This window comes from Solanum verrucosum, unplaced genomic scaffold (assembly GCF_900185275.1).
Source record: "Solanum verrucosum unplaced genomic scaffold, falcon-dt-bn FXZP01000102.1, whole genome shotgun sequence".
NCBI classification, from domain to species: Eukaryota; Viridiplantae; Streptophyta; class Magnoliopsida; order Solanales; family Solanaceae; genus Solanum; species Solanum verrucosum.
This window is the reverse complement of record NW_026019930.1, coordinates 3,742,500-3,814,008: the sequence shown is the minus strand read 5'-3', so window position 1 is coordinate 3,814,008 and position 71,509 is coordinate 3,742,500. Positions and strand designations below refer to the sequence as shown.

The following is a 71,509-nucleotide window of genomic DNA, read 5'->3' as shown; positions in this document are numbered from 1 at the left end:
TAGGTCCCACAGGTTTGGGCCAGAATGGAATATCTTCTAAGAAATTCTGGAGCCATTAAACTTCTTCACCAGCCTTATCTAAAGCAATAAATTCAAATTTCATTGTGGAGCGAACAATACATGTCTATTTGGACGATTTCCTAGAGACTGCTCTTTCACTAAGTGTAAACATATAACCACTTGTGGATTATACTTCATTTGACCCGGTGAACTAATTTGCATCATTATATCCTTCAATCAAGACATGATATTTATTATAATGCAAAATATAGTGTTGTGTATGTTTCAGATACCCCAACACACATTTCATTGCTATTCAGTGAGTTTGATTCGGATTACTAGTGAATCGACTCAGCTTGCTAATAGCACATGTTATATCTGGTCGCGTACAATTCATAATATACATCAAACTTCCCAACACTCTGGCATATTCCAATTGAGAGTCACTTTCACCTACATTCTTTTGAAATGTAAAGCTTAAATCAATTGGAGTTTTGACAACATTGAAATTCAAGTACTTGAATTTATCCAATACTCTTTCAATATAATGAGATTGAGATAATGCTAGTCCCTGAGGAGTTTTGAGAATCCTGATCCTAAGATCAAATCAACAACTCATAAGTCCTTCATATCGAACTTGTTGGATAACATGCGCTTAGTAGCATTTATATCATCAATATCTTTACTCATTATTAACATGTCATCAACATACATACAAACAATGACTTTATGATTCATAACGTTTTTAATGTAAACAAATTTATCACATTCGTTAATCTTGAATCCATTTGCCAACATTGTTTGGTCAAATTTAGCATGCCATTGTTTGGGTGCTTGCTTGAGCCCATAAAACGACTTCACAAGTCTGCACACTTTCTCTTCTTTACTAGGAACCACAAACCCTTCAGATTGTTCCATGTAAATTTCTTCCTCCAACTCTCCATTTAAGAATGTTGTCTTTGCATCCATTTGATGAATTTTAAGATCATGCACTGTCGCTAGTGCTATTAACATCCTAATTTATGTTATCCTTGTTACTGGAGAGTATGTATCAAAGTAGTCCAGACCTTCATTTTGTCTGTATCCTTTGACTATAAGTCTAGCCTTATATTTGTCAATAGTTTCATCGGCTTTCATTTTCCTTTTAAAGATCCACTTTGATCCTAAAGGTTTATTTCCTGAAGGAAGATCAACCAATTTCCAAGTGTGATTACTTAAAATTGATTCGATCTCACTATTGACTGCTTCTTTCCAATAGATTGACTCAGATGAAGACATAACTGCTTTAAATGTTGAAGGCTCATTTTCAAGCAAGAATGCCACAAAATATGGTCCGAAAGAAGTGGATTTCCGTTGGCGATTACTATGTCTAAGATCCTCATTAGGTAGTGTATTTTCCATTGATTCTTCCCGTGGTCGTTTAGGTCTTTCACTTGTTGACTCACATTCAGTTTTATACGGATAAATGTGTTCAAATAACTCAGTGTTATCTGACTCCATTACCGTTTTCACATGAATTTTAGGATTATCAGATTTGTGAACCAAAAACCGATAGGCCTTACTGTTCACAACATATTCAATAAATACACAATCCATTGTTTTGGGTCCAATTTTCACCCTCTTGGGTAAATGAACCTCTACTTTGGCTAGACACCCCCACACTTTGAAATATTTCAAGTTGGATTTCCTTCATTTCCATAACTCATATGGAATCGATTGCATTTTGCTACGGGGTACCTTATTTAGCATCTTGTTAGCCGTAAGGATGGCTTTCCCCCATAGATTTCTTGGTGAACCAGAACTTATTATTAAGGCATTCATCATTTCCTTTAATGTTTTGTTCTTCCGTTCAACCAAACCATTTGACTGTGGTGTATAGAGTGCAGTAGTTTGATGGATAATGCCATATTCCAAGCATATCTCAGCAAAATGAGATTCGTATTCTCCACCCCTATCACTCCGAATCATTTTTATCTTTAGATTCAATTGATTTTCTACTTCATTTTTGTATTGCTTAAATGCATCAATTGCTTCATCCTTACTATTAAGCAAATATACATAACAAAATCAAGTGCAATCGTCAATAAAAGTTATAAAATACATTTTCCCACCATGAGATAATGTCGACTTCATATCGCATATATTTGTGTAAATTAAGTCTAAAGGTTTTGAATTCCTGTCAACAGACTTGTAAGGATGTTTAACAAACTTACTTTCCACACAAATTTTGCATTTTGATTTATCGCATTAGAAATCAGGCAATACTTGTAAAGTAATCAATTTTCGCAAGACATTGTAATTAAATGTCCTAAACGGGCATGCCATAAATCATTTGACTCCAACAAGTAAACAGAAGCAAAATTCTTATTAATACTGTCAAAAGCCGTTACATTCAGTTTAAAGAGGCCTTCAGTGAGGTAACCCTTTCCTAAGAACATCTCATTCTTACTTATTACAGTTTTGTCTCTAACTAGGACACATTAAATCCCGTTCTTAACGAGCAGTGCAACAGAAACTAAATTCTTCCTAATAGTAGGAACGTGCAGAACGTTGTTCAGAGTCAACACCTTGCCAGATGTCATCTTCAACATAACTTTTCCAGTTCCTGCAATCCTTGTTGTTGTTGTGTTCCCCATGAACAAATCTTCATCGAACACAGCAGGAGTGTACATTGCAAAAACTTCTTTCGCAAAGCAAATATGTCGAGTGGCACCTGAGTTGAGAAACCACTCCTTGGGATTTCCAACTAAGTGCACTCTGAGATCATTGCATAGAGGTCATCTGCATCTTCCATCTCTTCCACGATGTTTGCTTGACTTTTCCCTTTGTCTTTGTCTTTGTTCTTTCTTGGAGCACGACAGTCAGAAGACTTGTGACCAGCCTTACCACAGTTGTAACAATTGCCCTTGAATTTCTTCTTGGCTTGTTCTGACTTTTGTCCGTTGGACTTCTTTCTCTTTTTGCCTTTAGTAGGAGCTTTTTCAACAATATTAACTCTAGTTATTGTCGAACTCTTACGAGACTTCTTTTCGGCAGTCTTGTTATCTTCCTCAATCCTGAGTCAAATCACAAGATCTTCAAGCTTCATTTCCTTATGTTTGTGTTTTAGATAATTCTTGAAGTCGTTCCACGAAGATGGTAACTTCTCGATCATTGTAGCCACTTGAAAAGCTTCATTTACTACCATATCCTCAGCAATCAGATCATGGAAAATAAGTTGAAGTTCCTGCACTTGTGATCCAACTGTTTTACTATCTGACATTTTATAGTCTAAAAACTTTGCGACCACAAACTTTTTCAAGCATGCATCTTCTGTCTTATATTTCTTCTCAAGTGCATCCCACAATTCTTTCGAAGTTGTCATTGCACTATAGACATTATATAAGTCATCCTCTAAAGCACTCAAAATGTAGCTCCTACATAGGAAGTCTGCCTATTTCCATCTTTCAATAATCATGATTTTTTCCCTGTCTGGCATATCAGCAGCAGGCACCGAGTTACTTCATTGTTAAATTTCTGCAGACCAAGAGTGGTAAGCCAGAAAAATACCCGTTGCTGCCATCCTTTGAAACTCACACCAAAGAATTTTTCCGGTTTCTCTGCTGGTGGTACAACAATTCGAGTTGGTGCAGTAACAGCCACCGTAACATTATCATTTGCCATTTTAGAATCTGTAATAAACATTAATTGATACAAATGACTCAATAAACAATAATTTAAATTGCAAACTTAACATGAGTATAAAACCACGAAGGTTTTTGTCTCCATCAGAAACACAGATTAAAAAAAAATTCCTTAACATTGTTACCAAACTGTGTTTAAAACAGAATTACTGATTTCAACAAACTTTGCAGAAACACGGAGTTACCAAAGTTTAATGAACCAGTAAGAACAGAAGAGCAGAAATTAGTTCACAAAAACTAAAATCTGTAAAACATATCAGAATCTGTAAAAGACAGAACGGGAAAAGATCAAGCCCACTGAATGCACAATGTCCCCTTAAGAAAATTATTCTCCTCTAGTATCCGAGGTTTGATTTGGAATATGCCCTCCCAGGATAGAATGATATCAATCACCAGTGTATTAATACCCAAAACGTTAGTGTCAGCAAGCCACTCAATGGCAGTAGAGTACACGAAAAATATTTGTGCAGAAGAAGAAGAAGAAGAAACCATAATTTTTCGTAAGTAAAAAATTCTGAAGAATAACTGGTATTTATAACCAAGAGGAACTAATTCCGAAAGGTTGTAACCTTTCGAATCCACACGACCATTAATGAAAGTTTTCAACCTTTCAAACGGTCATGACTGTTTCTAAAAAATAATCTCTCTCTCGATCATTTTTCGAAGCCGAGCGAGTGACGACGACGACGGCGCGATGGGGGTCCCTATTTTCAACCATTTTAACAATTAATTGAAGTGTTTCTCTATTTAAGCTCTTCTATTTTTCTTTCCACCACCGATGAGGGAGAAATGTCTTTTTACTTAAGAGGACTTTTCAAGTTCCTCTCTTTTTTCATCTTCCTCCATTTCCCATTAACTCTTGTTATATACCCAACACCTTTTCCTCTTCCCATTCTTACTTCTGTAGGTTTCCCGGTTATAGAAATATCTGTGAGAACTCTTACCCATATCTTACCATTTCTTCAGAATTTCCGCTCATAGCACGATAAAAGTGTCCGATTATAGCACGACGCACTGCTTCAGTGGCTCGATATGAAAGACGACCATCTATACAACTTTTGGTACCATATCTTTCAAAATCAAGTTGTGTACCGTCCAGTTTGCAACCCCTACTATGGTGGCTAGTCAGACACCCTTCGTCAAAAAATTACTCCCTCAGTCTCATTTTATATGTCATCCCTTTTTATAAATAGCATGACCACAATACTTGTCATTTTATAAAATTTATGCATAAATTACCATATTTTGCCTATTATACTCTTGATAGAATAGTTAATTAATCTTGTCATTTATTAATAAAGTTGACTTAAGAAAACATTAAATAAGGGTAGAAGGGTAAAGTTACACCATTTCTTAATGTGTAAGTGCAAAGTAAAAATGTGACATATAAAATGGGATGGAGAGAGTATAATATATGTATAGAAAACTATATAAAGTATATATGTCAAAACTTATTTTTTATACATGTATATTAAATTTTGAACACGCTTAGTAAAATTTCTCATTAGCTACTTTTCAATGTGTTGTACAGTAAAATGCTTCCTCTTTTGCTCTTTTCCATATTGATCTGTGCGTATATTCCTACATCATGTGCCTCTACTGTTTTGAGTTAGTGATCATTTCACAAGGATAACGATTACGTATTTGGTACGAGAGCTAAGAGATAATTAATTTCAGAATTAACTTTAGAATAAGATTATTTTATGTTTGGTTGAGATAAAATTACAGAATAATTTATCTCAAAATTAGTTATTCCAAAATTGTAATGTTATTTTTATCCCATACATTAAATGAGATAACAATCCTAAAATAATTAATCTCGAATAATTTTCGTATTCCCCAACTAATTAATGAGCCCCTAATGTTTTGTTAAAACTTAAATGAACTCAATTTTTAGTTTAAGGTTTAAACCGCCTACAATTGTCTAATTTTAAGTTATATGATGCAAAAAAAGGATTGATTAGTTTGGTAGCTAGCCTTTTATAAATTTATTTTCTTATTTTATGTCTTTTATTACTAGACTAGAAATATTTATTTAAGATTCGAAAATAACACAAAAAATATTACTCTCTCTGTCCCTAATTACTTGTCCACTTTTCCTTTTATAGTTGTTCCTAATTACTTGTCTATTTTGACAAATCAAGAAAAGACAAAAAAATTTTACCTATTATACCCTCAATTAAATGACTAATTACTTTGAAAAATATAGAATTTTTCATCCACTTCATAATTAATAGGAGTAAAATGATAAACTTACTATGTCATTAATTAATTTCTTAATAGGTGTGTCAATTCAAAAGTGGACAAGTAATAAGTATTACAATAGTAAATGATGGGATTTGGACAAAGGGACTGATTTCGTGCTAAAGATTCCATCTGCAGCAGACAATATATTCCTGTTGTCTTGTGGGCTTTGGACAACAAATTAAACAACTATATTATCGGGACGGTTTGTAAATTTATCTTTAAATCTTTATTTAATTAAAAAATTAATTAATTTTTGAAATTTTGGTTTTCAAATTTCCAAAACCGGCTCAGATTAATTCTGAATTCTCGAAATTTTCATTCAGAAGTAAAATGTATATCCAAACACAATTTTAAAAACTCAAATTTTCAAACTTCAATATTAAAATCTATGCTAAAACACTTCAACTTGCATTTTTCTCGTAGTATTGTAACGTGGAGGTCAGATTTCGTCTCTTCCATGTTTGCTTGACATATGTATTGAATCTCCTTTTTGAAAAAGGAAAAGAAAAATCTAGGCTAAAACAAGAGCTATATTTCCTTTATATGAAGTAGGGAGAATCCAAAAATATCTAAGTGTTTCACAAAACGTCAAGGAGATAACTCTTTTAATTAGTTTAATAATTTGGAGCATGTTACGCTAACTTTATATAATTGATATGATTTAAGGGTCAAGTTAATATTCTCTCTCTATATATTTGCTATATTTTTATTCTGTTCTGATGTGCAAGTATAATTTGTCTTTTCTGGTTTAATGGGTTCTCAAAATCTCATTTATTATTTTTTCATTGCTACACTAACATACTACTTCCTCCGTCCTTTTTTATAGGTCACATTTTTATTTTGCACTTGCATTAAAAAAATAATGTAACTTTATCCTTTTATCCTTATTTAATTTTTTTGAAACTCAAGTTTTCAATCAATGAATATGAATTAATTTATTTTGATTAATTAATTTAACCAATGAACATGAATCATTTACTTGGCTTTTCTAAGTTGGTCAAATGTATATTTTCAAGGCTAATAACCCACAAGGATAAAAAAGGGAACAATATGATAATTTATACATTGATTTTATGAAATGACAAGTATTATGAACCAACTATTTATAGAAAGAAATGCCGTATAAAAAGGGACAAAAGGAGTAATTACCAATCTAAAAAGACCTTTGACAACAACTAGATCTATTAATGTAAGCATATTAAATAGTTGGCATTACCTATATTATATGTCTCAATCATAAATTTGAACGAAATTAGTACTTTTTCCGTTCAACAATAATTGTTCACTATATTAAAAATAGTTGTTCAACAATATTTGTTCAATTTAGAAAATCAAGAGATAATTTATTTTTTGGGTCTATTTTACCCTTGCTATTAAATAATATTATTTATCATCTAACACATTTCTCAAAGCATTAAATTTAATAAAGTCAAAGGATAAAACAATAATTTTATACCTATTATTTATTGTTTCTTAAGGGGTGTGCCAAATCAATAGTGGACAACTATTGTTGGACAGAGAGAGTATATTCATATATAGTTTTTTTTCTATCAAAAAATAATTAATGATAAATAATCCTAATTTTACATGTTTAAATGTAAAAGTAAAAATCATTCGGGGTGACTCGAATGGTTTAATTTGGGACTTTCATAATGAAGATCTTAAGTTCGAAACACCTGATTGTGATAGGAACAATGGTTGATCTAAAATTTTCATTTAGTGGGTTCGAAAAATAATAAAAGTATAAATGTGCGAATAAGCCAACAAAAAAATAGTGATCACAAAAAGTTAGTTCCATTATAAGAGACCTCAAAATTGATTTAATATTTGGCTCTTGAGTTTTGGGGGAAGAACTAATGAAGTGATTTAGGGATTTGAGAAGATGAAAAGTGATTTTTAGCCTTAAATGGGACCCTAATAAAAAAAAAGCAGGGTCAATTTTTAAAGAGATCTACCACTATGTCACACTTTGCTTCTTATTTGTGAGAGAGTTCAAAATTAATATATCTACACAAACAGAAAATTAGGGTTTGAATGAACCCCAGGCATCCACGTAGGTCCGCCCCAAGATAGGAAGGGGCCACCTTCTAGGTTGAGCTCGTCGCACAATGCTTGTCTTATGCAATTTATCTGAGAAAACAACCAAAATGGTCCTTGATATATAAGGATGGAGATTTTTAGTCCTCTATATACATCATGTTATTGAAATAGTCCTTAATGTATAGAAAAAAATGACTATTTTGATCTTTAACCTAAAACTAACCATAGAAGTAAAAATTTTTGTTAAACTTAACAGATGACTATTTTGGTCTTCTTTCTTTTACCATCAGTAGATGTCATGCTCCATTTTCAATTCACCCACTTGTCATATTCTTGTAAAAAAAATTATATACACACTACACTCATTTGTTAGTTCCCCTCTGAAATAATAAGCCCCAACAACTCCCATTTTTAGATAAAAAAAAACGATCCATTAAAATAAATATGAACTAAGGAAATTAGATAAAACACTCCATTTCTCTTTTACGAGATCTCCATAAGTAAACTCTTTTCAAGCTTAAAACAAGTATTCTCTCTTGTTGAAGAGATCTATGAGAAGAATATAGCTTTTTTCTAATTTTGTCATTTTTAAGATTAATAACTTTTTTATGTATTATTTTTTTATTCTGTTGTTGACATTAAAGGGCAAAAACGTAATGGATAAAGGTAGAAAATAGAATCTTAAAATATTCTTTGAAATTTGAAGAGATTTTTGTGTGTCAATTTATTTTTTTTCCTGGTAAAATTTGGTTTAGAAAAGAAAAAAGAAAGAGGTAATGGAGAGAAGAATAAATCAATTGAAAGTTGCAGCAGAAGAGAGAAGATTGAGGGAGAAGGGGTTTGTCATGTGGCAATTTTGTGGGACCACAGTTAAGTTTAACAAAAAATATCACTTTGTATAGTTAGTTTTAGAGTTAAAGACCAAAATGATCATATTTTTATATACATTAAGAACTATTTTAGTAAGATAATATATATAAAAAACAAAAAATATTTAAGCCCCATACATTAAGGACCATTTTGATCGTTTTCTTCCATTTATCTTTGCTTGTGTCATTTGTAACCTACTGTGCAGCATAATTTTTCCAGTATGCACCAAAATAATAATGATTACATATTCCCCTTGTCATATATACAATTTTTTAATGTAAAGTAAATTGCTCAAAGTAGAAATGCTCAAATACTATTACTACGTAATAAATAAGGGAGAATTGTGAGAGTGACTGAGTTAATGTAGCGAAATATCCATAAGAGAGATGAAAAATTTAATCCCACTTGATCCTTTCTTAGTTGATTGAATTGGTATAGTGAGTGTTGGGATCCCCCTAATTAATTCTCTCTCAATTTAATTGTATTTGCCTAGCTAATACAATTTACACTTCATATATAATTCACTAGCTATTACATATAAATAAATTTATTCGATGCACATCTAAGAAACAATTACGATCTCCTGGAATTTTCAAAATAGAAAAGGAAAACGAAAGGGATAAGAGAGTGAATATCCAGTTGGACCACACAATTTGCTCAATAAATTAGACTATAGTAGTAGCCGTACATTAATTCTTATCCATACAAACTACTGCTCCCCACCAGCCAATGAATTGGTTAACTTTACGCTTTGATTCGCTGATAAATTTATATTATATTTGATTGATGATAAAAAAAAAAAAAAATTATTATTTTAAAATTTATTCATATCGCTAATTAAATATCATATAAATTTATTTTTATTTTTAATTTGAAATATCTCTCCGTGTACTGCCTACCAAACACACCCCTCAAAACATTACATAATTTCGTACAATCCTATCAAAAGATAATCAGTAAAAAACTATCCACAATACTGGAATTAGTTAGTTATATTCAAAAGAAGAACCAAAAATAATGTACTACTACAATAAAAATATAAGAGAATGAAATACCTAAATATAAGACATACAATCTATTATATTTCTTTATCCCAATTTACGAATTATTGTGTTTCAAAAAGAATGACATACTTATTATCAAAAAATAATTTATTTTATTTTTAAAATAATAATTCATAACCATACAAATGTCTGTATACTATTATAGAAATTAAGTTTATACAATCACATTAATTAAATTGAAGGGAATCATAAATTAAACTATACCAATCATATAAAACATTTTATATTAGTGTCTACATATATATAAGTTATAAGTTATATATACCACTGACTATTCATTTCTTTTATATAATCTAAATTATTTCTTCTGAATATATACAATTTCTTTATATTCGTTTTTTTTTTTTTTTTTTTAACCGTGGTTTCCGGGCGTTGCTTTGCGAACCCGACTAGCTATACCCACCGGGTCCCGCTGTTTCAAGGCGGGTCCACCACGGTTAGTTCCACGGGGCCCTGGAGACACGGCCAGTTTGTAATGCCTCCAGTGGCCCTGCTGGGGCTCGAACCGGCGACCTGAAGGACTTTGTCCCAGGCCTTTATATTCGAATTCGTGCTACGTTAAGGCCTCATTTTGAGTGAAATGTTCCTTATCAATAACTTTTATTATATCCAAGACTCGAACCAGAAACCTCTAATTAAGGGAGAAGAACAACCATCCACTACACCACATTCTTTGATAGTACCTTTTAATTATCTTTACTTGTTAAAACAAACAATATCTACCTCTTCAGTTTCATATTAGTTGATCATCTTACTAAACGTAGTTGTCCCATATTAGTTATCCACTTTACTAAATAAAGAAAACATTAATTAAATTTTTCCTACAATTAATTTTTTTGAAAGTGTTAACATTCGTTTGTAAAATTTTCAAGAAGTTTTTTAATGAGTGAATTAGTAAAACTATTTTTTTATTTATAATTTTTTAATATACATGTAAAAAAGAAAATAATCAACTAATAAAACTATCTTCTTATTTATGATTTTTTAATATACATATAAAAAGGAAAATAATCAACTAATATGAAATAAATGAAGTATTTCAATTTATTCTTCAAACTACGCATGGATTTTTTTTTTTAGAGTGTATAAAAATAATATTTATCAAGTAAACTATATTATAGTATAATATTTCGTGACGTAGCTAGTATCGTACGCCGTAGTTTCGCATCACCTGGCTACAAGATGCGCACGGTTATGTACTAAAAAAAAACTTGTGGATTTTATTGAGACACATAACAAATAATCCATCCAATAAAAAATCGACAACACATTTGACGAAACCACCATGGTTTTTCAAATACCACTACATTCTCTCTCCTCCACATGTGGGATATTTTGCCCAACAAAAGTTATTTTAGATACCAAACACAGAAACACTGCTCTACCCCCCCTCCTTTTTTTCCTTTTTCTCTATTTGATATGATATATATATTACAAAAAACATTGTTCTTTTTACTATCGAAAAATTATTAAAAATTATCCGTAAAAATGGGAAGAGGAAGAGTCCAGTTGAAGCGAATAGAGAACAAAATTAACCGTCAAGTGACTTTCTCGAAACGTCGATCTGGTTTGCTGAAGAAAGCTCATGAGATCTCTGTGCTTTGTGATGCTGAGGTTGGTTTGATTGTTTTTTCCACTAAAGGAAAACTCTTTGAATATGCAAATGATTCATGGTACGTACTCTCCTTCTTATTCTATTGAGCCGCCCCGCATCTCATACTCAACTCATATATATATATATATATATATGCTCTTCTATTCTTGATCTTTAATTAGAGTTTTGGAAATTTCTGTTTTTTTTTTCTTCTATTGATTTTGACTTTTGGTATCCTTTTGTTGGTGAGATTTTATGTGTGATATATTATATGTAGGGACCTGCTGATTTTTTTTTTGTTCTTATGTGGGGTCTTGTGTGTATATATATATATGTAAAATAATTTTTTTAGCTTACTAAACTGCATGCAGAAACCTAAAATTTCAATCTTTTTTACAGACATAATTATAATCTCGAGAGATCCAGTTGTTTTTGTTTCTAAAAATAGTCTACATGATCTCTTAATAAACAGATCCATTATTATTTCGTGTTCAATAGTTAGAAAATCACGTGGTTGTTGAAGTATATAAAAATATATATATATATATGCTCTTTTTTCTACTTTTATTTTTTATTTTTTATGATATATATATGTAGGATCTAGCTATGACGTGATGATCCTGTTAAAAGGGATTTATTTATTTTTTTAAAAAAGTTATAAAAACTATCTGTACAGTTTTTTCTTACTCTATATAAGCACAGTAGTTAAAGTATATTTCAGATGTTGTTGTGTTCCATGCAAGTGCAAACTGACTACTAACTCTTCAAAAAAAAAATTGCAGAAACGAGGTCCACAGTAGACCAGCTTTAAAGAGGCAAAGATACTTTTAACTAGAAATTTAAAGCGGATATAGTACTCGTTAAAATAATAAATGATGCATATATATTTTTTTTTTACTGTTTAGCAAGTAACAAATGATATATATATATATAAATACATTTTTCTTATTAACAGACTTATATTTATTGAATTAAGAAAAAATATATACTAAAATTGATTTTTTCATTTCAAAATAACCACATAACTTTAAATAAATTTATCTCATCGATTTCCGGACCCAAGCAAAATAAAAGAAAACTCAATCTCTCTTCGACCCAGTCATAAAATGAATTTGGATCAAATTTGATTAAAAGAAGGACAATTTTTTTTAGTTGAATCGGATTTGCAGGGATAAAGAAAATAGGTGTGGAATTTTTGTAAAGTTGCGTGGTTTAATTTTTTTAAAATAAAAAACCAATTTTAGATTTTTTTTTATTAAATTCAATCGAAAGTGTAAATATGCACCATATATTTGTTAAACATCGAGGTATAAACATCATTTGTTAAACGCCTAGTGTATATGTGCACCATTTTTTTTAACGAGGAGTATACCCACTCTAAATCGCCAAGTTGAGGCTTATATTTACCCTTTTTTCTTATATTTATTGTAGTATATTCTTCCCCTTGTTCACTTTTACTTGTTCATTATAGTAAATATAGATGTCTATTTTTACTTGTTTAATTTTGAAAACAAGAAATTTTATTATGTAGGGGTTGTTTGGTAAGATACATTAGAAAAAATAATGCATGTATTAATTTTGTATATTACTAATAATCTAATACTTTGTTTAATACATATTCTCAATCTATGTATAACTAATGATACTCTATTTGGTATTATGCAATGTAAACCATTATTTTAGCAATGCAAGAGGTTTTCATACTTGCATTAGCATGGTTAAAGACACAATTACTCCTCAAAATCTTTTCTAATTCTTTTTCATGATATTTGTGGAGAGTATTTTGTAAGCAATTTTTTAAAAAAAAAATGATTATGCAATGCATGTTATTATTAATACACCAAATTGAACGGTGCAGTGCATAATAAATAATCTTAGCATAACTAAAACAAACATAATACATCATATTTAATACTATTCTTATACATCCTATTAAGCGATAACTAGAGTCATTTTGAGCTAGTTTGATGGTAGCTGCAATTAGCCAGACTTGCAGGATTAATTAATACACTTTTCCTGGAGAGATATTATAGTATTGAGCCAAACGCAAGCTAGCTATATTCAGTAAATTCAAGATTATTACTTGTACTTTTTCTAAAGGAAAATGAGGAAGATACTTCTCGAGTTGTGGTGAAACATAATATAATTAAATAACTAAAGATACTTGCTCTCTAATAATTTAAATCTTTAAATGAAATAATTTTAAATTAATTTTTAGCATGGTATATTAGAGTAGGCATAGGTAATGAATTCGATCTAATCAATTATTGTTATCTATTATCAAAAATATTTTTTTATGTACTTGGCCAATGAGAAACTTATTAGGCAATTTAGTGCGAATAACTTTATGCACTATCTCCCTTTAGAAGAAACTCAAGTGGAATCTTTACAGACAATAAAAGATATCAATCAGTTTGAGATAAATTCATTTTTTATTTCATTTCATGTTTTCAATTAATTTCTATACTAACGACTAAAGAAAAAGTGATCACATGAATTGCTCTTGATCATCTTGAAGATTTTGGTATAGGAACTGCTTGAAATTGAATGGGAGGTGAAAAGTAAAATTTCATTGCTTAGTTGTGTTAATTCAAAATGGGCTTTGTGTTAAGTTGGGTCATATATGGATGGGCTGGGCTGGTATTTTATGTGGAGCAATAAATAAAGTAAAAATTAGGCAAATGACATAGTATAAGAAAGAAATTACTTCCTTTCCCTACTCTTTCATTAATTATCAAAAATCCCTTTTTTTAGTGTTTTCGGATACATAATATAGCAGTGTGGATACTTAATATAGCAGCGCGGATACTTTAATTAATAATGGGCGGATACTTAAATTATTAAGTTGTTAGCAGCACGGATACTTAATTAATGGGCGGATGCATAATATAGCAGCACGGATACTTTAATTAATAACGGGCGGATACTTAAACTAATAAAGTATCCGGTTAAGTTGAATTGGGGGAAAATAAGGGATTTTTGTATTTTAATAAAAGAGTAGGGAAATATTGAGAATAGGTAAAGAAGTGTTGTGTATTTAAGTAATTTTTCCATAAATCAAATTTATGTGTTTGATTAACAATTATCATATAATTGTACTATTAATGGAGGTGCAATTTTAATATTAAAATAACACAAGTGATAAATTTGATCCAATGGGTAAAAAGAAAGAAGAAGAAATTTCTAAATAATTTTTAATACGTTAATGACGTTTTGACTTTTTTTTTTTAATGGAAAATCTTCATAGCAAAGTTGGTTGGCTAATTGAACTTCCACATTATTGATGAGAGTTCGATTCTCCACTTTGTAGTCCCATCTCCATTCCCCTTCCCCTACCCTCATTGATAAAAAGACCCTTTCTAGCTCCACAAGCAAGGTCTGGAGGTGATGACATATGTTAATCCTGTCTTTGTAGGATAATGAGGTTCATATAGTTCGAAAGAAAATACAAGAGCAAGAAGCTATATATGAACTATGAAGAAAACATTAAAGAAAGAAAAGTACTAGCAATACAAATATTAAAGATGCCTGAAGTAAATTAAAAGAAACAAAATCGAAGAATAAGATAATACTAGCATTAATATAGTAATACTGATAAGGGAACATATATGTATTTTATCTAGACTAGAGCTTTGTTCGGGAAGAGAGAAAACGTTCGAGCAGTGGCGGAGCCAGAATTTTCGATAAGGGGGTTCAAAATCTGAAGAAATAGACACACGAAGTAGCCAAAGGATTTCGACATCTACTATATATACCTAAAAAAATATTTTAACTATGTAAATATAATATAATTTTCTGCGGAAGGGGGTTCAGATGAACTCCCTAATGATAAGGTGGCTCCGCCACTGCGCTCGAGTACCTACTAATCGTCTATCTCTCTCCTTGATCTCCAGACTCTCTTATCTAGGATCATATCTTTGGTAAGTTGAAGCAGAGGTGGAGTGAGGATTCCAATCTTGTGGGTTCAAGATTCTAGCCCTTTTAAATTAGTGTATTCTAAATTAATAATTTGTACATATTTAATAACTTAAGACATATATAGAGTTTGGAGTTATTGGGTTCGGCCTGACTCATGTCTCGAGGCTAGCTCCGCCCTTTGTGTTGAATTTATGCCATATCTTGTCTAATCATTCATCTCTATTTCTTCCTCGGTCTATCTCTACCTCTCCTCCAACTATCACTGTCATCCTATAGCAATTTTTTCAAAATGTTGTATCATAAAATTTCATAAATTTTTTAAAATCTCTTCTCTCTATGCTTTTGGATATATTATTATATTGATAATATGTCTCTATGCTTTTATATGTTACTATAACTTTGGATATATGAACATATATATGCTCATACCCTTACATCATGTGATTTTGACTAAATTGCTTCTATATATAAGAAAGGGAATACTTTTGACAACTATATTTGGCACTCCTCCTTAGCATTGTGTTTTAACTTTAGCTTCTAATTAAACCATATACAAAATTAATGTGTACTTTTCATTTTTCCATTTTTTAAAGATTTTCTAGCATCCTGATTGTTAAAACCATATACCCTTTTTATGTGCATTTTTTCTTGATCAACAAAATGTGTTTGGGCCAATTCTTATGACCAAGTATAACTGCTGAAACTCGATAATAATAAGCCCGCTCCTCTACACTTCTCCACTTAATTACATACTAGACTTAACTCGAACTTGAAACCTATGTCACGAGTCTCTTAAACTTTATCATTTGAAGTAAGCATCAGGGAGAATAATAAGTAATATACATTAATAGTGTATATAACTTATTGTTCAATTTCTCTTTAGGGAAAATGCATAAGTACCCCCCAACCTATGCCCGAAATTCCAAAGACACACTTATACTATACTAAGGTCCTATTACCCCCGAACTTATTTTATAAATAATTTTTTACCCCTTTTTGGCCTATGTGGCACTATCAACCAAATAACTTGAAAAAATTATCAATACGCGCTGGACTCAAAAGATAGTGACACGTAGGCCGAAAAGAGGTAGAAAATTATTTATAAAATAAATTTGAAGGTAATAGGACCTTAGTACAGTATAAGTGTATCTCTGAGATTTCGGGGATATGTTGGGGTACTTATGCATTTTCCCTTCTCTTTACATAATCATTTATCTATTAATAGAGTTATCTAAGGACCTGAAAGAGAATAATCTCTATTGTTTTGTGCAATTCCCCTATATATTTCACTTTTTTGTATTTGTTCCATCTGACATATGTATATTCTCTTGTGATACTATATATATGTGATATAATTAGCATGGAGAGGTTACTTGAAAGATATGAAAGATACTCATTTGCTGAGAGGCAGCTTGTTCCTACTGATCATACATCCCCGGTATGCAAAATTCTTTCGCGTCTCATGTTACTTATATATTTATCGTCAGTATATAGAACTTAAATCTTGTTTCTGAGGGCGAAGTAATATATGTTAATTTGGTGCAGGGAAGCTGGACTCTGGAACATGCAAAACTTACGGCCAGACTTGAGGTTCTGCAGAGGAACCAAAAGTACATAGTCACATTATAGAATTTTATGTGACATATATATATATATATATTTCCCTTTACTTAGAAAATTTGATGAAATGTTTGCAGGCATTATGTGGGAGAAGATTTGGAGTCGTTAAATATGAAAGAACTTCAGAATCTTGAACACCAGCTTGATTCTGCTCTTAAACACATTCGATCAAGAAAGGTTTAACCAAATTACTCCTATGTTTATACAATATAGTTTTTATTTGAGAAATGACTCTCTAAATTGAAGTTTTTGATTTGTTTGTAGAACCAATTGATGCATGAGTCCATTTCTGTGCTTCAAAAACAGGTGAGAATTTGTCTGAACTTAATTGATGTGGTTATAGCTATCATCTTAATTAATAACTTGAGAACCATATAAGGTGCATGTGTTTGGAACCATAAGTTCAATTTTAAAATGGTTTCCCTAGTGGAAGTAAGCGAAACAAGTTCTCTAACTGACACTCTACGTATCATCTACTCCCCTCCCTTGCACCCGACCCCAACCCTCTCTTACAAGCTACTAGGTTTCGAGGATGAGTTAGACTCTATTTGTATGATTGAGAAACTTTTTGATCTTTGCATTGATACAGGACAGAGCATTGCAGGAGCAAAACAACCAGCTTTCCAAGAAGGTTATTAATTTATTATCCCCAAATAAAATGCATCTACTTGTCACAAATGCTTAATTATGTGAATATTAAAACAGGTGAAGGAGAGGGAGAAAGAAGTGGCACAGCAAAATCAATGGGATCAGCAGAACCATGAAATCAACTCATCTACATTTGTTTTGCCACAACAATTGGACTCTCCTCACCTTGGGTATACTCCTAATTTTTTGGTGTTTAATTAATGACACAAGATTATGAAATGAGAAAACATTCAAATCTAATTAAGACTTCTTTAAAGGGATAATTATCTTAAAATCAAATCATCTAATTTACCAAATATATGTACATGCATGATGGACGATTTTTATGTGGTAAACTTTTAAGTTGGATGGTTTAATTTCTATGTAATTAAAAAAAAGTGTTTTTATGTAAAGTTTATTACATAAAAAGTTCTTATATTGGTTAAATGTTTTAACCAATTGAATGAAAGTACTCTAAAAATAAATAAAAAAGTGGTGCATATGCAGGAGTCAAGACTTTGATGTGTAGTGATAAGAGCACAAAAATGTGGCCTTTTGACTAGAAGCATATAGTGGCAAATTCATTAGCTACCAAATTTTGAACTTTGTGCCACTATCTATTCCTTGGATTATATAAAAATAGAGATGCATTATTGGGGGGGATAGCTTTCTTGGCAACATTAAAGTATGTGATAGATGCACGATTGTGGTGAAGTGTAAGTACTTTTTTATTTTTAAGCAGAGGTCCATAAAGTTAGATTGGACATCAAATAGGATAAAAAGAAGAAGTAGTTCAATATTTATTAATAGTTATCGAAACCTTATATTTATGTTTCATATCAATATTATATTACTCGATTGATTTCGTTGAAAATGCAGGGAAGCATACCAGAATACTAATGTAGTAGATAATGGAGAAGTGGAAGGAGGTAATTCTTCACAGCAGCAAGGTGCAGCTAATAATACTGTGATGCCACAATGGATGCTTCGCCATCTCAATGGTTAAAAGTACCACTAATACTTGATGGTCACTATATATATAATTACCTAGGTATATATATATATATATCTATATCTATATATATATCTATATATCTATCTCTTTATATATATATATATATATTGATGCCACAATATATTGTCTAAACGTACCTTCAAAGACATGCCACAATATAGATGGATTATTGTAAAAACATTATAGTATATGTTAAAATGAACTTAAATGTATGATTTCCACTACAACAAATAAAGGATTTTGCAGTTGTTATATAATAGTTTTTATATTATATTTAGCTATAATAATAATTATGAGTATTTATAATTAACACTTTGTATAAATGTTATTAAAGGATTTAGTGACTTTGAATGTAATTGTCACGCCCCAAACTCAAAGGGTGCAACTGACTCCTAAAGCCAAAACTCAGGCCCGAGCCGACCTTGCTGAACCATTTGCTATTAGCGCATGGCAGTCACATGCAATTAAGAAAACAAACAAGTATATCTCGGCTTAAAATTAAGCCCTCGGCCGGCAAGGCCCCTGTCAATAAATCTACAAAAGAACCAGCTACTCCCAAGAGTTCATATAAAGAAATATCCAACTAGCACAGAAGTCCTGATTGGGCCGTCGAGGCCACCATGATATCTATACCAAAACTAAAAATAGGTAAATATCAGTACAATACATCAAACAGCTCACAAGCTTCAGCAAACCAACAACATAGGCCAGCATGGCCATAACGTAGCTATAAACCCCACACACTAGTCTGCAAGCCTCTAAGAGTAGTAAAGATTGGTGGGACAGGGCCCCAGCCTACCCATGAGAATATATACAACAAAAGTTAACAAACCTTCCAACTCTGGCAGCTCCGGAGGAAAGGGGCTGACCAGCCGGATAAAAGTCAATCCTGCTGATAAGGAGGTCTACTCAGTCGTCTGTCAGGACCTGCATGCATGAATGCAGCGCCCCAAGGCAATGGGGCGTCAGTACAAAATAATGTACAGAGTAGGAAAGGCAATAGACTATGATGAGGTATCCTGATATACTGGAATAATCTGATAATAAATTAAGGATAAGATAATTATACTGACCTGCTTCTAAATCTAAATTTATCAAAAATAATAAAACAACAACCTAACCAAGCCCCCATAAGCTCGGTAGGTACAAACAGCACACAAGACCACCTACTCAGGCCCCCATAATCCCGGAAGGTGCCAATCAGCCTGTATACCCCTATCGGTAGTCTCCTAGCCCCGCAGGCAGTCACATAGCCCTCTTAGGCATCAACATAGCTTATAGACATCTCATAGCCCTCTTAGGCAACAACATGGCCATGTAGGGAGTACATAACCTTCTTAGGCTTCAATATATATCCCTGTAGGCAACTCATACCCCTTCTAGGCATCAATATAGCCCCGTAGGCAACTCATAACCCTTCTAGGCATCAATATAGCCCCGTAGGCAACTCATAGCCCTTCTAGGCATCAATATAGCCCCGTAGGCAACTCATAGCCCTTTTAGGCATCCATACAGCCCTGTAGGCAGAACATAACCCTGCTAGGCATAGATCACATTCCTGCAGTTAACAACAATAGCCCAAAGGCAACAATAACAATCCAACAGCTAAAAGTGAGCAATTTAGTTATAGGCAACTTATACAATTAGCCTCTAAGTCGTGTCCAACATACGAATGTTACTACTGAATAAGAATCCCGATAAGAGAGGATTATACGCACTAGAGCAACCAACAATCAACAATGATGGCTACAAGTATAACAACGATAACATCTCAATTACATTGCTCCTAAGCTTTAAGGAACATGCCATAGGAAGAGAATAGCCTTAACATACCTTTTTCGCTAAATTCACGTCGCCTAAAGACTTTAACTCGTAACTCCCTCGATACTACAACAAGGTAGGACCGTAATCAACACATAAAATAAAAGATACCATGACAATACAATAAAAGATATGTGTTTCCGTCGCAAATTGCTATTTGGTGCTTATAAAAGCTAGAGTCGATGAAAGAAGGGTCTTACCTCGATCTTAGCTTCGTAATTCACCTCAAAACCTTTAAATATATTCAAACCCCTGCTGTCCCAACATTAAAATGTGATATGCTACGCAATCGATAAAACAAATTATACCACGATGATGAGCCCAACGCGTAGAACAACTTTCGTCAAGAACTTACGTCGAGAAAATCGATATTTTACTTGATCCTAAAAATGGGTTTCTATGTTTTCTCTGTATAATTAGCTTTAAAATGAAGAAAAAACGCGAAGAAGAAGATATATACACTTTCCACCGACCTAGGGCCCCACCTCACGCGCCTGCTTGCGCAGTCCCACGAAAATGCGAATATCTCTCTATTCTGAAGTCGTATGAATGAACGGTTTGATGCGTTGGAAACTAGACTCGTAGACCTTCGATTCAATAGTTTGTGGGCCCCATAACCCTTTATAGATTGGGAGAAAACCTCCAAGACATTTGACCCAAATTTCCGAGAAATCTTTAAGAAGGAAATTACGATAACTTCCGCCAACTTTTATTTTGCCACTTACCTAACTTGAGATGCAACACCTGAACACTTAAAATAGGACATACCACATCATTCTTAATTTATTACTCACCCTCCTTGTCTTTCCACGAATATACGAGTTAATTTAGACGTTTTGAAAAGTCGGGGTGTTACAGTAATATCATTAACTCAATTACTGCTACATGTTATTGTGGCAAAAAATATTATCGCTAAAAGAAGAATATGCTGCCGCTAAATATAAATTTTTTATGGTAGTTAGAAGATATGATACATATATAGTACTTGATGAATAATTTTTTTAATTTATTCAAAAGATGCTTTTGGTTGGTTATAGGTTGTCAATTTGACATGTCTCTTTTTAACTTTTCCATAAACTATTGTTCTATGGAATAAAATTAAATAGCTATTGAAAATAAGATAGAAACAAACAAACAAAAGACTTGCATTTTCTTTGTCATCTTTTCTTGATTGGTTCTACGAAAAAAATGGAATTTATTTTTAAGTGGTTGTTGGTTAAAAACAAAAATCATGAATGCCAGCAAGAATTTTCTATGCATGTAGATATTAGAATATAAAAAAAGTATATTTTTCCAAATATTTGACTTTTGGTAGTATGATGATTGATAATTAAGGACATTGAGTCCTAGTGATCGAAATAATTTAATTAGACAAAAATCCAAAAATTACTTTGACTTTGGATGTTTTCTTTGTTTCAGGTGAACGAGTGTTCGTATTTTTTCAAAAAATATTTTAATTAATTAAACATGATATATTATTATTTTTAATTAATTAAACATGATATATTATTTTTCTTCGTGCAAAGTATATTTCGATTGATACGATAAGAGTCCTATATATATATATATCATCATCCAATTTTTTTTATTTATTTGGATTGAGAATAACATAACTCTTTTTAAGCAACTTTTAAAGGTGGGAAGTTTGGTAAACCAATGATTAGAAAAGGATTACATGAAGAGTGGGTTCTCTTCTAGTATTCCAACATAGAATATTGCCAATAAATTTTTAATATATAAATCTAACATAAATAAAAAAGTTACCGTATTAGAAAGTGACAAATGTAATAAACCAATTGATGAGTTTAAACACCCTCAACCCCTCGATCCCAAGGGCAGAGTTAGAGGGATAGTTAATAATTCGGCAAAATTCAGTAATATTGGTCAATTTTTTAAAAAAATACTTAATAAATTCAATTAGCTATAACCAGTGGCGTAAGTCGTAACCACATGGTGGTCAGGGTGTCCAATTTCGTCGGAAAAAAATATCGTATATACAAGTAAAGTGATACACGAAATGGTTGAATAACATATTTTGGACACCCTTAGCATAATTATAGCCCAGTGATTTCACCTCCTTGGAATAAGAAAGTGTTGTGCTCGTGTGTTCGAATCTGGCTCTGCCACTGGCTATAACTATTTTAAAATTTAAATTTTTTTAGTTATGTCTTTTGCTCGCCCACAATAAAAAGGATCAACACAATAATAAATTTAAATATAAATAATTTATTCAAAATTCAATTAATTATAATTATTTTAAAATTTAAAATTTTAATTCTGTTGCTCCCAGAAAATAAAGAGACCAAGACCAAGACAAGAATAGGTCTTCGACACATAGGAGACAAAAAGAAGTGCATTCAAATCAAGATTTATATATATATACACACACCACAGGTCCACAACAACAATATACTTACGTTTTATCCTTGCAAAAGATTTAACAGAATTTGAGAAGCATTTACAATTTATTAGTAAAATGAATAAGTTTTGCTTTTAACTATTATTAATTTGTGGATAAAAAAAGAAAGAAAAAATAGCAAAAGAAGTGATACACGAGCTTCGAATTAAGTGATAACAACCAAGAAATATTTCAACGGCCGGAGTTGCATTCATATTTCTACAACTAATAACTAACTGGAATGATAAATGGTTGGAATTTCAACAAAATAAATAAATAAATAAAAACTCTATGTATTGATAATATAGAAAATATTTATATAATTAGATTACTGAAAAGACAAATACAAGTAAATCTATTTATTTAGCATGATCAAAATTATAGAATAATAAATAGTACTAAGTAACATGTTATAAACTTATAGCCGGCTCTGATGGATGTAATAGTTCTTCATATATACAACTTAAATAAGGGGCCTAACTACAATGTATTTTTTTTTTCCATTGCGTGTTCGATATCCATATTGAGGCCAACTAACAAACTGAAACCTTTCATTAAGAATGAAAGATTACTTATCATTCCGTCACAACCCTGATTTGATTGCCTAACAACAAATTTATTAATGCTAGAAGTTTGAATCTTTTTCAAATTGAATTGCAGCTCTACGAGTCTTTTACGTATGCCACAAATAATCTACTCACAAGAAGAATCATAGAACAAAATGAGCGATGTGATACAACACTGAATTCAACAACCAGTCATTATGAGTCTAATGGACCACTTCACGATAATTGTTGGCACGTCAAAAACTCCCATATTTGGAAAATTCAAAGAGATTCCTGTAAATAATTGTGCATGACTATTAAAGTCTGTTCCTATTACCCAACATATTACGTATATAAAAAGTCAAGACTCCTCTCTCCACGTATTACACAATATATAATAAAATATTATATGTATATAAATTGGTCCCATTAGAGACCACTAAATTAAATTTACTCTGTTTCTTTGGCCCTCTCCATTAGTCATAAACTGAATTTTTCAGTTTTTTTGATCAGTTGAAATTTAGGCATAAGGATGAATCGGTTCCGTGCAAAGTTGCACGGATTCTGTATGAGTCGAGCGGTTGTTCGTGTTCGAGCCCGTTCTCCTTGTCAACAGTACAAGAACACGGGCTCGATCAAGTTCAACGACTCTGACAGTAAATATTGTAGCAGCACGGAAATGAGCTTCAACAGTGTCGAGTCGAGGCCGGATTCTGAGAGTATTGGTAATAATAACAGAGTTATGGTTGTGGTTGATCCTAGTCTTGATCCCAATTGTGCTTTGCAATGGGCACTTTCTCATACTGTTCAAAGCCAGGATACTATTCTTCTTCTCTATGTTAGCAAAATCTCAAAAGAAGGTAAAACTTTTGACTCCCCGAGTTAAAATTCTGGCTCCGTCACTGAGTTTAGCGCTCAGCTAGTTTTTTTTTACTTGATAACTAATTATGTTCTGTTTAATATGATGTAGGTGAAAAAGCCAACAGTGAAATTAATCAGAGGGCGTATGAACTTCTTTGCTCCATGAAAAATATGTGCCAAACAAAGAAACCAGGAGTAAGTATTTTGTAGGTTTATCTGGAAAAAAGTTAATCAATTATATGGAAACTTAAGTGAGAATTTTAGTAGTCCAGTTGGCTTACTGAACTTTCACATCGTTGGTGAAAATTCGGTGATCCCATCCCCATTTCCTCTTCCCCTCCCCCCAATTTTGGAAGAAAAAAAAGGACCAAGTGGAGGGGAGGTAGTAAATGCATTGGAAATGTCACTGTCACGTGGGATTGAGTGTCCACCTTGAACAATCCTAACGGATTAGGGGTATATTTGAACCATATAGGTAACGACAGGTGTATTTTTGAACTGATTGTATTACGGAGGGAGAAATTGATCTTTAGGCATATTGACTTTCTTATTTTCAAAAAAGATAACTACTTAGAATTCATTCTGGTGCTAAGTTTTCATTATGTGCATCACATTAGGTACAGGTGGAGATAGTAATGCAAGAAGGAAAAGAGAAAGGAGCTGTGGTTGTTGAAGAAGCAAGGCAACATAAGGCATCTTTACTGGTGTTAGGACAGAGGAAAAGATCGATAAAGTGGTGCTTGCTAAGAATATGGACAAGGAAAAAATCAAGAAGCAGAGTTGTGGAATACTGTATTCAGAAGGCAAATTGCATGACAATTGCTGTGAGAAGGAAGAGCAGCAAGTATGGAGGATATCTCATTACTACCAAGCGTCATAAGAACTTTTGGCTTTTGGCTTAATGGAACTTGATAGATAATTTAATTTACCTTTTTAACAACATTATAATCCCACAAAGTGGAGGATGGTGTGTACGTAGCCTTACTCCTGCCTCGTGAAGGTAGAGAGAAGTTGTTCAATTAATATACCTTTTTAGTTCAAAATGAAGGAATTTTTTGTCATTTCAACATGAATACCTTCTATTCTTCCTGGTTCGAAATAATTGGCATGCCTATGTATCAAATCAGCCAGATCCTTAAATGCTCAAAGAGAAAAACTTACTACAATGAACACATGACATGTATCTCTCATTGTAGTTAACTGGATTTGGTGTAAACACTCGTGAAGAATGTAACATAGTTTAGCTGGAGCTAATATTACAAAAGTGAAGATATTGACACCAAGTAACGATCATATTATACCAAGAAAATCAATGCATTTATACAGGTGAATTGATCTACTATTTGCACTTACAACATATTTTTCTAAAGAAAAAAGAAAAGCCTATAGTATCAATGGTTAATTCCACCGGGAGTCTGGGGTATAAAAAGAAAGAAAACAAAGTTAGGAATGGACTGTACAGAAAATACAGGATGGAGGCACTTGTTTCATTACTTCTGCCTTGATTTCTCTTGTATATGCCACTGCGCACTTCATTATTCTGTTCAATGGTCCAACAGCATCTAAGAGAGTAGTCTACAGTAGCACAAGTGATGAAGTTCATATTCACAGAGCTAAAACATTTGTGCGCAAGCATCCTGCATGTAGTTGTTCTCCTTTTGTTCACAACGGTTGGTGAAATGAATACTCTTGCCATCTCTGCTTCCGTTAACAACTCACCCTCCACATGGATCACAAATAGGGTTGTACACATATACAGTATTCATGTAAAGCTCTTATTTGTTGAAGGCTCTCTGAGACTCAAAACTGTAAGTAGGTCTATATACAATTTGGTGTAATTTGTCATACCCTGCAAGTACTCCAGCCCCTGCCACACCATAAAGCATGTTTGCACTTACTCCTCTAAAAAGTGCAGCAAAACCTTCAAGGCGTATAATTTCGCGGAGTGCATGCATGGAATTCCGATACTTTGTTTCCTGCCCTGAAGTTAGCATCATTCTTCTGCGGACTGTGTCAAATGGGTAGGCACACACCCCAGAGAAAGTGGTTATGCTCCAACCCAACATGAAACTGGCAGGAAAATTGTCCTGTGTATACAAACGAATGTTGAAATTAGTTTCTGCTGTCGTACTTTAACTGGTCATATGCATGTTCCTTGTTAAAGAAGATCAGCAACATAACAAATTTCCATCCCTTCCCCCACAAATACCCCAAATTTTTTATGTAAATAACAACTTTTTATTTTCTCCTTATCTGATTTGCCCTTGTTTCTCTTCGTACGATGGACATTGAGGAATTAATGTTTCAAGTCATACTACAGGCACAAGCTGTTTATAGTTTTATGACTTTATCATGTTGGGTCAACTATATCGACAAGAAGGAAATGGTGCAATAACAAAGAGAAAAATTCCAACCAGAAAAGTGCCAATCTAGCAATCTAATTTACCTGTAAGGGTCCAACTAAAACAATTGGCTTCATGGAGTCATAGATCCCAAAGTACATGCCTCGGTACAGAGTTATTCCCATGATTGAGGCCCCAAAACCCCGATAGAGACCAACAATTCCATCACTTGACAATGTCTTACCATAAACATCTATTAGCCCCTTAAACTGACGTTTACCATTAAGTGGACAATCCTGAGCATCCATCGCCATCCGAGTCCTTGCATAGTCCAAGTGATAAAGGAGCATGGATGTAGTTGCTCCAGCAGCACTACCGGAAGCCACATTCCCTGCAAACCACTTGACATATCCATCTTTGTCTTTTGAATATCCAAAGAGGTTCTTGTAGTAACCTTTGAAAGCAAAGTTGGAAGCCTGTGAAAGAAACAATTGTGTAAGCTCATCAAATATTATATTAGTTGAACAATTGAAAATAATATCTATGAGAATTTACTGATAAAATCCATATGAAAATATAATTCACAATATTAAGATTTAAGTACAGAAACATTTCCATCAATTATTTGATACTATAATTCATTCTTGCACTATATGCAATTGTGAAGAGGACAATCTTTTTGCGGATGCAAAGCATGACAGAAGAAACAAAAGGAAAAAGGAATGCAAGACACTATTTGAGTGATGCAAGGGGACTTTATTATAGATTGAGTGCATCACATATAGAGTATCTTTCAGCATTAACAGCCCATGTTCAACCAAAACTCGGCAATATCACCCCTAAGTACATGAGATGAATGTAGCTTGACCGAACACATCCCAGCAAAATAATAACAGCAAAGATCACAGATTACTACTTTCTTGAAAAGAAAGTGTGTGAGCAATCTACTAGGCAGAAATCTAAATAGGAAATATGCATAGCATACTCTTCTACAGTACATCTGTGATCTGACGCAACAGTAAACAGTAATTTCCCATTCAGACTAAGCTATGAAAAGATCATATTGGATCTAGTCATATTGGGTACATCCATTTGACAAACTGATGAGTAGAGTCTAAGGAGGGTTGCCCAGAATGGTGCCAACTTTGAATGAATAAAAGAAACCAATATTTAAATGGCAGACTCCAGGCTCAAACCTACAATAATAGAAGGCATGCTCTAAATGTCCAGAACAAGCATGCGAGTAAGCGTTTCATGACCCAACCCCCCAATAAGTGGGCATTCGCCTAGTCACATCCTGTGCATATTGGCGTTCTCCTTTCACCTTAGATTCATACTAATATCTATGGAGGGTTGCCCAGAATGGTGCTAAATTTCAATGAATAAAAGAAACCAATATTTAAATGGCAGACTCCAGGCTCAAACCTGTCTAAATGTCCAGAACAAGCATGTGAGTAAGCGTTTCATGACCCAACCCCCAATAAGTGGGCATTCGCCTAGTCACATCCTGTGCATATTGGCGTTCTCGTTTCACCTTAGATTCATACTAATATCTATGTTTCTCACTTTGATATTAGTGACACAACATGAGCTAATGAATAGTTCCTCGAGCAAATACATACATGCAGCTAAACACGAGCTAATGAAAGATAGTGACACTCTCCTACATTTATTCGTTATCTCTCAAAACACTTAGCATGAACCCTCAGGTTTCGTAAATGGAACTTCTCTCAAAGCATTTAGCATGAAGGGAGTGTTGGGTGGGTCTATTGGTTACTTTGTAAAATTGCCGCTTTGGCACATTTTGAAGCAGACAATGTTAGATTTGGTTATCTTATAGGTCACATGTACATAAGAGCATTAACTAAGAAGCTGCAGGTTTTTCACTAAAGTTGACATGGTAACTAAGAAAGGCCTTGTTTCAGGGGACCTAGAAGGGCCCTGAATCATTCAGAAAACACTGTGAATACAATCAAGAAACACATAAAGGATGACTTACTAGAGTAGCCATCACGAAATGTCCTAGTCCAAGGCAAAAGATTATGAGAATTTATAGTGGATAAGGAAAATGATTGCCAAAGAAGAGTGATTGAGCTTATCTCCAAGATAAGCTGAACCAACCAAAACTATGTATAAAACCTTAGTGGATATCAGGGGAATAGTAGAACGCTGACTAGTCTGACAAACCAAGGGAGACGCCAACTCCCTGAAGCATTACATCTTACATTTTTAATCAATAAGTTGGGCTTCATCAATCTAATTTTAGGTGGTATTTCAGGGGGAAGTGAAATATGAAGGTTAACTGTTCAGTGTGCTAATAACTGATATAGAAAGTCAAGTAATATAGAGATAGAGGTCCCAAACATCACAAGGAGATGAGGAGGAATAGCTACCTGAGTTGGGAAATATCTTATAACATTGGCCTGGTTTCCCCTCCACAATGACATAAAACCCTCCTCTCGCAAAATTCTTTGAAAGCAATCACCAATTCCCACATATGGTCTCTTAAGTTGACCCCTCTTCATCAATTCTCCTTGATTCTGCAACAAAAGCTTTACTCGCTCAATTGGTGCTGCAGCACTTTTTGCAAAAATGCCTGCTGTTCCTCCCATCAGAAAATCAATAGAAAAATTTTCTGATCTTGTTTCCATTTTAGGCCCCAAGTTCCCCCTCCTTAATCCTGCAAAAGCAACCCGTGGGGCATAAATATGTCTAAGAAATATAGGAGAAAAATATTATTGAATTGTGTATCTACATTATTTCATTGAGATTCTATCTACAGACACTACATTAGACTCTTTTTCAACTAGAATACTACATTACGATCCTTTTTCAAGTAGGATTCTATATACTATTTCAATTCTTATTCCTATTTTAAGTAGAATTGTATATATTATTCTTGTTCTAGTAATGTCAACAAAGTAGAACTCACCAAATAAAGCCTGTCATGTCTACTTTCCTAGTGGGTGATAGCTTCATGATCCCAATCTATGACCACAAACATCATGCAAGCAACTACATACAACAAGTGAAGATTCTTTCTTTTCTTCTGGAAAAGTAATGCTTGATTAGCATTTTAACTTACATTTTTCACAACATCACATTTAGAGAATCTCTAATTTTATAGACCACTAAATTTATCAACTGAAAAACAGCAGAATGGATACAGAAGACATTTACTTGTTTAACCAAGCTTCAAAAGTCTGTTTATTTTGAAAGTGCTTTTAGAAAAAAAAACACTTTTTGGAAGAGCAGCTTATGTTTGGCTAATCAAATTTTGTTTGGCCAAGGTTCCAAAGTGCTTAGGGCGATAAGCTACTTTTTTGGCTTCTGAAAAAAACAACTAGTGCTATTACTCAAAACTCAAAAACACTTCATTATTTTCCTAAAATCTTGGCCATACAACTCAACTCTCTAAAATAAGCATATTTTCTTACAAAAATAAGTACTTTTGGATTCGCAAAACCAGATAAACTAATGTATAATTGACCCCATGAAAGGAGGTGAAAGTTCATAATCCAAGCCATGCTTCAACACAACCTGTCCTCAATCTACTATCTAAGTTCCCAATATTACCTACCAATAACACAAAACATGTTTTCCTATTTACAATCATTCCCAATACCCCAACATATTTGAAATTGAGACTTAGCTATTATTGTTGTTCCTAAAAGCTGACATTTTTTCCCGTTTCAACTATTAGCGCCACAGTAAATTTCATATAAGAGGCTGTACATTGATAAAGATTTAAACTTGCAAACAATAACGTTGTTGGGTTTCTTGAATGATTCGATTTAACCCTCTATTATCGCCAAATTACAACATTTTCTTGAAAACGGGGATTTAGGGAGAGATATCAGCCAAAATAAAAAACAAAAAAAAGTTACCTGATGAGCCAATGAAGGAGAAGAAGAGGTCACCAACCACCAGGCGGTGGCGGAAGGTGAAAGAGAAGGATGCTCACCAATTTCTCGATTTTTTGAATGTCTTACATACATTATTACAAGAGAGCCATGTTGTTTTGTGCGTTTCACATTATTTTGGCGTCGAATTGCACAATCCCATAAACTTCGCCCTCGTCTTTATCCAATTTTATTTTATTTTATTTTTAAAAAAATCCTTCTTTATGGTTTTCCTTTTTTATTTCTTTTCTTTTTAAGGACGAGTTTGAGAGCCCGTTTGGATTGACTTAAAAAAAGTAACTTTTAAAAAGTAACTTTTTAAAGTGCTGAAACTTATTTTTAAAATAAGTAGTTATGTGTTTGGATAAAAGTGCTGCAGTTGAAAAAAAAGTTGTTGATGTGTTTGGCAAATAAGTGCTGGTAAACACTTTTCTTTATCAAAATGTCTGAAATACCCTTTAAGCTGTTAACATGATAAAAAGTTGATTAATTTAAGGTTTTTATACTTAAAAAAAAAATTAAAACAAAATTAATTTATGTTTTACATCCATAAGTAATAATATTTTTCTATCATTCACATATTTCTTTACCACCTTATAAGAGGAATATAAATTCATATTTCAGAAATAATAATAATAATAATAATAATAATAAAATAAAAAAAAAATAATAGTAAGAATAATAAAATAATAATAATAATAATAAAATAATAAAATAATAATAGTAATAGTAATAGTAATAATAATAATAATAATAATAATAATATAATAATAATAATAATAGTAATAGTAATAATAATAATAATATTTATTATTATTATAATTATAATAATATAATAATAATAATAAAATAATAATAATAATAATAATAATAGTAATAGTAATAGTAATAATAATAATAATAATAATAATAATAATAATAATAATAGTAATAGTAATAGTAATAATAATTATTATAATAATAATATCATAATAATAATAATAGTAATAGTAATAATAATAATAATATTTATTATTATTATAATTATTATTATTATTATAATTATTATTATTATAATAATAATAAAATAATAATAATAATAATAATAGTAATAGTAATAATAATAATAATAATAATAATAATAATAATAATAGTAATAGTAATAGTAATAATAATAATTATAATAATAATACACATAATAATAATAATAATATAATAATAATAATAATTATAATTATTATTATTATAATAATAATAATAGTAATAGTAATAATAATAATAATATTATTATAATTAATTATAATAATAATAATAATAATAAGAATATAATAATAATAATAATATAATAATAATATAATAATAATAATAATAATAATAATAATAATAATAATAATAATATAATAATAATAATAATAGTAATAGTAATAATAATAATAATAATAATAATAATAATAATAATAATATAATAATAATAATAATAGTAATAGTAATAATAATAATAATAATAATAATAATAATAATAATAATAATATAATAATAATAATAATAGTAATAGTAATAGTAATAATAATAATAAGAATATAATAATAATAATAATAATAATAATAATATAATAATAATAATAATAATAATAATTCAATATGGGCAATTTGGAAATTGTATAAAAGAATTAAGGGCAAAAAGGTAATATACTTGGTCAACATAAAAGTGCTTTTAAGTTAAAAAAAAAGAAGCTCCCCCCCCCTAGCTTTTAGCTTTTGGCTTAAAATAAGTCATTTTTGACTTAAAATAAGTCATTTTGATAATTGTCAAACACTCTAATAAGTCAAAAACTGGCTTTTAAGCCAGTTTGACCAGCTTAAAAGCCCATCCAAACAGGCTCTGAAACGAGGATTAAGAGATAAATAATTTTGAAATTAATTTCTACAACAAAATTTATTTTATGTTTAATTTAAACTGTAGGATAAATTACTTATTCAAATATTTGATGTGTGTTGCCTAAATGTATTAGTATTGTTAGGACTCTTCAAAAATATCTTCTAAAATAAAAATCCGACAATATTTTTAAAGAGTTTGAACAACGTTGGTCAAAACCCGTGTCAATATGCAGCCAGGAAGTTGAATCCCTTATAAGTTATACCCACTTGTCAACTTGTGCAACCACTAACCAAAGTATCCATTTTATTAAAAGAGTTTGGTTGTTTCCTTTCAAATTATTAGTAGTACAAAATATTCTGTATGCAAGAGAATAGAGACCACATGCTACTTATAAAATACCAGCTAATGCAGACTGAAACAATAATTGTTGATTTAAGCGATTTCTTTTCATCTGTCTAAGTCTTAATGGTTATGCTGATATAAGCTACGCACATGTAAGTTGATATGAACATCACGAATCTTGATGTCTAACTGCCCACATCACCATATCCACATATTACATAAAGAAGCTTTTTTACTTTATAAAAAAGAACCTATGGACATTGATAGTTCATCTGCCAATCTTTATTCATAATCCATGGTGAAACCAGATTAGATAGACATAAACATACACATTATACATAGTAATACAACATTAATTCACATAGAAAAGCAAAGGAGACATCCTTGATTCTCAATGTTTTACAAGGAAATATATGATTTAGCCAAGTCTAGGCACTTGAGCAACTTTTCCAGATTCATCTACAAAGAGACGAACCCGGTCTAAACGATAATCCATAGTCACCATTGAATTAGGTGGAATTATATGTATCTTCAGCTCTGGTTTCTCCTCCTTTATCCTCCTCTCTGCTTCCTCTGCTGTCACTCCTCGTAATTCTGGCCATGACATATTCCCACCTGGTGGGCTACTCCAATCTGTTCCAAAAATTTCTTTCATTATTGCAATATAATACTACAAATCGTAGACGAATCCAAGATCTACAATCAGTGAGTTCAAACAGAACAGTAATATCTTATATATATGTACACATCTTGAATCGAATTTTTATTGGTACAAGTATGTATAGACTATAGTTCAAGTCGAAAACAATCCGTTCAATAGTACTGAGTTATTGGACATACACATAATATCTATGTTGATCAGACTCTCCAAAAATGTTATAAGATCTTTCAAAATGCACTACTTTTGAAGGATTTGACACGCACTTGACAACATTTTAAGATTGAACAACACAAATTTAGAAGGAGAAAAGGTAGAGAAGCTAACCAAGAATTGGTAATGGGGCTGGTGATGATTCTGTAGGAAGTTCATCAGGGAGCTTCTTTGAATCCTCTGACATGATTAAGATAAAAGAAACTATATTCTTTTAGAGATTATTTATCTTTCTCCCAGTCTATGATATCTTGATTTCATCAATTCTATTTCTTGCTTACAATAATTGCGAATAAATAATGGAGTAATATTAATAATAATATCTACTGCCGGCCAACAAGTTGTACCCACTTCTACTCTTTCAAGGTACAGCTAATCTTGCAGATTGTATACCTACTAATCAAACTGACTCTTGCTGTTTAAAGCTGTCTTTTATATTTTACTCTTTATGTCTTTATCGAGAAAATGATCAAAATGTTCCTTAATCTATTAATGTTGATTTATTTTGGTCCTTGATATATACACCTGAACGGATCTAGTCCTTGGATGTTCGGAAAAGTTGACCTTTTATATCAAAAAAGCAATGAAAGCATAAACTATTGAAATAAAATCTAAGCAAATATGAAGCAACGTATTCAAAATGTCTCAAGTTTGAGGAAACACACAAACTCCTTACCTCAAAGTTACCAAATTCCTATTTGTGTTTTTCCATCTTGAGTAGCACAAGCTCTAAACATGCCGGTTGTGTTAAATGGTGTGACGACTTCCCCTGTGGAAGACACAGCAATCAAGCCAGTAGTCCCTTTTGGTGTAGATTCTTTTATAACATAATCTGTTGCTTCCTTCAGAGTTAGTCCTTTGTATTCCATTAGAGCAGCCACGTCTCTTGCTACAGTTGCGCGGATAATTTCTTCACCTTTGCCTGTACAAGACACTGCACAGAATTTATTTGCATATGTTCCTGCACCAACAAGGGGAGTATCTCCTATTCTACCAACCATCTTGTTTACTAGTCCTCCAGTAGACGTAGCAGCCGCTAAATTTCCAGAACTGTCAACAGCTACACATCCCACCGTCCCAATTTGGCTATCCCCATTGGAAACTGGTGGTTCATCAACTATTGGTATAGGCTGTGTATAATCTACCTGTAAAGTTGATTGCATACATGTTTGACATTAACTCTGAGGCTGAGAATCATTCAATGTTAACACAAAACGAGACGAGACATATAGAGATAGACTAAAGTCACAAACAAGGATACTGAGGCAAAGTTTGAACAACTTTTGATTGACATCATAATATGAAGCATTAAACAATCCCAATCAAAAGAAAGCAGCAGTTCATTAATTTAATGTCGATTCCAAATCCAATTCATGGTCTAATCAAACATGAACACGCGAACATTCCAGCAATGAGGATGGAAGTGAGAGATTGTGCAGCATACCTGAACACTGTTAGCTGCTTTTGCTTGTTTCAATCTCTCAATATTTTGCGGAGTGATAAAATGGCTCGAGTCTACAGTTTCAACCCCCTAGATAACAAAATCGCCACAATTAGCAACTTCAGTCAAGTTACTAGGCAAAGGCAATATTTTGTATCTCTGAAAAGAGAACAAACTAATGAACATTATTTTCACAAACCTGCTCCCTAGCAAATGCTTCGGCTCCCTTAAACGCAAGATATATATGTGGAGTTTTCTCCATGACTAGTCTAGCCAGAGATACAGCATTAACAACTGTAGTGAGGCCAGAAACAGCTCCACAGTTCTTTGTACTTCCATCCATGATGCAAGCTTCCATTTCCACTGTGCCATTGTTGGTCAAGACCGAACCTTTACCAGCATTGAAGTGTGGGTCATTTTCCAGTTCCCGCACCTGTTTGATTCAAGTTAGATCCTCTTATATCACACTAATCTTTACCAATAGTGTACAAAAACTAGAAGCTTTTGATCTACGCTCTTAGACCGTGATTACGAGTACGAATTCAGGATTTACAAACTAGTTCAACATGTTCAAATCAAGGAAGAACAAATAATATAAACAAAGGATGGGAATCTACAAATACTCAACTAAAACAAAAGAAAAGAGCAATATACATACGACAAGTTCAACAACGTCTAAAGGTGATTTGTGGGAATTAAGAGCGTCAATGGCAATGCCCAAGCAACGATGGAGGCAGGATTCTCTGAGTTCACGGAGCTCCGGTGGAAGATCACGGGGAATGTCACCGGCACCACCGTGTAGTGCGATAGCCCAACCCATACTCACCGATATTATTATTACCCCTCTTGTTTTGGTTATGGGTTTTAAGAGAGAAAATGAGTAACACCAAACATGATTGTTTTGCTCTCTGTCATATATAGTACCAAAAATGGTAAAAAAAAACAATACTCGAGTTAATAATTTGATCCAAAAATATTCGAATGGTTAATAATTTAGTTTTAAAATATTTTTTATGGTTTCGTCTAAAAAAAAAGATCTTTATTACTTTTAATTGATAAAAAAATCTCTTTTTTTTTTCTTATAAAAACATTATATTAAAAAAATCTCTTTATAATAGTATAAACTATTAGTACTAGTTGACTAGCCCTGGTTTTTGAAACGGTTGCGAGGATGATCGGTTGGCTAACGTTTTCCCCTTTTTGAGGATTAAACAAATGTATTTTCTCTAAACACTAAGGTTCTTTCTCCAATAATGTTAAGAGGATAACATATTCTATACATAGTTTTTTGTGTTGCAAAGCTGGATTTACATAATATATTACACTTCTTATCAAATTTTACTTGCGTTAAAATATATTATATATGTTGTTATTGTAATAATGATTTTAAGATTAATAGAAAAACAGAGAACAAAGGTAGAAATAAGGTTTAGGAACATCTTACTCTTCTTAAACTCTATTCTATTTATATAAAATACAGTGTGAGTTGTTAACTTGTTATTGTAATAATAATGAATGTCAAAAATATAATTAAATAATAAAAATATTTAATCTTTAACTGTTTAAATATTTAAATGAGATGATCACACACTTTAACATTATATTTAAATGTTCTAAGATCGAATTCCACGTGCTTAACCCATAAAATGAATCAGATCCGTATATAGAATAAATGAGATGGTCATATATTTCAACAACTCAAATTTTGATCCTAAAATTATGTAACCAAATAATAACATGAATATTCAATCCACTTTACATATATATGAAGATATATAAGTTAATACAACAATTTTGATATGAAACAGTAATAATATCTCTAATTAAATTTCAAAATTCATATAGTGAAATAGCCCACCTAATACCTAATCCCTTGAACCAAAAGTCCCTAATAAGTTCAAACATCCTATAATCCTCCAAATAGTCCACAAAATTACATTTTTGCAGTGAAAAGGGAAGATGAGTGTTGCTTATCCACCAGTCATAGAATGATCAAGATTGGGCTTTTATTTCATAGAACAATATCATCAACAAAACATTGCTTCAGCAACATTTTCATCAAGATTTGCTTAGGTGTGGCAGAGAAATGGTGACATTAATAGTGGCTACCACCATAGACCCTGCTTCCATTGGCCCTGCATCTGCCCTTCTAGCCATGCCTGGCTGGCACCCTGGTCCTCCCATTCAGGTAACAATTTCAATCTCTTCTCTTATCATTTTCTTAATTTCCAATTTCTTCAAGTTAGTCCCTTTTAATATGTATCAATTAATCAACTAGACTAATTGGGGTAGCTATATGAATTCGACAGACTGTCATAATACCTTGAGAATTGCAAATAGGAAAGAAGGAGTAAAGGGCTGAATTAGCACACAAGGACCTAGTGGTCAGTGAAGTGGGTTGAGAAGCATGTAGTCTCGTGCTCAAATAGGAGATTCGTTTGCTTGAAAGTTGGGGTGTGACTTGACTCGCCGAGGCTTTAGAGTTCAAGTTTGCGCATAAGTTGGGCGATGTGAGGATCCTTTTATTACACTTGTCCCTAAACTAAAAGGGATGAGGGAAAAATGCTTATCTCAAGGCAAAAAGCACTATTTGATTATTTTTTTTCATACGTAGAAGCTTTGGTGGATAGAGTTACTTGATACCTAATGTTGGTGGGAGGTAGCAGGCACCTCGTGTAATTAGTCGCGGTGCGTGCAAGCTGGCCCAGACACCATGGTTATAAAAAAAGGAGTAAAGGGGTGCATTATAAATCGACTTCCCTATAGTCCCCTATAGAAATTCAAGCTCGTATATCATACTTTGATGATTCAAGTGTATTGTAAATTTATAACTATTATTGCAGCGCAAGGAACAAGATGAAGTGAGATGTGAGCTTTAAGACATGCTTGAACTAATAAAGCTGTTATTTTGTTTGGTTTTGTGCATAAGCTTAGGATGTGCCAAGTTTTGTGAATCGAGATGTAAGGCTATTGAAACATGATAGCAGCATTGTGAGGGAGGACCACCTGGACACGCGTTGGGAAGAGACCACAGGCGAGACGGTTGATGAGGTTATCTTTCTTAGCAAGCACACTGCTGCATCTAATCGTCCTGCACTTACAGTTCACCCCATAGGTAGAAAATGGTTTCTGCGGTATATGGTTTATTTTCTTTGTATATGTGGAGTATTCAATTCCTGTTACTTGTGTTGGGATGGATAACATTAGGTGTGCCTCACCTAACAGAGGGGGACCAGCTGCCGGTAGGTGGGAAGCCTGCCTGGGCTGCACCACCGAATCCACGTATAGGACCGTGGTTTAGACTATTGAAATCTATTGCTGACTCACATAATCTAACTCCTGAATTCGAGGTAACATCCTTGTTTAAGTGACTTTTCACTTTGGCATTCTTAACATTGACGTCTTTCTGATAGGTTTGGCATTCTTATTAACATTGATGTCTTTCTATTAGGTTGACTAGTTATTGCAGAGTGAATGCTCGATTCAGATTAAAATATTTAACTTGGTTTTGACTCAGAGTTGTACTGGAGATCAATTTGCTTCTTTGCACTTCTAACTAAATTTCTTGTGAACATGTATATCTTGGTTTATTATGGTTGCTACCTTCTCCTTTGAAGCGTAGAGTGTTTCTAGTTTAATTCTCAGTAGTCAAGAGTTGGCTGTCATTCTACTCAAAAACTGCTTTTAGATGGAATGTTTGAGTTGGCCTTTGTTAACTATCGAATAGTTTTGTCATGGACTGGCTTTTTCAATGCTGACTTAAGATAACTCTAAATCAGTCTTCAGTCTTCACCATTCTGCTTTCTATAGGACTGCCACATTAGTAAGGTTGAAAACATTTATGCTTACTTTAGTAAAATTACATTTTCCCCTTTTTGAGTAGTAGTCATTAACCATTCTAAATTAGATTCTACGTTCCATTGGCTATATGACATTACACAATACATTTCATACTTTTGCAAATTAGAATTGGTGGACACAATATCTTTGGATTAATTATTAGAAGTGTTAACTGAATCACTTCTTAAAAAAAGCGAGATGATAGCCAAGGGAACATCTTCGATATTGATGGTACAAAACTAAAGTTATTTATATAGTTATTTGTGAAGTAATCAATCATGAGAAAGGATTGTCTTATACATCGCTGGACCTCCGGGATTTCTTGGTTATAAAAAAGGAAGGATTGTGTTAAAAGACTACTGACTATTACCGTTGAAATTACAGTATGATAAAGGGACCAACTTGAAAAAACATGACATTTTATAAATTGAACAGAGATTATCAATGTATTAAGTTTTTTTATTAGATTGCTGATCAATAACACTGCTTTTACCCTTCGGGGTGGCCCAGTGGTTTGGGCTTGAGACTTCCATGTTGGAGGTCTCAAGTTCGAAACCCCTTGCCAGCGAAAGCAAGAGGTTTGCCTTCTGGGTCGAGCTCATCGCACCGGGTTTGCCTAGTGCAAGTTACCTCTCCTATGTGGTTTGCGAGCTATTGCATAGGAGCGGGGGTTTTACCCTGTGCGCACCCAAAGGGTAGCGGCTGCGGGTTTCCCTTGTCATAAAATTAAAAAAAAAATACTGCTTTTAACTATTATGAATTGATGCTGGATCTGAGCTTAAGATTGATATTTCCCTGCTGCATGGATTTCCAATTCAGTAACAAGTGCAATCCTTTTGATTTTTTGTAATTTAATCTACTTTGTTACGTAATCATCTGTCTGTAATGGGTACCTTTCTATGTCTATTTCTTGGTGTAGGTCACATTGGAAGCTACACATCATGGTCCTGTAACTAATGCACCCACAATGTTTGTAGAGATCGGTATACTTTCTTTTACCTTTCAGGTCTTCATAATTTGTTTGACCTTCTGCAATATATTTTCTTTCATTTCTAAATGGTGATCTGTATGCTTTTCCATGTATACTATTGGTCGACTATCGACTATAAATAGTCAACATATTACTAATACTAAATTATTAATGAAAAAAATACTCAACTCCTTGATTATTCACACAAAGATAAAACATGTTGATGAAAATAACTTATTAAATTTATGGATTATGTAGTTTTGGTTAAGTATGTCATCATTAAAATCCACAGCAATTTCCTTTTCTATTCAATTGAAATTTTGTTTATCGTGTAGGCAGCACAGAAGAGTACTGGAAGAGGCAGGATGCTGCACAAGCCATTGCCTTAGTTGGGTATCATTTTGCTGCACAAACTCTTTTGCAATATTTATTTATGTGTCATCTGTTTCTGTTGCAAGCAAACCCTCAAACCTTTGTCTTATGCTTATTCATTGCATTGGCTTTTGCCAGACCAGTTTAACACTTAAGTACTGCATTCATTACAATGTTGGGCTTTTACTTGCAAAAAAGGAATCAGAGGAATACTTTTAGTTCTATTTTGAAATACCATAGTTGTTATATACCTTCTGTGAATCCCTCATGATGGTACCTTACATTAACCACTTTCTTCAACTTTCGTTTTGCATTGTTTCTGTTGTCGTTGGCCTTTGGGAACTCGATGGAGGAGGTGGGTTAAAGATGGTGAATATTCTTTAGGAATTACACGTTTCCTGTTGCATTTGGAAATCTGATATATTTTTAAAGCCTGCATATATGCAACTTTAATATTGATAGCTCCAGTGGTATCTTAGCATTCTGATATTTCCGATGCTTAACCGGTGGCATGACTAAACTAATGCTGGAATTATCCCATCTTTGTTGGATCTTTGTAATTTTCCCTAATTGTGGTGTTTGCAGTTAGTTTGGGAAGGACTAGGGCTCGGGGGAGGAGATGCAGTGGGGGATTGGAGCAGGTACGATTCAACTAGTAGTATCTTGGTCATACTGTTGCTATTTCTACTTCTACATTACTAGCTTTTTACAGAATCAGACCTCATCATTTGTGGGACTAGAAGTTCATCCGTTTCCTTAATAATAACTTGTGGTAGCTTTGATCTACATTTCTTGTTTACGAATGCAATATCAATATATCATAGCTAGAATATATTTAAGCTAAAAAAGAAGATTCCCCTGAAAAAAATATCAGTTACTTCAACTGGAAAAGAAACAAGAACGAAGAAATATGATCCTCAGAAAAGAAATATAAATTGTTTTCGCTTGATTATATATTAATTTCTGATCTTTCTCCACCATTAATATCTACTTTCAATAAAATGCAGAAATTGTTTTCAGCAAAAGATTCTCCTAGGAATTGGTGGGGGACATTATGTACCACGGCATATGGATATAGTTCGGTAAGTTCCTCAGTCACCTGAAACTGTAATTCAAGATAATGAGCAAATAAACAGATATTTTGGTTCTTAACTCTAATCATGGCATCAAGTAATCAGTTCAGACGTATGGCCTTTGATTACTACCATCAAAATCTTTATTTTCATAAATGTTATTAAAGTTGGATGATTCTACGAGGAACATTACTGGTTACGAATATGACAGTTCAAGTAAATGTTAGAGAAAGTTGTTGTGTTGTTGAAATTACTTTATTGTGTTCCTTGGCCTCCCTAATCGGTAAACATTTTTAAAAAGGAAAGATAGTTCCCTCTTCATCTCCTGGAGAAAAAGAGAGGTGGCAAGATGTAGGAACTTCTTGTATGAAAAGCTATGAGGTACTGGAGTCAAGCTACCATTAGCATTACCAGTAATAGAAGGAAACAACTGACATACCATCACGAAATTCCGAAAAAGGAAAGAAATTTTAATGTGGAAGCAACCAAGCAAGATAGGTGCAAACAGCCAAAACTCTCTGCCTGTTGTATATACAATGTTTCACATGTATTATTACCTGTCTCATAGGTAGAAGAGAACCAATCCCTCTCTTTGCCTTTACTGTTAACGTATAGGCTACTTAAAGAGCAACTAGGCATTGTATGATGGGAGTTCCATGTGGTTTCTCTAGGCAAAGCCACCAATGCTGGATTCAATTTAGCAGAAGCATTTAGGCTTATAGTCTCCTTATGACTATTACCATAACCAAGAAAACCAACTGGTGATGGGATGATTGCTTCTTCAAGCTCAGCTAGTTCATTGAGATCAGCCAACCTGACTGAGTTTCTCAAACCTGAATCGGATGCTGAAGCATCTTCTTTGAACTGTTTGCAGTGAGTCAGTGACTATCAAAATGTAGAATGAATTCATCTTTTGTTGATGGGAAAAGGGACAAATATGCCTTCAGAGTATTCTTAATCGAGCAGACACGTCACATATGCCTTTACTGTTCAATAGTTGGTCCAAATATGCCCTTAATTTAACTGGTGCCCCTAATTAGCTGTTTAATAAGCAAAAAAAAGCCATATATACCCTGAAAGTATGCCAAATTGAGCAGAAGTGCCCTTTGTTAATAGTTTCACATTTCTTTAATATGTACAAATTTAACATTTTTTCTCAACTCGTGTTTTTGTAATAACCAAATCCAAGCATCAATTTCTTGATAAAGACTTGTAGCTTGGTTTACTTAAGTTAGTATTATTATGTTGCGATTATGCAGGAAAGATGGAGTTTGGGTTGGACACCTCATTGCTGGATATTCATTACCAATGGAGGACCCTGGTCCATCCAAATCGCAGGCCAACTTGGAGGTGGGTGGAACCTGGAAACAAGCAATCAGAGTTGCTTTTGACACTACTAGAGCAGCTTTTCCTCAAGGAGAAGTACTAGCACATCTCGATAACAAGTAAGTTTTTTCTTCGAGTAAACAATGGACCACAAAATTTGCATGAAATATCAATCTATTGATTAAAAATAGTTATTCAGAATATGTCTACTCCTGAATAACTTTGTTGTAATTATGAGAATCGATGTATCATGAAAATTGCTCATTTTTGTCTGTGGACGCAGGAGTTTCAAAGGTTGGCAAAGAAATGCTATAGTTGGATTTCTAGCAGAGAAAAACATTAAAGTTGGGAAGCCAAGTGATTTCTGCTAAAAATATTTACATTTCTCTCTTTTATTGTAACTTGTAAGTAATAAAATAGAGCAAGTGATTTACTATCAATTCAAAGTTTGTATGGTGAAATATTTGAGTAACATAAAAGCCAGAAAATAGTTGGTTGTTTATGTCAAATCAAAGTTTCTATGGTGAACTTTAAAATAATGCATGACCTCATGACTGGATATGAGTGAATAACCTTACTTGTCCTTTTTTTTTATTTTCTATACTGAAGTTACTTACATTTACACATGTACTAGGTCCACTAGCAAGAGCACAATGCGTGAGTTAATCACTCATCGGTGATACAAATTAGAAGAAAATATTTCTAAATTTTATCTTTTGCAAAAAGTTTCTCTATCTTTAGGAGGTAGTGATAAGATTGATATATATTACCTTATTTGTGAAATTTCATTAGGTATATTGTTGTTTACTTCCTTGAGAAAGTATTTTATTAAAATAAATATTTATCTTAATATTGATAGATAAAATTATCTACTAATTAAGATGCGCAAAAATTAATTCAAACATTACGATCATTAAAAAATAAAAATTAGGATGTCTACATATTTATGTAAGGAAAAACAAGAGAGGAAAAAATAAGAAGGAAAAGAAGAAAATGGAGGATGTGTAGGGGGTTTAATGGGAAAGTGAAGTACAAGGGACACACACAACAAATGCATGAGTCTGACTGAAGTGAAGACCACGCATCTGCACATGCAAAGTGACATAATATCTCTCCCTACCCTACCCTACCCCACCCCCACCATTCCCTTATATCAATAATGTGTCACATCACATGTCATCTCCATTACATCATTTCACATCAACCCCCACTTGCTACTTACTCCCTCCGTTTCAATCTCTTGTGATATTTTGAGATTTTTAAACAAGTACTACTTGATTAAATTTAAATTGTTTCACTCTAAAAAATAAAAAGTGACACATAAATTGAGACATATAGAGTACTATTTATTAAGTTTCATTCCTAAACTATTGATAGTTTTGAAAACACTATTTTACTAAACTAATTGAATTTCAACACACCTCCGATCTTGTAAAATAAGTGAGATAGATCGTTAATTCCCGTCAAGCTTAAAGGTGTTTTCAATCAACACTTCTCTCGATTTTTTATTTAGCTCTTCATTTTCAAATTTTTAGAAATGAAATTTATATATTTATAAACTATGTAAAAAATACTAAAAGTCACAATAATTAACAATTTAAAATATCTAAAATATATATGAAAAAATTACAATCAAAATAAATTCGTTTGAATCTCGTAATTCAAAAGGGCCATATAAATAGAGACGGAGGGAGTAGATGTTTTCAAGATATTACGTATAGTAATCTTACGTCTATATTACTATGGAAGCACGTTTGTATGTGACCACACTCCACTGCTAGTTCGTATTCCTGCACAACTACAGCTCCCTATTGCACTTAGCCTGTCAGCTATGGAAAGAAAAACTGGTCACTAGAGAACAAACTGACCTACGTGGCCCACGTACCTGACCAATCACATCATCACACGTACCTCCACTTCCATAAATCATGCCACGTAAACCCATAATTAGCTGAGGACTTTCCATCCTTCTCCAATGGGCGGTCCCCGTCCCCTCTTCACCAGCCGACCACATCCCCCATTACTCTCCAAAGCTCAAATCTCTGCTATCCGTACATTTTCCTAATATCTTATCATCTTAATATCTAAAAAACTTCTACGTCGTCCTTCTTCAACTTCCTAATTATAAGATTAACAACTTCAATCATAATTTTTCTATTTTGAGCATCTTTGAAGCTATCAACTTAAACTTTGTTACTAATTCTTAAGCTCTTTAATTTGATGGTAAGCAGAAGGTAATGAATGAAGCAAAACGAATAATGCAAAGACAAATTTTCCAGAAGAATTGAAACGAACAACAAATTAACTATTACAACACTAGATAAATTGTTCTCTATATCCTGATTAACTTAACTTTCACAATTAACATACACTTGCAATAATATCTAAAAGTTAAACAAAAAAAAAAAAAAAGTAAATAGCGTGGAGTGGTTAGTTACATTTGCATGATAGAAATTACAAATTTCAAACCCTAACTCCAGCCAAATAAAAACAAGAACCGAATTTAAAAATATGAAAAATGAATATACATACCAACATAGTTAAACAGATATAAGCATATTTCTCTTGTACCTCTCCAATTTTTTTTTTTCCTTTCACTTCAATTGTTTTGTTTGATGTTTTTTGTTAGAAACGTGATAACATCAAGGGAGAAAATTAAGAGAGTTATCATTTTCACCCCACTGTGTTTGACTCCAGTAAGATTGATGATCAACGGTACCCGTTAGATCATAAAATCCATGATCTCCACCTCCACCACCATCAACTGCTCCACCAGTTTGCCAATTCAGTGAAGCGAGTTCACTACTGTTGTTTAACCTGCTCTGATGTTGTAACCCGGGATACTCATCAACCCGACCCGTTTGATTCAAAAAACCCGTACTCATCTGTTCCATCTTCATCTCACCGGATGTCGGCAATGTTCCCACCATCTTCGTCTCTGTATTCCATTGCTCATTTGAGTTTTGGTTCTCCGGCAACCGGTAAGCAGGAATATCAACCATGTTAAATGGATCATTCGATGACGTAATCATGCTTGTGAAGTTTCCGATATCCTGAAACTGATCTTCAACTGAGTTCTCCATTAATGGCTGATCATCGAAGGTTTGGTTATTACTGTGAGGTATGAAGAAATTGGACTCCGGAAAGTTGAGATAAGTTGAAGCAGAGTAGGAAGAAGTTGCCGACACATCTTCAGTAGTTGCAGCGCCGGAAGTATTCGCTGTTGCTGCCGCAGCCGCCGTTGTCGTAGCAGTAAGACTGGAACTCTCACTACTAGAATTAGTATCAGACTTATGTTCCTCCAGTGCATCGTCGGCAGCGTCGGCAGTAGTTGATTTCGGCTTTGAACGCTTGCTTTTCCGGCAACCACCACCGACGGGGACGTTACGGAGTACGCCGCCTTTAGTCCAGTACCTCCGGCAACTCTTACAGAAGTGACGTGGCTGAGAGAGATTATAGTTGTTATAGTAACAGAATTTAGTGTTGAGAGAATCGCAACGAGGACACTTCAATGCCTGGTGGTTTGGGTGATTGTTAGGCCTTAGTCTCCGATCACCACCGCCGCCGAAAAACCGCCCTCCTCCACCTCCGATCGGCTGTATATCTTGCATATCTCAAGTTCACCTAAACACCGGAAAAAATGGCTATGAAAATCTTAAATCATGATTTGTCGGCGAGATTTCACATTTGCCGACATCAGAATCTGCAACTGTGAGTCCGTTCTTCTAATATATATAAAAGAAAACACTGAACAAAATGTATGTGACAAATATCCTTTTCTATATCTTGCAATATTTTTATGATCATAATAAAAAGATGAAAAGACGAGAATATCCTTGTTATACAGTGATAATAACTGTAGAAGCCACGTGATGCGTTTAAATTTTACATTTAGGGGATGTGACAGTACGGTCCGTGGGGGGTGTGTAGAAGGAGAGACACGTATACGGTGGAGAGTGACTAGATTATACCGTCCACGAATCACAGGGTGTCGGGTTGTCGGCCAATGCGATATTTATGTAAGTAAGTGGGAAGCTTGGTGTCAGTTATAACTGATTCATAACTTGCCACGTCGTCGTTTTGGTTAATGGGTTTATTGGCGGCAACTGTTTTTACAACCCATCATTAGGCTTCATTTGTTCAATAAAACTCAATTAAAAAAAGTTAGTGTATATATAACAATAACAATATTGATGGTTTTTATGTACTCATACTTGATTATTGGAGGATTAATTCTATTTTAAATAGTTCAAAGGCAAATTTATTTTATTTTATATAATTTAAGAATTAATTTAACTGTACTTCCTTCAATTTATGAAAGTAAATAAATGTCATGCCTTTCGAATCCTCACCTGTAGATGCGCCTACGATTATGACTAGGAAGGATAAATATCATGCATATAAAACCATATACACTACAGTATTTATGTTTACGGTGTGCAGTCTACATCACAATCACATGTTTAAGGTATGTGATTCTTCTCGAATTTCTATTAACGCAAGATATTTTAGGTACTACACTATTCGATTATGATCTAACAATTTAATTAATTTATAATTTTTCGTGTATTATTATTGGTGTTGATATGGCCATCGAAGGGAGTGGAGGTCTTAGACTGCATGATATCAAATTTGATTAACGCATCCCATCATATATTTCCTATCAAAATTCACTTTCGAACTGACAGAACGTTAATTTAATTTGTTTTAATTAGACCTACTTTTTTAAAGAATAAAATAAAGTAAAACTCGAAGACTGGCCAGATTTTACTTAGATGAAAAGACAGAAATACCAGAAAATTTGCCTATTTCAAATGGAACATGCTTTTTTTCAAGTCAAAAGGGATGAATATGTATATTATAATGTTTATTTCAATTTTAAGAAAGAGTCAAAAGCAATCTCAACAACGCTCATTTTGATTAATTAATGATTAGTTCTGTATATAATTGTGCAAGTCAAAAGCACTCCGAATAAATTATTCTACTTCGGTATGATATTAGTATAATTTTGTGAATGAATAATTCTCACCTCATGACTCATAAGTTAATTCTTAAGGTTAAATTAGGCGCCTAACTAATTATTCTTTTTCATCGTGGCATCAGAGTTACATCCACTTCAACAAACAAGTTTAGGCATGCCAGAGGAGGAGGGTGGTGGACAATTCTCATATGTTACTATCAAGACAGAGTCATCTCAAATTTTGATTTACTCAACATTGACCATCATATAATATTATTTAAGTATGTTTCAAACTAGTTTATGGGTCGAGTTAGGACGAACACCTATTTTCTTACCCATAAATTTAGTTTTTCTAATGTTAATTTTTTATGGAAAGTATAATCCATGGATGTTGATTAAGTATAATGGCATTTCATTAGTACAAATAATATATTAGGCTGAGCATAGAGTTAGTCAAATATGATCATCGTACTTAAATAAGCATTGTTTTAAATATGAAAGGTCAATTTATTAGACAACTTTGTTATATATGATTGATGTTTATAAGGCCAAAATTGGTATGAAAATATCTATTTATGTGTCTGTCTTTATTACAAAGTCTTGGACGGTACCAAACCATTAATGTTGATGTAATTGAGCACTCTTCTTTGGTTGCATACAAAACAAATTAACTTCTATTTTTACCAAAAATAAGGCACCTAGTAGTGCATTATACTAGTAGTTTATATTATACTTTGGTTAAGTCCACACAAATAGTAGCATTAGCATATATATATATATATATATATATATATATATATATATATATATATATGAACCCTACTAATTAAAGTGAAATATGTAGTATCAAATAAATATTAAAATTGGCAACAAAAACAAAATTATCGACTTGTTGTCAAGCTTATCGAAGAGGAGCACATACAGTGTCAACTTCTTAGGGCTATATTATTGCTGATTAGTAATGTTTATTTGAAACATATTTAAAACCTTATTTTTAATCTTTTTCTCAATGAACCAAAAATAGAACAAGAAAAGAGTTGGTACTATTGTCGAATCTATTGTGCCTGGTTCATACCTTTTCTATACGTGAGAAAAAATAATAAATATCTAGAGTAGAGAGGAAGAAAATATCAAGAAGTTAGTCAAATTAGTTTTGGACCTAAGTAACATTTCAAAAGCCAGTTTAAAAGAAGGAGGATTGTCAATCTTTAAAAAGATACTAGGGGTATGGTTCCAATCCGACGTGGGATTCTTTCCATCAACACTTCCCCCTCACGTTTGGATTGGATCTGAATATTCTTTATCTAGGGTTTCACTATCTGTTCTAGAGCATGGGTATATAAACTCCCCCAACACACTCATTCATGCATTCTAACTCTAATAACATGTCAAATTAGGTGTTGGATTTAACTAACATTAGGAAAAGAAAGAGATTTGCCTAAACCTTATAATAAATAGTCTTCAAAAATATCTCGTCCTGATCCAATGTGAGATACTTTCTGTCAAGGGAAATGTGTTGATATGATATATGTAAGGAAAATTAGTTAATACTATACAAGTTTTGGCCTAATGTGAAACAGTAAGGACAAGTCGAAGTCACCATCGGTATGAAATTATATCAAATATGATGGTTGGAATGTCACATATTATATGTCCTTTGTATATTCCACAGTAGCTCTAGATTATACATAAAACCAAGTGGACAAAAACACAAGGCCCTAAGTTTAGGCAAAGAAAGCTAATAGTTGAAATAAAACGAATCCGGCTCACCTCCATTACCCCTTCCCTCCATTTCGTCAAGTGCACATCTAGATGAGAGACATGTGTCTTATTTAAAGTTTAAAGGTCAAGATTATATTATATTAACAAATATCATAACCATAGTTGAGTCAACTAATTTTAGAAAACTACTCTCCAAATTTGATAAGAATTACAATATATTTCATACGAAATTTAATATTTATTAATATCATTAGTTCATCTTAAATTTTTATATTTATATATAAAAATATTAAAATTCTTCTCACCATATTAGTTAATAGCTTCTGAAAATCAGTTTTTGCTATTTACGTATTTAATTTCCTCTCGAGATATATAAATTACGAAGAAGAATTTTAATTCCTCAGACACATTTGCAGTTTCTTCTTTACTCTCTCTTTTCTATTTTTTTCTCTTTTAATTTGTTGGGCAGATGCTAGCAAGAATTGGATTTTACCAATGGGTGGGTAACGATATATGACCAATGTTACCGTGCTTTACAATATATTCCATACAAAATTTGATATTTATTAATATCATTAATGTCATCTTATATTTTTATATTTAAATATAAAAATATAAGATGAAATTAATGATATCAATAAATATCAAATTTTGAATGGAATATATTGTAATTCTTACTAAATTTAGAGAGTAGTTTTATAAAATTAGTTGACTTAACTATGGTTATGATATTTGTTAATATAATATAATTTTGATCTTTAAATTTTAAATAAGACATGTCTCTTATCTAGACATGCACTTGACGGAATGGAGGGAAGGGGTAATGAAGGGGAGCCGCATCCAAATAAAACCCCACTAAAAAGAAGGGTAATTTTGGCAAAAAATTATTAATAAATTCTTGAACTTTGAAAAATTATTCATTTTATACCATAAAAAATATATAGTGTACTGTTTACTAACTATTACTGGAGGTAAATTCACTCAAATAAAGGACATAGCTTAAACACACATTATATATATATAGTGTTCTATCTATGACTATATTTCTAGACAATCTTCTAAGATGGTGGAAGCTACATATTGCATTTATAGTCGAGAGGACGTACATGTTACCCCCCATTTAATAGGTGCAATACATCAAGTCAAATGTGAAATTATGGAAATTTTTGAAAATTAATTAGAAATAGGTAGATGTCAATTGCTGAATTGATTCAAACTAATAATGTGTGTCCAGCATAATTGTATAATATATGTCAGAATTAAAATTTTCACTAAGAAATTAAATATATAAAGAAGTAAACATACAAAAAAATTAAAGAATTCACATCTATGGTATATATACATCTATAAATATATTTTCTTAACAAAAGAGATTTGAATAATCCCTTAGCTTAAATCCTCATCAGACTTTATTAGATCACGAGTTGGGACAACTAAACGATAGCCTAACTAAAATGATCAATGATCTTTGATCATATACATATATAACCTTTGTTTAGCACGAAAACTCAGGTTCACCACATAGGGTCGATAATGTTAGAAGTGTTTTCTATCGGAAATTTTCAGTTCATAAAGATGTAATAATCTCTTTCTTTCTTGGTTAATGAGAGAGTAATATGGTTTTCAATTTCAACAAATTTGTCAAACGATGACAAAAGAAGTACAAAGCATTCTTGATGGGCTAGTTAACAATATTAATTGTGCCAAATAATAACATATGTATTCTCGAACTGTCAGTTGTACAATATTATTACAGTACCCATAATATTTTTTATCTAGCTGAAAGCTAAATACACCACTACGTATGTGACACGTGTAATTTAAGATTAGGTGAAAGTAAATGTTCCATATATATATTTATTAAATGCTGAAGATATTTATCCTTTTTATTTTTTTCTTTGTACCTTCCAAAGCATTAATTTTGAGGAAGTTGTGCACCATAAGTAACATGACTATATAATGTGAAATTTGCCAAAAGTCCAAAATTGCAACTTTTAAGTAGATTATTGCTCTAGTAGTGAAGACCAAAATCTACTAGCTAGTGAGTTGTGATAGGGGCAAATGTTCACATGTTGCAGAGAATTGGTGGGGGCTCCTAAAAATATTAGGCCATTAATCTGGTAATTGTCCACATCCCCCAACCCCAAACCCTATCCCACTCCACTCGACTAATTTCACGGGATATTTGTCACCTCTTGTTCACCAATGCTAGGACAAATGAGAAGAATCACCTAATATTTTTTATCTCTATTGAGTTTTGATAGGACAGATGAGAAAAATCTTCTCCTTGTATTTTTTTTTGTCTCTATGAGTTTTAAATATGAGACCTCAGAATTCTCAATCACTTCATTGACCACTATGTCACACCCTTGGATGCCACCGCTTCCTATTTTCTCCATCCTAAAATAAATAATGCTTTTAGTCTAGGCTTTAGACATATCCATTAAAAAATTACTAGTTTCTAAAAAAAAAAAACATGAGCAGTTAGTGATATTTCCTGTTTCAACAGAAACCCCTCACCATTCCTGGATGACAATATGCTTTTCAACTTCTTATATTTGTTCTTCCTTTTTTAAAATAAAAATAAAAATTGATAAGTAAGATATTTTGATAGTACTCAGAAGAAATTAATTAATATCAAGAAAGGGTAAAGCTATAGGTTATATTTTATTTTTATTCATAGTAAATAAATTCAAATAATTGTTATAAAAAAAAAGCGAGGTAAGTATAATATCATAAATTACATGAAAGTGTGATGGAGCAAAACCTGAAGAAAGGTATTTGAAATTATACCTAACTTTTATAATATCATGTAATTCAAATTACATTTACAGGTAAGCCTCTTTAAAAATGAATACTCCTTTAAAAATTTGTGTAAATTCGAAATTAGTTTTGCACAATTCTAGTGTATTTTAAGTTGTTACAACAAGTCATTTTTATTATTCCCTAAATTACCAAATTAGACTTACCATTGAAAGTTTCATGCTGCCTGTGACATCTCAATGGTCTATGAAGTGGGCGAATATCAAGGGACTTATACTTATTTGTGTAAGTCTTTGAGGGCAAAATTATTCGATATATATACATGAAAAATATATAATGTAAGTATAGTCGACGTGCGTGTGAGTTGGCCTTTGTATCGAAAAAGTTTATAGTACAATGTTAATGCATACTCCTATGTGAAAAATGGTAAGATGTAGAAACCTATTGAATTTGTACAGAAATAGGAAGATATTGGGTTGTTTGTCAGAGAAGCAAAACTAGGGGTACTCTCATACATCTCTATCTTTAGAGATTTGGAAAGATATTTTTGTGAGAATTAATTTGGGTCCTCAACTCTGAATGGTTTGCTTGTGAGTTGTGACTTGTGTGTAAATGCCCAAAATGCAAGTCATTTTCCAATAACCCAACAACCTTATGATGTTGGCCCCCTTAAGGTCTAGTCGGTTGGAGTGATGACACCCCTCTTTCAATGAGGGGTCCTTTCTATATTTCTAGACCTACCCCATTATACATATATAGTCCTTTCGATTTCAATTTACGTGACACATATTTTTTAAGTTTGTTCTAAAAAGAATGTGATCATCTTTTTATAATTGAAAATAAATTAACTTTATAATTCATCTTTTAGCACCCAAGGGTGTGACCTAGTGGTCAATGAAGTTGGTTGAGCACCATGAGATCTCAAGTTCAAGTTTTAATTTCCATCAGAGACAAATACTAGGTGATTTATTCCCATTTGTTCTAGTCTTGATGAACAAAATTTACTAATACATGTTGCTAGTGAGAGGTGACAAATATTTCGTAGAATTAATTGAGGTAATCTCAAGATAGTGTTGGGTTCGAAAGTGTCTAGAGTGTCATGGGGAAGCTTACAATTGCAAATAATATGATTGATAAATTAGATGATAAAAAAACTTATACTAAAAATCAAAATATTATTATATGGTTTAGCCAATCGGCCTACATATGAAAAACTAATAAAAAGAAAATATTAAAACTGTTGAGGGAAAATCTCCCCATAAACAAAACTCTCTAAATGACTACATTGTGAATGTTCTTGTTGATCTTGATATGAGAAGAGGGGTCTTCAATTTATAGGATTCCAATTATTTCCTCTAAGGAAAGAAATAAACCAAATATGGAAGAAAAACTATATTTTCCTTTCATGTAAATAAAAACATTTAAGGTAATGTTTTATCTTTTCTTTTAAGAAAAAATAAATTTCAAATAAGGTTAGAAAATCAAGACAAAACCCTAACAAATAGCTCAAACAATTCTCCTACTCTATTACATATATACTCCATTGATTCTAACTTACGCGACACACTTTTTTTTAGTTCATTTAAAAAAGAATGTGTTAAAGAATGAATGATGTCCTACATTGGTAGTTAATTAGATAAATGATCTCCTTATAAGATTCAGACAATCCTCCTTTTGGTAGACCCTGGGGTGTGTGCAAGTTAGACCCAAGACCTAATTTTACATGGTATCAGAGTAGAAATCAATGTTAAGCCCCAAAAATTGAAATGGTCCACACACCAGATGCCCAATACTAGACGTGAGGTGGGGTGTTAAAAAATGAAAAAAAAGAAGTCTTGTACTAATGGTTAAATTTACAAAATGTGATCACCTTTTTATAATTGTACATAATTTAACTCAAAAAATTCTTAATAAAATGATTTATAGTCAATACATAAATGATACTGAAAAAATATATTGTTTTAGACCATAAATCTCAAAAATCTTAATTTCGTTCTTAAATTTGATATCAAGTCAAATAATGCCGACACATATTAGGACCGGGGAGTGTATATACTGGTCCCAAAGACAATTGCCCAACAGAAGCATTTTAGGCTTTTGTGGACATCAAATGTACTGGAAAATCATACCTTAATGTCCACTTGGTATTATGTACTGTTTACAGGTCCAAAAAAATTATCCATACAGGACCATCGCACGCAATTAAATCATAAAGATTTTATTTGTCAAAACCGACTGACTCACTGATATTTACGCAATTAGATCATCTATAACTAAGTTCGATCGTAATAGGTAATTCATTAAAACTTGATATAAATATAGTAATGGACAACTATTAAAGGTTAAACTTCGTGTGAAAAAAAAACTTTGCAACTTATTTTATCCTTGATAAATTTGAACCGAATATCTTAATTATCATATTATAATTTTTTGAATCGAATACTTTCCTCTGTCACAATATATAAGGGGGAAAAGAAATAATCAGAAAATTTGTGTAATATAAGGAAATTTATAAATGTACATGCAGTCTAGAACATAGATAGGATAATTAGTAAATGCTTTTAATTAGTGGTTACATTTTTTTTCCTATTAATTATTTTTTGTTTCTTACAAAAATGGCAAGACCACATTAGTTATAACTGTGAGGATAATATACAAAAAAAGAATGTCGTCGTTTGCTAGTTGGATACAATCAGAGAGCATAAGTAAGTAATAATGCTGGTTTTGTTTGTTCTGATTGCCTAATTAATAATAGTTATAATTAATTAACGTCATGTTCCAAAAAGTAGAGTATCGTGGTAACATGGCCCCTATGTTAAAAAAAATTGATTTTAGGTTTAACTCAAATTAAAAAATTAGCTTTTAAAATAGATCTATCGACTAAGTCGGTTCATACTATGCACTAAGAATAGGGACTAATTCCGCACCATGCTATTGCCTTCGTAAGAAAGAATTTTCCAAGATCATGTAAGGAGATTAAATTTGCATTATTCTATTTACGTGGGATTCCAACATCTATCACATATCCAGGACTAAACATCTAGAGTATGGACAACATAAAACGGGGGACCCAACATTAAAAACAATGCAATAGAATTGGACAACTCTGATATTATATTAAAGAAATAGGTCTAACCAATGAATTGTTTATTTTATACCATTTTTCATGGTTAATATATAAGAAATTAAAAGACAACTCAAGAAAGAATCACAACAGTGATAATTATCGAATCCTTCGTAATAGCCCATCAAAAAGAACCAAATTTGGAAATTTAGTTATTTAAAAGTGAAAATATCGTAGACTGACACTTGAAAAACATGTTAAATCACCAACAATTTGCAATAATTTTTATACTCCTGTCTTAGATCAAGTAAATATTTCTTTCATAATAACATATCAGAGAAAAATCGATTAACTTAATTTATATTTGCAGTGTATCAACTGAAAATCGAACATATTTGTTTTATTTTTTAATCCCAACAGATAATTTCTAAATCCTCAACGTATCGCATTATTATTTGGGAAAGTTACGTGATTAAGCAAATTTATACTATTTAATTACTCATCATAGTTATAGTTTGCTATAATTACCACTCGCGACTAACATTATTACGTGGGCTGACTTCGAGTTTGTATAATTAGCCACGTTTGTATATGTACAATATAATTCGCCAGAATATACAAATACATATATATATATAATATACAATTATCTAACCGATATACATATACAATTCACCTCTCTCCCACTCTCTGCCCTCTCTCGCTTGCCTCTGTCCTCCCTCTCCCAATCTCTCTCGCCTCTCTCCTCCCTCTCCCAATATCGCTTGGCATATATACAAATGCATATGTATAATATATAATTATCTAACCGATATACATATACAATTCCCCTCTCTCCCACTCTCTGCCCTCTCTCGCTCGCCTCTCTCCTTCCTCTCCCAATCTCGCTCGCCTCTCTCCTCCCTCTCCCAATCTCGCTCGCCTCTCTCTTCCCTCTCCCAATCTTGCTTGCCATATATACAAATACATATGTATAATATACAATTATCTAACCGATATACATGTACAATTCACCTATCTCCCACTTTTTTCCCTCTCTCGCTCGCCTCTCTCCTCTCTGTCCCAGTCTCGCTTGCCTCTCTCCTCTCTATGACATGTAGCTACGAATTGTAATTATCAAACTATAGCTATGGAGAGTAATTAAGCTATTTTTGAGTGGCTATTTGTGAAAGTTCATCTTATTATATTTTATTGGGGAAATGCACAATCATTGACTAAAACTTGGTACTTGACTACTTGGTATATAATATGGGCCTCTCCATTGAGCCCAATGCAGAATTACTACTCTACTTGGGCTTTTCCAACACACATTCAGGCCTAAGCCCATAGAAGAAAGCCCAGTAGCTCCAACTTTTTGAGGAATTGACACTATGATGTGTGTTCAGTACGGGATAAAATATTTTTCAATTTTTTATGTATGATTGGTCATTTTGACCACTCATGATCTATAGAAAATGTGACATCATGTGTTTTTTCAATGAGCTAGTTCGGGTGGAAAATGAAGGAAAAATCATGTTATATAGTACAAATTTCTCATTTATTTATGGTGGTTTCTAGTAGTGCACTCCACCCCATAGCCCCATCCCCACCTACACCTTCCATAATATTTATTTAGATTAAATATAAATAATTTTAGGAGAATATTTTTATTTTTTTTGTAACTGAGTCATCTAGGAGGTGCGTATACACTAGTTTTTAAGAGATCAAGTCCTTGCATTAGCTGCAATTAACTTAGCATTTTGGAAGTAGATTTTAAGATTTCAAATATTAAAATTTGATTAGATTTTGAAAATATAATCTTCAAACTAGTTTTTGGGACTTTCAGTCACAAAAGTGCATTGCTTTTGTTAAAATAAATGCATATTCAAACACAACTTCAATTACTCAAATTTTCAAATCAATCGAAATGTACAGTTCAAGTCTCCTTTACAACTCTATCCACTTAATAATGTGACTAAAAATTTGCATACATGACTATTTATTATACATCTGATTAGACTGAAATTTCTCCTTAATTTGATGTACACTAAGTAGTTGGTCTATCAACTTAATTATGTGAAGATAAGTTGGTCTATCAACTTAATTATGTGAAGATAAATTTGCATACATGACCATTAATTATATCTAATTAGATATAATTAATTTTCTCCTTAAAATTTGATATACACTAAAAGTAGTTGGGCTATCAAAACTTGCTGTTCTTTTAATTTGGAGATATAAGTGAAGAGTTCAACGTTGCTTTCAATTGACTTCTGTGTTTCATACGCATAGCGGAGCCAGGGTTATTGAGTACTTTGGAGGTTCTAAATTAAATTTTATAGGATGTATAATTTAATATACATATATATTTTTTTAATTTTTTAATACAAATACATGATCTACGAAAAAACTGGTGGGTTCAATTCGAACGCATGAACCCCACGTCCTATAAAACTATAGGTCAAATAATAATAAAAAAAGTACCTTTTGCATGAATGACACATAAACCAAATTATGTTCATTCTTTGCAATGAGAAAAGGGACACATTTTTATTACGAGTTCGGCGCGGGGTGGTGGGGTGGGATACCGACACACTTTCGGGTGGAAATAAAACTCAATAGTCTGTTCGATCAAGTTTTTGATAATTAAATTAAAAAGTATTTATTTTAAAATTTTAAGAAAATAATTAATGTTTCTGAATGGTGATAACAAAATTTTTTTTTCAGAAACTATATAAGAAAGTAACTTTTCCCTCATAATAATTGGCCAAGCACAAAGAACTACTAACTATAATAATAATGGTAATTGTATTTTACAAATTGCTAAATCAAATATAAATTTTTACTCTCAAAATGTATTTATTTTGGAAAAATACCTGTGATTTTTTTTTTTTTACATATTTCAGAGGTTAAAGATACAATTGCTTCAGCAATCTTAAATGAATTTCTGAAAGTAAATTTTTAATTAAGTAATCATCGGAAAAATGACAGAGAAACATATATATTAGTTAATTAGGGTCATTGAAATATATATTTTTGGATTTGTGGACAAAATAGATGATAGTTTAGCTAGATACTCTATCTGTTTGTTGAAGGAAATCTTGTGGGAGAAGTTTATTCCAAGTTGGATCATCCAAAAGATATGTATACATACTTCGTTGATACAATAAGAAAAGAAGTTCTGTTTCGGAATTTTTTTTTGAAATAAGAGGATACATTTTGGATACGAAGTGCCGGTGCGGGTGGGATCCAAAGGTGTCTATACCGACACAATATTGTGTGGGGGAGAAATTTATTCAGGAATGATATTTGAATTAAGATAACAAAATAGCATATAATTGTATGCATCTTTTATACAAAAACATTACTTATATTATAATTTAATCAGAGTCAACTATCATTCTGATGTCTATTAAATTATAAATAAAATAAAAAAAAATTGTTTCATCATGAGCTAACATAACATAAAATGTTGACATCTGTTTTAAAGAAAAAAATCATCAATCTTCATATATTCTTGATTATCCAAGATACTGTCAGATTCGTAGCTATATTACACTCTTCGTCGAAAAATAATATCGTATATATAAGTAAAATGATATATAAAGTGATTAAATAACATATTTTGAATATTTTTGACAGAATAAAGTATTGTAGCCTAATAATTTTAGATGTTTCGAAATAATTGATGCTTAGGGGTAGTACATTTTAGCTTACAAAGTTTGTTTTGTTAAATAGGTAGGCTAGATATCGTCGGTGGCTGTCGACAATAGAATATTTGAGCGATACGGAGGTTGTTCTACTATCATCTCACCCTGCCACGTGTAACCAACAATTATTTTGATTTTGAATACCTCTCACTGTTCAACTTAATTAATTATTTAATACTAATAAATATATGGGCCAGCATGGATTAACAAATTACATGGCTTGCATTTCTTATTCATTTTCGACATTAAATTTGTGTTTTTCTTTTAAAAAATGTTTCTTCTTTTTTATTTCTTCCCTAGAAAAAAACTACTCCTACAAGTTAGAATTTAACTTATAACCCCAAAAAAGAGAAGATAAACATGAATCGATTTTACTTTTTATGGATAAAAATCAAAAGTTCAAACTTTGTTGTAGTAACAAAAGATTAAAACTGTCTAAAGTTTGAATTATATTCAGGATTGGGATGACAATGGAAATCACTAACCAAAAACAAGATAATTCTCATTTGTTGATTATTGCACACACTAAAGTGGAAAAAGAAGCACAGATCTTAAACATGAGGGGAATGTGGTATTTTAAGAAAGACGTTATGTATAAACGTGTTTTTTAATTTGACTTTAGCTAATATTTATGTATGTCTTTTAATTTTAGTCGTGCACAAATATATTTAATTACATACAAAGAATAAGTAAATGTGTCTTACATGGCAATTTATGTAGGATATACTCAAACTGATTTGTATTATGTCATGTAAGATGCTTATTGTTAATGTGTGAAATTATATAATGACGGAGAATAATACAATCTAACCAAACGCTATATCTAAAAAAATATATTTGAACTCTTCAAATATAACTTAAACACGTAAATTAAAATAGATAAAATACTTTATTTTAACGAGAAAACTTGTAATCACTATCTTTCGAATATGCACTAATTAAACTTCAATAAAAGCTAAACAAGATAGAGAAAACATGCTAGATATGCCTAACTTCACAAGCACAAATAAAAAAGATTTTATGCAGAGGATATCGAATCAAAAATCACATTTGGGAGACCATTTACGATTCTACTATACCAATTCGTCCACTCTTCTTGTATGTAGAGTGCTTATTAATACTCTATCCGTTCAATAATAGTTGTTCACTATATTAAAAATAATTGTTCAATAATATTTGTTTAATTTAAAAAATTAAGAGATATTTTACCTTTTTATGTCTATTTTACCTTTGCTATTAAATACTACATCCGTCCACTTTTAATTGTCATAGTTTCTTTTTTTAGAGTCAAATGATTATAACTTTGACTAACATTTTACGATGTATTTTTTCATCATATTGATATACATAAAATTGGAATTTATAGAATTTTTCGTATAGTTTTTGAATATCTAAATTTCTTGTTTAAAATATCGAATTAATGTAATCTAATTTAATTTTGAAAATTAGTCAAATTGACTGTTGAAAAACGCAACATGACAATTAAAAGTGGACAAATAGAGTATTATTTATCATCTGACACATTTTTCAAAGCATTATATTTAATAAAGTCAAAGGATACTATAGTAATATTAGCCTTATTATTTATTGTTTTTTAAGGAGTATGTCAAGCAGTGGCGGAACCACCTTATAGTTAGGGGTTCATCCGAACTTCTTTCGGTGAAAAATTAGATTATTTATACATAGTTAAAATAATTTTTAGGTATATATAGTAGATGTCGAACCCCCTTCAACTATTTCGTGTGTTTATTTATTCAGATTTTGAACTCCTTATTATAAATTATGACTCTGCCATTAATGTCAAGTCAATAGTGGACAACTATCGTTGTACTGAACTGAGGGAGTACTTAGCTGCAGTTTATACACATTTTAATATTAATTTTATCATTTATTAACCATAATAAACATCAATATCCACATAAAAAATCACTTTTGGCATGTCAAAACTACCCCACTCTCCAAGGGTTAAACCCGATCCATATATTATGACCGCTTCACTCAGCATAAACCGACCCAATTGTATATTCATTTCTCTCTTTTTTTTCCCTTTCTCCTCAAATTTCTTTTTTCCCTCTTCACACAGGTCACCGGTCACCGGCTTTCCAACATTCCGGCAACATCACCGCCGTCCAGACACCAACTCCTCTAGATATCCTACGCATTCCACATTCATTGCTATTCAGTGTATTTTATTGATTTCTCCTCTTTTAAAAAGTTCAAAATTATTGGGATTCGCTTCCGTGATCAGTTAAAGATTGCCGCATTTTGTAGAATTTACTCGTGAGGTGCGAAAGAGTTAGGGATTTTGCTTCTCTTCATCGAAATAATCGTCTTTGGAAGGTTTCAGAATCCAAATTTTGCTCAAGTTTGTGAAAGAGAAAAATCTGAAATTTTCTCATTGACGTTCGGATTTCTACATTTTTGTAACTCCTTGTCTTCTTTCTTCAACTTTTTTATAAAAGCATTTCTGGGTATCAAAAAAAGTAGGATTTTGATTTCTTTGGATCCTACATTACCCAAAAAAGTGACTTTTTTTTGGGTATATTGATTGTGTGTGATGAGTGAATTGAGGAAAACAAATAAGAAATACAACTTGTGAGTTGAATAGTAGTTTTTTGGGGAAATGTGCTGAGAAAGTAGTTAATCCCAAGGGGTGGGAGGAATTTGGGCATAATGGGGCTAAAAGTAACAGCTTTAGCAGAAAGTCGTTTGGAAAAACTAAAAAGTTCTATGTCATCCAAGTCTAGAATGAAGTTATGGATGATAAGGATCACAACATCAGTGCTTATATGGATTTGCTTAGTTCAATTAACGATACTGGGAGAGACTTGGGGTCCTAGAGTTTTAAAAGGATGGCCCCCTTGTCCTTCTCACGAATCAGCTGCAGTACTGGCTGTTAAATCGTCGACTGAGGTCTCTGCCAGAGTTCTTCCACCAAAGAGTAAGTATAAGATTTTTCGCAGGCGTGTGTGTGCCTTTATTCTTTTTCATGTCCATGTTAGTGCCTGCTGACTTGTTTTTTCACCTACTTTGGTTGACAACTTAGAGATCATGGTGCTTGTTGTGTCATAGGATAATAGGAAACATCAAAATGGAGTCTTTTTAGTGGGAATATGAAATTATTAATGAGTGTAGCTTAATGCCATTTATGGATATTGTAGTTGGAGGGCTTGACATAGAAGGAAGATTCACATATCACTATGTTATTGTACTATTGTGTTAATTATAATCTGTATGCTTTTGTAGACAGTAGTTTCATTGGTTGAGTTGTTGGCTTGGTATTTTAGTTAAAATCATCATACACTAAATGGTCTAATTCAAGTTAATCCAACTTTTAGTGACCCTAATTCTAAAACAAAATTGTTGTGCAGCTATCTTCATGGTTATCTGTTTCCTGACCTACAATATTGGAAGTTCCTCGTTGAATTTAGAGCTATTGACTTCATTTTAAGAGTCTGTCAGACTGACTGATGTTATGATTATTTGGGTGAATCAGGGGTTTACAGGAATAATGGTTACCTCATGGTTTCATGCAATGGCGGGCTTAATCAAATGCGGTCAGCGGTTAGTAGCTTGTTTAGATCAATCAGTACATACCACATACAAATGTAATTAATTTAGACAACTGTTGTGAATTTGACTTGTGAGATGATTTTGTCACTCGTGTTTCCCCTTTGTCCTTGTTGCAGATATGTGATATGGTTGCTATAGCAAGATATTTGAATGTGACTCTTATTGTTCCCGAGCTGGATAAAACCTCCTTTTGGGCTGATCCGAGGTGTGTCCACTCAATTATCTTGATTTTTCTCTTTCAAATTACCGAGTTCTTTTTTAAGAAAGAAAAGATGGCGATTTGTATTAACAAAGTTTTTTATGTGCAGTGAATTTCAAGACATATTTGATGTTGATCACTTCATAATGTCCTTGAGAGATGAAGTTCGAATATTGAAGGAGCTACCTCCAAGACTAAAGAGGAGGGTAGAGTTAGGAGTGACTCATACTATGGCTCCTATTAGTTGGTCTGACATTTCCTACTACCATAATCAGGTTTGTGGTTTTTTGCTAAATGGTATTTTGTTATTGCTATTAACTCTCGCATCCTTCTCCAGTGTAATGATGATCATTTTTTGAATACAGATTCTTCCCTTAATTCAGCAGTATAAAGTAGTTCATTTGAACAGGACTGATGCTCGGCTTGCCAATAATGGACAACCTATGGAAATTCAAAAGCTACGATGCAGAGTTAATTTTGGTGCACTGAAATTCACCCCTCAAATTGAAGAGTTGGGTAGAAAGGTTGTCAGAATACTTAGGCAAGAGGGTCCATTTATGGTTCTGCACCTGAGATACGAAATGGATATGTTAGCTTTCTCTGGCTGTACTCAGGGATGCAAGCAGGAGGAGGTGGAAGAGTTGACAAGAATGAGGTGAAGTTAAAACTTTGTATTCATTGGTGGCTTTAACCATCCTTCGTTCATTGGCTGATTAATTAACATTTTTTTCCTGTAGATATGCTTATCCATGGTGGAAAGAAAAAATTATAAATTCAGATTTGAAAAGAAGAGATGGTCTGTGTCCTTTGACCCCTGAGGAAACTGCTCTTACTTTAAGGGCATTGGACATTGATCCTAGTATTCAAGTTTACATTGCGGCTGGAGAGATTTATGGTGGAGAAAGGAGAATGGCTAGTCTTGCTGCAGCTTATCCTAATTTGGTAGTTAGAAAGTTCTAGTTAATTCTTAAGCTTCTGAATATGCTGGCTGAATATTGCAGACTCACCATTTGCACCGGCTTTATTTTCTAATAGGTAAGGAAGGAGACACTACTCGAGTCCTCTGAGCTGAGGTTCTTTCAAAATCACTCCTCCCAAATGGCAGCATTAGATTATCTTGTTTCCTTGGAGAGCGATATCTTTGTTCCTACATATGATGGAAACATGGCCAAAGTTGTTGAAGGACATCGCAGGTACTCTCTTTTGATAAATCATGGTAGCATATTGAAACAGCGACTTCATATTCTAAATAGTTGTTACTTTACTTGCTTCTAGAAATTTAATTTGCAAAATTTTAAGAGCCATGAAAGAATTTCCTGCGGTGTCATACCTCACATTCTTTCTATATGCAGTTAATCACTCATTATGTATGCACATTACACATAGGGTACACTGGTTTGGTGGTTTTTGTACAATATTCATTTAATCTGAATGTCCACTGTTCCCCACACAGATATCTTGGATACAAGAAAACTATCTTGTTAGACAGAAAGCATCTGGTGGATTTAATAGACCAACATAATGCTGGATCATTGACATGGGATGAGTTCTCTACCGCTGTTAAGGAAGCTCACGCTGAACGTATGGGCAACCCAACAAAGAGATTGGTCATTCAAGACAGACCTAAAGAGGAGGATTATTTTTACTCCAACCCATGGGAGTGCTTAGAACCATCTTATGAGGATGAACTAACTTCAAGCAGCATGTAAATTATGATGGTGGTAACATTGCATTATAGAAAAGTACTTCCGCGCACTGACATATTTGGAGGACATACTTGTCAACACTCGAAAACATTGTGCTGCATTTTGCTTCTGAGGCGACTGGTGCAGTAAAGGGGCGATGCACTTGAAATCCTCGGAAGCATTTGGAAAAGGTTTATATTAAAATGTTCCTTTTTTTTCCTTCAGAAACTCAATAATTGAATACATGTATAGAAAACTGTCCTGCCATTGCAAGGATACATTATCAATGGCAGTATACACAGAAGGGTACAATATAGATTTGTTTTGCCAGAACTTTTGGATTTGTCAAATTTAAAGTTCCACTCAATACCACACTAGTTGAGTCACTTAGGCTCCTTCACTCTTTTTCTACCTACAGACTACTCTCCAGACTCCACTTGTGGAACTATACTGATATGTTGCTATATTTAACGATAGTCAATGTCATTCACTCTATTCTCTCATTGGTTTTGCTATCTTAGGACGATATGATGCTTGCGTTTAGTGGATAGAGTCTCATTTAGAAAGAGTTACACAATTCATATACTTGTGGGAGATAATAAATACTTGACACAATAGAAATAATATGTACAAATTGATTCAGACACTAGAAAGCTCGAATGATTTTAATAGGAGTGCAATTATTTTAACCTTAAAAGTAGACTGTTTAAGTTTATGGCTGAAATAAAATTGCAATTATTTTAATAAAAGTACTTTACAACTCATTGGCATTGAACATATTCAATACACATTAAAAGAAAAAAGGAAGAAAGAAAACAAAAGGCAACCAGATAAAAAGACGTTTGTTTTTTTTCCTTTTCCTCTTTTAATAATTGTCGTCAAATGAGTAATCATTATGATTAATAATTGAACATGTAGAGTGGAAGATAGAGTTTTCTTGAAGAAAAACAAAAATAGAGTATTCAGTATCCATATAATAATAATAATAAAAAAGAGGTACATATAATTTTAATATTTGAGAGGGCCCTAATTCGTAAACACCAAAGCAAAGCCACTTTCAGTACTTAATCTCCACTAAATTATTATTAATAATCCTGATGTTAGCACTTAAATATTCCTTCAAACACTAATGCTTTAATTAGTGCTGATTATTAAAAAGGTCATTATTTGCTTAATTTCCAATTGGCAGTGGCTCTATTCAACCAAATTTCAAATGCCAAAGAGTGAGAAGACGAATTTTGTGAATTCAATTCTTCTTCTTTTTTTTCACAACAACAATAAATATAATTCCCAAAAATAATTTAAAGTAATAAGTTACATAAACTTTTACTGCCATGTCCTTCATCATCATTTATTAATTTCTCTAGCACTAAAAGTTTTATAAATATTCTATTAACGTAAAATTACCTAACAGGACTGAAGAAAATCTTAAAGTACATTAGACATAAAGTAAATACATTAGCATAATCAAAATTTAATCCCCCCAATTAATATCGGTTGAACACAAAGGATTAAAAAAATAATAAGAGAAACGACGATAATAGAAGTTTAAAAGGTCATATATGGTCGTACTCCCTCTCTGTTTTATTTTAGGTTTTACGCTCCTTAAGAAACTCAATAAGTTTATCATTATAGAGTACCTTTATTTAGTATTTTTTAAATCAAATTTTCAATAAATGAACATGGATTAATTACTTAGTTTTTCTATCTTGGGAAATGTACATTTTCAAGACCCATAACTTTCAAAGGTAAAATAGAAAGAATAATGTAATTTATGGATTGATTTTGTGAAATGACAAATGAGTACTCCATCTGTTCATTACTCCCTCCATTCCATATTAATTGAATTTTTGCGGCATTTTTCATTTTTCAAATTAATTTAATTGTTCAGTTTTCAAGAATATTTTTAGAGTGTTCTTCCAATTTTACCCTTCATTTGGATTTTCAATGTGATGACTTCAATAAATTTGACAATAATTAATAAGGGTAAAAATGGAAAACTATGTTCAATTTATGTCTTAATCTACTTTTCTTAAAGGATGTGAAACACCTCAAAAATTCAATTAATATGGAATGAAGGGAGTATTAATTGTCATGTTAGTTTTTCAAAAGTCAATTTAACTAATTTTCAAAGTTAAATTAGATTACATTAATTCGATATTTTAAACAAAAAATTTAGATATTCAAAATCTATACGAAAAGTACTATAGATTGCAATTTTTTGCATATCAATATATGAAAAATACATTATAAAATGTTAGTTAACGTTATTATCGTTTAACTTTATAAAAGAAAACCATGACAATTAAAAGTGGATAAAGAGGGTATTAAAACTCATTTATTTTGAATAAGGACAACATATAAATAACAACGGATAGAGATTAATTATTGAGATCTTCCTCGAAATTCTCGTACTTTAAAAATCGAAGGCAATCCCAAGAAAGAGATGACAATTATTTAAGTGTTATTAATCTTATCATTATTGAAGGATCCAAGAAAAAAGCTGTCCTCGAGGTAGGAATCTTAATTGATGATGAAAAGGATTTACATTTTCCTTCATACTCACTCTGCTTCATTTTCTTCTTAAAAAATATTTATCAAAAATATATTTTACTAATTATGCTTTAAAATATAAATAATACTTTATGTATTTATTTAATTATAAGAATAATAAGAAAAAAATTAAATTTTTCTGATTTTGCTAAATGAATAAATAAAATAAAACGGACTAATTAATTGCCACTTGCTTAGTACATTCAACTCTTTATGTTTGAGTCTACTTATCAATCAATGCAAGCACGAATCTAGGTTTCTCCACTTCTAGATACATACACCCTTACATTTATAGCTGCAATTATTTCATTTTTCAATTCAGAATATAAGAGAAAGTGAGAAGGCAAAATAACGAGAAAATGATAAAAAGCAAAAAATGAGACATTACTCCTTCTGTCCCTAATTACTTATTTATTTTTCCTTTTTTAGTTGTCTCTAATTATTTGTCCATTTTGACAAATCAAGAGAAGACAATTTTTTTAACTTATTATACCCTCAATTAATTACTTTAAAAAATGTAGAACTTTTTGAAAATCTTAAATTTTTAATTCATCACTTCATAATTAATAGGGTAAAATGATAAACTCACTATGTTAATCATTATTTTCTTAATAGGTGTATCAATTCAAAAGTGGACAAGTAATTAGGAACAAAGAAAGTATTAAGCAAGGTTTAAATGGTCTCTGAAATATATTCTTGCACATTTTGATCTTCTAAATTTGTCATAGGTTATATATATATTACTATTTGTAAATTAAATCAATTGAAGATATTTGAGGTAATTATCTCGAGACTCTAATTACCTCACAAGGAAACAAAGTATAATTGATAAAGAGTCATCACCCAACATGATAATGATGTTTTCGTATTAATTATGTACATATTATTTGATAGAAATGGTTGCTTTGCCCACTAAGAATGAATTAAGCCAATTTGGGGAAGAATAAATCAATATAAATTTAAGGAACCCACCCTATTTTACATCTTTAAAAGAAAAATAGTTTTTTCCATATATCTTACTATTGTTATCATTTATTAGCATTTGGAGAAGGGAATTGGCAAGCAGAAATAAATGTTGGACTTAATATTATAACTTGGACTAGAAAATTGGGCTTTCTTATATTGGGCTGAAAAGAACAAGTTAAATAGATGTATTGCGCTGATGATTAACACAGATGATCCTTTTTAAGCCATCATTTAGTTTTTGACCAATTTTGTAACAACTGTGGAAATATAATCAATGATAAGACTCCATGACCATCTTTATTTACCTATCTTACATATGTAACATTAGATTATCATCTAACGTATGTAATAACTTATAAAATTTTAAACCGTAGTCTAATTTTCTCATAAGATCTTCAATTTGATCAATAATGATCTTTAGACCATGACTTAAAAGGTTCTTTAGGTTACAAGAAAAATAAAAAGTGGATCATTGTTCTCAACAAATGTTCCAAAAAAAAGGACAACTGATGAAAATTGCATATTCTTTAGGGAAAATTGTATATAATAGCAAACTATTAATTCAAATTAAATGCTATAAACATAGTTTGATTTAATTGTACTCTATAGCAAACTATTGCTATTTTTGCCTCTCTCCCTGGTGGAACCTCGCTCGCCTCTCTCGTTTTGGTGGCAGTCTCGCTCGCCTCTCTCGCTTTTATACAAACACAAATGTATAAAATGCGTTTGTGTTTGTATAAAACGAGAGAAAATTATATATATACATATATTTTCGTTCCCCTCTCTCCCCTCTCCCAGATCTCACTCACCACTCTCCCAGATCTCGTTCGCCACTCTCACTTGCATCTCTCACTTTATACAAACACAAATGTATACATTGCGTTTGTGTTTGTATAAAGCGAGAGAAAATTGTATATATAAATACAAATGCATATATTTTCGTCCTATACATTTATGATTATACAAATACAATCTTCCTCTACTTAGTTTTCTTTTGTCTTTCTCTCTTTCTCGCTTTATACAAACACATATTATACAATTGATCTTTTGTATATGTATACCGAAACAGATTATACAACTGTTTTCTTTTGTATATGTATAACAAATTATACAAATGCTTTCTTTGTATATGTATAGCAAATTATACAACTGCTTTCTTTGTATATGTATAACAAAATATACATATTTATGTTTGCTATGGAGCGCAATTATGCAAACTATAACTATAACATACAAATATGATTTTTATGTTTGCTATATGTGAAAGTTGCTCTATTCTTTAACCATGGATAAGAGTAAAATGTGAAAATATAAGATACATGTCATGTATTCATTTGGTCGGATGTAAACACAGAATATATGGACATACGAACAACAGTAGCCACCCCTTTCTCTGGTGCAAGTCAATAGCTACAAAAATAAAAGATAAAACGAAAAAAAAGAAATGATTACACTAATCTAAATACTTTACATTACATGGATAGGCCATATATAAAGCTACTCTACAAGACACTTCAGATGAAATAAATGGAAGCCTTATATTAAAAAGCGGCTTCTCAACATGAGCATGGAAGCCTCAATAGTGATACATGATTTCTTGATAGTTCACTACATGTAATAAATACCGAACTTTAGTCAGAAGAATTCTGTGCAGCCAAACAATCGAAAAGGAAAAGAAAATGAATTACATTTACAGTAGCTTATGATCTGATTAGGGGAGATTTTCTATACCAGATGTATACATGAATATCCCTTCAGAACAAAGAAGGGAAAGGAATTTTTTTAGTTGAATCAATTGCAAAAGAATACTTGTGTGTTAAATTTGCTTTTAACTTGTTTTGAGCCGTTTGAAGGCATGGATAGACTCCTCTCTTGTGTTTGTATCAGTGAATTGTGGAGTTGGTTGATTTCTTGAGGAAATGTTGTCACCCTGGGAATTGTGTCAAAGTTAAGGTTGTTACTTCTATTTAAGCACTAGAAAATTACTGGAATTAAAAGAATCCCGGGTACCTTAAAATTGGACGTTGAAGCATTTGATCTATCATTGGCTCTTTTCGCGAGATCAATTTGCACTGACATGTTGGCTTGTGACAAATCTACTCCAGAACTCTGCAATGCTTGTTTCAGTGTGTTCATCAACCTGCCAAACACCAACATATACTCTAAGTCAAGTCTCAACTAAAGTGAGAATATCCAATGGAAAGGAAAGCACAGATAATACAATATTCAGAAGATGATGATAGGTTTTAATTAGAGTGCAGAATTATGTGTAGTAGAGGGATTAAACAAAGAACAAAATTATCAGTATGCATGAGCTAGAACAACACAGACCAGAGAATTCTTACCTTTGAGAATAGACACTGGAGACACTGATTGTACCACTTTCTGTAGAAACCTCTTGCCCTTTTAGCTTGTCATTTGTAACAGCATAATTAGTCATATTCGATCTGCTTGATGGAAATTGAGGCTGAGATTTCAATTCCAACGAGCCAGTATCAGGTGCCACTATTGACTGCAGCGATGCTATGCTAATATTTTCATCAAATGGGAATGTGTTTGGTTGCATACAAAGTGTTGCGGCCCTGTTTGTTAATTCAGACAAAAAACTGCTTTCTTTCACACTGGAAGTTCTGTTTGGCTCCAGTGTCTGTTCATTGACAGGTCCTGTAGCAGAGATTCCAGTTTTGTTCTCGTCAAACTTTGCAGCAATAAGTGCATGACTAGACGCACTGTTTGTGCCTTGAGAATGATCAATGAAACCTTGAGCCATACTGTGACACTTATTCTGCTTTCATGAAATAAGAATAGTCACTAATTGTGTTGTTGAATGCACTAAGAGAATAGGCATCTTAGATGGATGCTGCTATCTACAGATCAAAAGAAAATATATCCTGTCCTTTCGATTGTATACATTATCACTGTATATACAGTAGGCAAGTAGAGAACTTCAACCACCATACTTCAAAGTCAAATCCCATAAGGTACCTTATTTACTCCAAAAGCCAGATAGATTGTGTTGTACACACAAGCAAGGTAATATTCCAAATACATCTCTCCAATCATCTAGCATGTGCAAACTAAACAACGCAGATCCTACTTAGACTCTTAATTATTTGTCAGTAGTTGACCAACTCCTACATCTTAATGTACAGTATTAGATAACATTTTGAGTAGTTTGCCCTAACTAATATGAAGATACAAGTCCGAAGGCATTTCAAAACAACGATAGATAAGACTAAAGATCTAAAGAAAGTAGACAAAGCAATGAGAAAGACCAAGAAATTACCCAAGGTAATGTTGAAGGTTGATTCTCCAAACCTTGATAGGATCCCTCATATTTGTGCACTTTCTCTTGTAGGAATTGAATATATTCAATAACCTACAAAAAAGAATTTACTTATTCGGTATACAGTTTATATGATAAACAGAGTACATAACCAGATACGACATTCAAGTACCTCCAGCAAGAATGATGCTTTATCTCTCTTCTGGTCACTGTGAGGGATGGTCTCTCTCAACTTCAGAAATCTGATTAAAAAGTTCCAAAGGTAATGGTTCAATTTTCATTGACAATCATGTTATTCGACTGTTCATAAGTCCGGTTACACGGTAAAAGATTGACAGAACCAAGACTAGTAATTGTTCAGCAAAGGAATTAAAATGTTCCAACTAACACATGATATCTAGACAGAGATA

At 32.3% G+C, this 71,509-nt stretch overlaps 9 protein-coding genes across 11 annotated transcripts in view; 4 read left to right on the top strand and 5 right to left on the bottom strand.

Annotated features, from left to right (window-relative positions):
- The first annotated feature begins 11,277 nt into the window (after positions 1–11,277).
- LOC125831139 (agamous-like MADS-box protein AGL8 homolog) lies at positions 11,278–18,893 on the top strand. The gene is made up of 8 exons (XM_049510324.1): positions 11,278–11,577; positions 16,776–16,854; positions 16,962–17,026; positions 17,114–17,213; positions 17,301–17,342; positions 17,626–17,667; positions 17,742–17,854; positions 18,543–18,893. The coding sequence occupies exons 1-8, from the start codon at positions 11,393–11,395 to the stop codon at positions 18,667–18,669; spliced, it is 753 nt and encodes a 250-aa protein (XP_049366281.1). The 5' UTR covers positions 11,278–11,392; the 3' UTR covers positions 18,670–18,893.
- Positions 18,894–23,938: 5,045 nt separating this feature from the next.
- Positions 23,939–25,275, top strand: LOC125831149 (uncharacterized). Its single transcript, XM_049510336.1, has 3 exons — positions 23,939–24,302; positions 24,413–24,498; positions 24,921–25,275. Exons 1-3 carry the CDS (start codon positions 23,975–23,977, stop codon positions 25,203–25,205), a joined length of 699 nt encoding a protein of 232 aa, XP_049366293.1. The 5' UTR covers positions 23,939–23,974; the 3' UTR covers positions 25,206–25,275.
- Positions 25,276–26,064: 789 nt separating this feature from the next.
- LOC125831121 (ADP,ATP carrier protein ER-ANT1) lies at positions 26,065–30,639 on the bottom strand. The gene is made up of 4 exons (XM_049510309.1): positions 30,533–30,639; positions 29,039–29,325; positions 26,750–27,121; positions 26,065–26,390 (listed from the first exon to the last, which is right to left on the bottom strand). The coding sequence occupies exons 2-4, from the start codon at positions 29,294–29,296 to the stop codon at positions 26,079–26,081; spliced, it is 942 nt and encodes a 313-aa protein (XP_049366266.1). The 5' UTR covers positions 29,297–29,325; positions 30,533–30,639; the 3' UTR covers positions 26,065–26,078.
- Positions 30,640–33,085: 2,446 nt separating this feature from the next.
- Positions 33,086–35,938, bottom strand: LOC125829070 (isoaspartyl peptidase/L-asparaginase-like). The gene is made up of 5 exons (XM_049508347.1): positions 35,717–35,938; positions 35,258–35,491; positions 35,062–35,148; positions 34,294–34,762; positions 33,086–33,379 (listed from the first exon to the last, which is right to left on the bottom strand). Exons 1-4 carry the CDS (start codon positions 35,876–35,878, stop codon positions 34,301–34,303), a joined length of 945 nt encoding a protein of 314 aa, XP_049364304.1. The 5' UTR covers positions 35,879–35,938; the 3' UTR covers positions 33,086–33,379; positions 34,294–34,300.
- On the bottom strand, positions 33,165–33,804 carry LOC125831982 (subtilisin inhibitor-like). The gene is made up of 2 exons (XM_049511114.1): positions 33,732–33,804; positions 33,165–33,379 (listed from the first exon to the last, which is right to left on the bottom strand). The coding sequence occupies exons 1-2, from the start codon at positions 33,802–33,804 to the stop codon at positions 33,165–33,167; spliced, it is 288 nt and encodes a 95-aa protein (XP_049367071.1).
- A 1,156-nt stretch (positions 35,939–37,094) lies between the features above and the next one.
- On the top strand, positions 37,095–43,209 carry LOC125830756 (D-aminoacyl-tRNA deacylase-like). Its single transcript, XM_049509930.1, has 9 exons — positions 37,095–37,246; positions 37,993–38,173; positions 38,266–38,408; positions 39,818–39,881; positions 40,204–40,256; positions 40,826–40,881; positions 41,248–41,322; positions 42,573–42,758; positions 42,923–43,209. Exons 1-9 carry the CDS (start codon positions 37,145–37,147, stop codon positions 43,008–43,010), a joined length of 948 nt encoding a protein of 315 aa, XP_049365887.1. The 5' UTR covers positions 37,095–37,144; the 3' UTR covers positions 43,011–43,209.
- Positions 43,210–45,037: 1,828 nt separating this feature from the next.
- On the bottom strand, positions 45,038–46,339 carry LOC125831047 (dof zinc finger protein DOF5.4-like). Its single transcript, XM_049510241.1, has one exon. It carries the CDS (start codon positions 46,248–46,250, stop codon positions 45,282–45,284), a length of 969 nt encoding a protein of 322 aa, XP_049366198.1. The 5' UTR covers positions 46,251–46,339; the 3' UTR covers positions 45,038–45,281.
- A 15,150-nt stretch (positions 46,340–61,489) lies between these two features.
- LOC125830922 (rhamnogalacturonan I rhamnosyltransferase 1-like) lies at positions 61,490–64,680 on the top strand. The gene is made up of 8 exons (XM_049510116.1): positions 61,490–61,778; positions 62,334–62,401; positions 62,527–62,615; positions 62,719–62,884; positions 62,975–63,264; positions 63,347–63,551; positions 63,645–63,802; positions 64,063–64,680. Exons 1-8 carry the CDS (start codon positions 61,511–61,513, stop codon positions 64,316–64,318), a joined length of 1,500 nt encoding a protein of 499 aa, XP_049366073.1. The 5' UTR covers positions 61,490–61,510; the 3' UTR covers positions 64,319–64,680.
- Positions 64,681–69,332: 4,652 nt separating this feature from the next.
- LOC125830902 (transcription factor BIM1-like) overlaps positions 69,333–71,509 on the bottom strand; it is a 5,144-nt gene continuing 2,967 nt past the window's right edge. For all 3 annotated transcript variants that reach the window (XM_049510088.1, XM_049510097.1, XM_049510104.1), the window contains exons 7-11: positions 71,272–71,341; positions 71,100–71,192; positions 70,159–70,598; positions 69,824–69,953; positions 69,333–69,743 (exon numbers count right to left, since the gene is read on the bottom strand). In XM_049510088.1, the coding sequence (XP_049366045.1) occupies positions 69,642–69,743; positions 69,824–69,953; positions 70,159–70,598; positions 71,100–71,192; positions 71,272–71,341 (835 nt within the window). In that variant the 3' untranslated portion in view covers positions 69,333–69,641. The remainder of the gene's footprint in view (positions 69,744–69,823; positions 69,954–70,158; positions 70,599–71,099; positions 71,193–71,271; positions 71,342–71,509) is intronic.

Bases quoted from the DNA above. Each gene is read 5' to 3' on its own strand.
- LOC125831139 (XM_049510324.1), top strand. From the start codon at position 11,393: ATGGGAAGAGGAAGAGTCCAGTTGAAGCGAATAGAGAACAAAATTAAC. The intron at 11,578-16,775 runs GTACGTACTCTC...TGATATAATTAG, and splicing joins GAATATGCAAATGATTCATG to CATGGAGAGGTTACTTGAAA. The intron at 17,214-17,300 runs GTTTAACCAAAT...ATTTGTTTGTAG, and splicing joins AACACATTCGATCAAGAAAG to AACCAATTGATGCATGAGTC.
- LOC125831149 (XM_049510336.1), top strand. From the start codon at position 23,975: ATGAATCGGTTCCGTGCAAAGTTGCACGGATTCTGTATGAGTCGAGCG. The intron at 24,303-24,412 runs GTAAAACTTTTG...AATATGATGTAG, and splicing joins TAGCAAAATCTCAAAAGAAG to GTGAAAAAGCCAACAGTGAA. The intron at 24,499-24,920 runs GTAAGTATTTTG...GCATCACATTAG, and splicing joins GCCAAACAAAGAAACCAGGA to GTACAGGTGGAGATAGTAAT.
- LOC125831121 (XM_049510309.1), bottom strand. From the start codon at position 29,296: ATGGAAACAAGATCAGAAAATTTTTCTATTGATTTTCTGATGGGAGGA. The intron at 27,122-29,038 runs GTAGCTATTCCT...TTTCTTTCACAG, and splicing joins TAAGATATTTCCCAACTCAG to GCTTCCAACTTTGCTTTCAA. The intron at 26,391-26,749 runs GTAAATTAGATT...TTGTATACACAG, and splicing joins TTTTAGTTGGACCCTTACAG to GACAATTTTCCTGCCAGTTT.
- LOC125831982 (XM_049511114.1), bottom strand. From the start codon at position 33,804: ATGTCAGAGGATTCAAAGAAGCTCCCTGATGAACTTCCTACAGAATCA. The intron at 33,380-33,731 runs GTTAGCTTCTCT...TTTTTGGAACAG, and splicing joins AGCCCCATTACCAATTCTTG to ATTGGAGTAGCCCACCAGGT.
- LOC125829070 (XM_049508347.1), bottom strand. From the start codon at position 35,878: ATGGGTTGGGCTATCGCACTACACGGTGGTGCCGGTGACATTCCCCGT. The intron at 35,492-35,716 runs GTATGTATATTG...TGAATCAAACAG, and splicing joins TAGACGTTGTTGAACTTGTC to GTGCGGGAACTGGAAAATGA. The intron at 34,763-35,061 runs GTATGCTGCACA...TCAACTTTACAG, and splicing joins AAGCAGCTAACAGTGTTCAG to GTAGATTATACACAGCCTAT.
- LOC125830756 (XM_049509930.1), top strand. From the start codon at position 37,145: ATGGTGACATTAATAGTGGCTACCACCATAGACCCTGCTTCCATTGGC. The intron at 37,247-37,992 runs GTAACAATTTCA...GCATAAGCTTAG, and splicing joins ACCCTGGTCCTCCCATTCAG to GATGTGCCAAGTTTTGTGAA. The intron at 40,257-40,825 runs GTTGGGTATCAT...TGGTGTTTGCAG, and splicing joins CTGCACAAGCCATTGCCTTA to TTAGTTTGGGAAGGACTAGG.
- LOC125831047 (XM_049510241.1), bottom strand. From the start codon at position 46,250: ATGCAAGATATACAGCCGATCGGAGGTGGAGGAGGGCGGTTTTTCGGC.
- LOC125830922 (XM_049510116.1), top strand. From the start codon at position 61,511: ATGGGGCTAAAAGTAACAGCTTTAGCAGAAAGTCGTTTGGAAAAACTA. The intron at 62,402-62,526 runs GTTAGTAGCTTG...TCCTTGTTGCAG, and splicing joins TTAATCAAATGCGGTCAGCG to ATATGTGATATGGTTGCTAT. The intron at 62,885-62,974 runs GTTTGTGGTTTT...TTTTGAATACAG, and splicing joins TTTCCTACTACCATAATCAG to ATTCTTCCCTTAATTCAGCA.